At 32.1% G+C, this 72089-nt stretch overlaps 1 protein-coding gene across 1 annotated transcript; it reads left to right on the plus strand.

Moving 5' to 3' along the window:
- Positions 1-33643: 33643 nt before the first annotated feature.
- Positions 33644-36953, plus strand: LOC139861336 (tobamovirus multiplication protein 3-like). The gene is made up of 11 exons (XM_071849707.1): positions 33644-34025; positions 34451-34541; positions 34659-34711; positions 35052-35144; positions 35312-35383; positions 35579-35651; positions 35761-35806; positions 35970-36033; positions 36292-36345; positions 36440-36517; positions 36604-36953. Exons 1-11 carry the CDS (start codon positions 33867-33869, stop codon positions 36694-36696), a joined length of 876 nt encoding a protein of 291 aa, XP_071705808.1. The 5' UTR covers positions 33644-33866; the 3' UTR covers positions 36697-36953.
- The last annotated feature ends 35136 nt before the right edge of the window (positions 36954-72089 follow it).

Here is a 72089-nt window from a genome sequence, read left to right on the forward strand (position 1 = left end):
TCTAAACTTCATTAGTATCTTGACGATTACAATCCACGTTCAAACCTTTCATGATTCTTGCAAACACCTCAATCGAGAGGATGAACCAACCGCACTTCATTTACGGAAGAAAAGATTGATGCATATAGTAATGCACTTGAAAAACTCTCGGAAACTGAGTAAACGTTCAATACATAACTGTGCTAAATTCTTTAGTGTTATTATTACCCAAAATAACTTTGCAGTTCTTCTTCAAAATGGCCAATTTTGTCACAGCTCCAGCAAGACAACTTCAACCTTTCGTACGAAACAACCTTATTATAATGTTGATATATACGCGTGCTCTTTTATTGTTACCAGGGAACCTTTTATATTCCACCATATCACCATCAGCGTTTAATCATCTAAAAACACAATTCTCCTGAAACCGCCTCGGATTAATAACCGATGATCCAGATATCATAGTATTAAATGCAGAAGAAACAGAAAAATGATAGGTGGTCTAAACGGCCAAAAGTTTGATGATAAAGAAAGGAGTGTTAGGAACGCTCGATAGAAAATTGGGTATTGAAAAACAGATTGAGCTAACCATGAAGGAGACCAAGGAAAAATACAAGGACCATACCCTATATTCAAAGAATCCAGGTAATTCTGGATCCGTTGAAATCTTTAGAGAATATCTGCTCTGAAGTCATGTTAAAATCTTGCGGAAAATTTTTCTTCGTCAACCTTCAAACTTAGAAACTCCAAAAATATCATCATCAATATCTTCGATATTTTTGAGGATATTTTCATAAATATTCTCGTTCGAGATTATATACCTCTTCGTACTTCCTGTGTATCATTATATTGGAAACATTCAATAGAAAATTTAGTACCGAAAAGCAGATTATGCGAAACTAAGAAAGAAGCCGTGGACAAATCACAAAGAATAAGTTTGACTTCAAAGAATCTAAATGATTCAATGTCTGCTGAAATCTTTATCGAATATCTTGCTTTTGACTCCAAACTCTTGCGGACAGATTTTCTTCACCATCCTTCGATATTAGAAATTCCAAGATATCATCGTATCTTTCATTATAAATATCCTCCAAAGATATTTTCATAACTATTCTTATCTGAAATCATTAATCTCATCATGAGATCAGTGTTACATCATATAGAAACAGTTAGTTTCTATATTCTGTAAACTTTTGAGCTTAAAATATGAATGTTATTGAAGTAATGTTGGGAACTGATGCATGAGTTAGTATAATATAATGACACTTGATCAACGTGATTATATTATAGTAAGTCATGCTGAGTTTCTAATGAAACGTGATGATGGTTCACAGTAGATCATACCGTCATCATGTGTCATGTTACATAACTCTTTCATTCTACTTAACTTCTGAACATATCAAGAAAAGGTATTCTTGATGGATCTATCTTCCGTGATGTGATAAATTTGAAAATCAGATCGTGTTATCACATTCCTTCCTGCTTAGAACATGATAATCATTCAAAACTCTATATCTACGAATTCTGGACCATTATTCGCTTGATTTAAAGTCAGGAAGAGAAAACAAAAGTACGAATCTCCGAAATAGAAATGGGGGGTATAAATCACAGCAAATATGAGAGAGCATTAACTGTAAATGACAATGATTATTAAAGACAGAAGCAGGGACTTTGAAATTTAAAGGAAAATATAAAGCCCTATAACAATACATAAATTACAAACTGTGTATGTCAATGTTTATCGCAACATAAAGACACGGGAGAATTAAAAACACTATAACCCCAAGGGCGAGGTAGAAGAAAGCAGATTTCTCTTGTGGAAGTTGGGAAAGGGAGAATGATTGTTGCAAAAGTAAAGATAAGGACAAGAATCAAAACTAGATTAAGTATTTTCACAATCTTTTGGATGTATGAACTAAGAAAGAAAGTATAGGAATGGTGAGAAAAATGGAACGAGAGAGTTTAATTTATATTGGAAATAACAGACAGTGTAATCGAAAAAAATCACCGTATTTAATTATAAAGATCTAAATTTCATTATTCGCCGAAGAACCAAATCTTTTAGATCTCGAATATTTTCTTTAAATCCCTTGAATTCTGGAATTCAACCCTCTACGTCAAAAGTTAAGATGCGCTCTATTTACTAAATTCAAACCTGACTGCGTCAAAAGTTAAAACAAATCCTTATTTCTCATTCCATTCTTTTGTGATAACTTCATTCCTACTCTTCGAATAATTGAATTATTTTATTATTATTATTCAATGATAATAAAATTCTAATTATCAACTCATAATCGTCATGAAAACATTTTTATTGTTAGCCATGACCACTTCACTCAAATTTCGGGACGAAATTTCTTTAACGGGTAGGTACTGTGACGACCCGGAAATTTCCGACCAAATTTAAACTTAAACTTTATATGATTTCGACACGATAAGCAAAGTCTGTTAGGTTGAGTCTCAAAAATTTTGAACTGTTTTATATATTCAATTGACCTTCGACCATTTCCGACGATTCACGAACAAGTGTTGTAAATATATATATATGATATAAATCTATATATGAATATATATATGAATTCTATTTATAACTATTATATTGAAAAACATATGAAAAATATAAATGTTGAATATTCAATAAATATTATCATATCATATATAATATAATTATTACATAATTAATAAATAAAATTATAGTTGTTATATTATCAATACTATTAATATCAGTAGTAGTTCTATAAATGATAAAGATTATAATACAAAATTTGATACATCGATTTGTTATAGTATCATTATTATTGATGCTATTGTTGTCATTGTTAACATCATTACTAATATGACTAATAGTGAAATGATAATTTTAGTTATTGTGATTAATATCAGTATTATCAATATAATTGAAAATTATAAACTATTATTATTAGTATTATTATAATTACTAGAAAATAACACAAATTAATTATTATCATTATTAAGAATATTACTAAAATTCATTTTATGATTAGTAATAATATTTTTATTATACTTGTAATACTATTAGTTAAAGTATCAAGAGTATCATTATTATCCTATTTATTAAAAGATTAACAATAATTTATAAATATAAATATATAAACATGAGAGGAATACAAATAAATATATAAATGCAGATATATAAATACTGAAATTTAATCAGTTATTCATATACATATACATATATGAATTTCAGCAAATACAGATAGATGAAGATATAAAATATGGTTCATATAAATATTACGTAAACAGTTTTCAAACATTCTCAATCAATAGGTAAATTTTTGCTTTTTGTCTGAAGTAGTACAAATTGATTCCCAAAATAAACACAAGACTACAAAAGCAGTTAGACTTTGTAATCAATCTTGATGCTCTATTACATTTTATTTATCGTTCGAACAGTTCCTGTCTCCAAGTTGTTAAATGTCGACTTCCAATCACAATACAAATAAATTATGATCAAATTGACTGTATTCAATCATATTACATATACCCAAACTGTAGTTCATAAAGAAATAAAGCCCAAGGAAAACCACTGTAACACCATCATTAAGGATATCAATAAATTCTGTTAATTACTACCGTTATACTGCTATTGCTGTGTTGTTATCGACATCACCACCATCAAGAACCAACGACCACTAAACCTTCAGACCTTGATCATCATCGACCATCATCTGAATCCACCATAAACAGAACACCCCACCTGCTTCTTTTCTGTCTTTCTGTTACGAACCAAACATTCACGAAATTACAGCTGTACGTATTCGTTCTACTAAGTTAAACTCGAGACCAAACAATAACTATTATCTTCAAACCCTCACACTTGCTGCAACTGTGTTCCTGTTTCTTCTTCGCTATTCAAAAGCATTTATTCCTATTTCTACTCGATTCAATTAAAAAGATACAGAGTACATATAAAGAGATGAAGAAATTAAAAGATTAATTAATGAGTCGAATACTTACTTGAATCATTTGATTGATTGATTAAGTGATCGATTAATGAGGGATGATGATACTATGAACCTGATAACGATGAAGAAGAGTGATTGATGCTAATCTGTTTATGATCCGGTTACCCAGCACCATCGAAGGCCTCTGTAAACCTCGATCCACCATCGACAACTTGCTCTTGTTTCTGAATTTTGTTGGAACGAAAGGAATCTGCAGAGGAAACCTAATTCGTGTTATCCTTTAAACCTAATTGAGGATCGGTTATGTTATGGGATTTGAGTACGGGCCGAGAGTTCCTTATTTTGATGATTGGGCCGATTAATTGTAGTTGGGCTGTATAATTTGGGCTTGGTATTGCAAATAGAAATACGAATAAATATAATTGCTATGGGTATTACAACATAAAAATGGGATGGAGCAGAAGGTTAGAGGGTGATGCCGGGTAGCGAAGGGTCGTGGGTTCGAGTCCCGGTTGGAGCATCATTTTAATCTTTTTATTGAAAGGTAAACAAATCTTATTATTATTAGTATGATTGTTATTATTATTATTAATATTTATTTATTAATGTTATTATCACTAATTATAACTTAGTAATATAATTAGTATTATTAATACTATGATTATAAGTAATATAAAAATTATTATAATTATTATCATTATTAATGTACTTATTATAAATTTTGTCATTTATGTATTAGTTAACATTTATTATTATTATTATTATTATTATTATTATTATGATATTAGTTATAACTAATAATATAGTTGTTATTAATATTGATATACTTACTAACAACTAATATATGTATTATCATTATTAATATGTAAACATACATACTATGATTATTATTACTATCATTTTTATTATTAAAAGTATCACTTTTATTATTATCAGGATTATCATAAATTTTATCATAATTAGTATTATTTTTATCATTATTATTATTAGTATTATTAGTATATCAAATAAAGATTTTCTATAAAACAATATATATATATATACATGTATATATATTTATAACATAAAACCTAACCATATTAAATACTTTTGTAATAAATGTTAATTATCTATATAAAAATAAATGTATATCTAATTAAGTTATTAATAAAAACATGATATAAAATAACAATTAAAATCGCTAATAATATATATATATTTGTTCGACTACCATTATATGTGTTAATATACATATAAATTATATAGGTTCGTGAATCCGAGGTCAACCCTACACTTGTTAAATGACGTCATATGTATTTTTTCTACAAAATACAGTAGGTGAGTTTCATTTGCTCCCCTTTTACTCTTTACATTTTTGGGGCTGAGAATACATGCAAATGTTTTATTAACTGTTTTACAATAATTATATGCGTGAGTTTCATTTGCTCCCCTTTTACTCTTTACATTTTTGGGGCTGAGAATACATGCAAATGTTTTATTAACTGTTTTACAATAATTATATGCGTGAGTTTCATTTGCTCCCCTTTTACTCTTTACATTTTTAGGCTGAGAATACATGCAAATGTTTTATTAACTGTTTTACAATAATTATATGCGTGAGTTTCATTTGCTCCCCTTTTACTCTTTACATTTTTGGGGCTGAGAATACATGCAAATGTTTTATTAACTGTTTTACAATAATTATATGCGTGAGTTTCATTTGCTCCCTTTTACTCTTTACATTTTTGGGACTGAGAATACATGCAAATGCTTTATTAACTGTTTTACAATAATTATATGCGTGAGTTTCATTTGCCTTTTTACCCTTTTATATTTTTGGGCTGAGAATACATGCGCAATTTTTATAAATGTTTTACGAAATAGACACAAGTAATCGAAACTACATTATATGGTTGAATGATCGAAATAGAATATGCCCCTTTTTATTAAGTCTGGTAATCTAAGAATTAGGGAACAGACACCCTAATTGACGCGAACTCTAAAGATAGATCTATCGGGCCCAACAAGCCCCATCCAAAGTACCGGATGCTTTAGTACTTCGAAATTTATATCATGTCCGAAGGAGGATCCCGGAATGATGGGGATATTCTTATATGCATCTTGTGAATGTCGGTTACCAGGTGTTCAATCCATATGAATGATATTTTTGTCTCTATGCACGGGACGTATGTTTATGAGAAATGAAAATATGAAATCTTGTGGTCTATTAAAATTATTAAATGATTATTTATGCTAAACTAATGAACTCACCAACCTTTTGGTTGACACTTGAAAGCATGTTTATTCTCAGGTATGAAAGAAATCTTCAGCTGTGCATTTGCTCATTTTAGAAATATTACTTGGAGTCCTTCATGCCATATTTCAAAAGACGTTGCATTCGAGTCGTCGCGTTCATCAAGATTATTATTAAGTCAATTATAGTTAGATATATTATGAAATGGTATGTCTGCCGTCAACTTTTGATGTAATGAAAGTTTATCTTTTCAAAAACGAATGCAATGTTTGTAAAATGTATCATATAGAGGTCAAGTACCTCGCGATGAAATCAACTGTTGTGAAACCTTTATAATCGATATGGACTTCGTCCGGATGGATTAGGACGGGTCCTTTCATGTTAGGCCCAATAGATCTATCTTTAGGATTCGCGTCAATTAGGGTGTCTGTTCCCTAATTCTTAGATTACCAGACTTAATAAAAAGGGGCATATTCGATTTCGATAATTCAACCATAGAATGTAGTTTCACGTACTTGTGTCTATTTTGTAAATCATTTATAAAACCTGCATGTATTCTCATTCCAAAAATATTAGATTATAAAAGTGGGACTATAACTCACTTTCACAGATTTTTACTTCGTCGGGAAGTAAGACTTGGCCACTGGTCGATTCACGAACCTATAACAAATATGTACATATATATCAAAGTATATTCAAAATATATTTACAACACTTTTAATACATTTTGATGTCTTAAGTTTATTAAGTTAGCTGTCCTCGTTAGTAACCTACAACTAGTTGTCTAACGTTAGATGTACAGAAAAAAAATTGATATATATTATCTTGAATCAATCCACGACCCAGTGTATACACGTCTCAGGCTAGATCACAACTCAAAGTATATATATTTTTGGAATCAACCTCAACCCTGTATAGCTAACTCCCACATTACTGCATATAGAGTGTCTATGATTGTTCCAAATAATATATACACATGGGTCGATATGATATGTTAAAATATTTGCATACGTGTCTATGGTATTCCAAGATTACATAATATATTAGAATACATGTATAATACAATATAAGTTAGCTAGGATATGATTAATATAGATTTGTTACCAATTTTCATGTTGCTACAACAAGAAAAATTATCCAATTTTGTTTTACCCATAACTTCTTCATTTTAAATCCGTTTTGAGTGAATCAAATTGCTATGGTTTCATATTGAACTCTATTTTATGAATCTAAAAGAAAACGTATAGGTTTATAGTGGAAAATATAAGTTACAAGTCATTTTTGTAAAGGTAGTCATTTCAGTCGAAAGAACGACGTCTAGATGACCATTTTAGAAAACATACTTCCACTTTGAGTTTAACCATGATTTTTGGATATAGTTTCATGTTCATAAGAAAAATCATTTTCCCAGAAGAACAACTTTTAAATCAAAGTTTATCATAGTTTTTAATTAACTAACCCAAAACAGACCGCGGTGTTACTACGACGGCGTAAATCCGATTTTACGGTGTTTTTCGTGTTTCCAGGTTTTAAATCATTAATTTAGCATATAATATAGATATAGAACATGTGTTTAGTTGATTTTAAAGTCAAATTAGAAGGATTAACTTTTGTTTGCGAACAAGTTTAGAATTAACTAAACTATGTTCTAGTGATTACAAGTTTAAACCTTCGAATAAGATAGCTTTATATATATGAATCGAATGATGTTATGAACATCATTACTACCTAAAGTTTTCTGGATAAAGCTACTAGAAATGAGAAAAATGGATCTAGCTTCAAAGGATCCTTGGATGGCTTGAAAGTTCTTGAAGCAGAATCATGACACGAAAACAGTTCAAGTAAGATTTTCACTCGAAATAAGATTGTTATAGTTATAGAAATTGAATCAAAGTTTGAATATGAGTATTACCTTGTATTAGAAAGATATCTTACTGTAAATAAGAAAGATTTCTTGAGGTTGGATGATCACTCTACAAGATTGGAAGTAAGCTAGCAAACTTGGAAGTATTCTTGATTTTATGAAACTAGAACTTTTGGAATTTATGAAGAACACTTAGAACTTGAAGATAGAACTTGAGAGAGATCAATTATCTGAAGAAAATTGAAGAATGAAAGTGTTTGTAGGTGTTTTTGGTCATTGGTGTATGGATTAGATATAAAGGATATGTAATTTTGTTTTCATGTAAATAAGTCATGAATGATTACTCATATTTTTGTAATTTTATGAGATATTTCATGCTAGTTGCCAAATGATGGTTCCCACATGTGTTAGGTGACTCACATGGGCTTCTAAGAGCTGATCATTGGAGTGTATATACTAATAGTACATACATCTAAAAGCTGTGTATTGTACGAGTATGAATACAGGTGCATACGAGTAGAATTGTTGATGAAACTGAACGAGGATGTAATTGTAAGCATTTTTGTTAAGTAGAAGTATTTTGATAAGTGTCTTGAAGTCTTTCAAAAGTGTATGAATACATATTAAAACACTACATGTATATACATTTTAACTGAGTCGTTAAGTCATCGTTAGTCGTTACATGTAAGTGTTGTTTTGAAACCTTTAGGTTAACGATCTTGTTAAATGTTGTTAACCCAATGTTTATAATATCAAATGAGATTTTAAATTATTATATTATCATGATATTATGATGTACGAATATCTCTTAATATGATATATATATACATTAAATGTCGTTACAACGATAATCATTACATATATGTCTCGTTTCAAAATCATTAAGTTAGTAGTCTTGTTTTTACATATGTAGTTCATTATTAATATACTTAATGATATTTTTACTTATAATAATATCATGTTAACTATATATATAACCATATATATGTCATCATATAGTTTTTACAAGTTTTAACGTTCGTGAATCACCGGTCAACTTGGGTGGTCAATTGTCTATATGAAACCTATTTCAATTAATCAAGTCTTAATAAGTTTGATTGCTTAATATGTTGGAAACACTTAATCATGTAAATAACAATTTCATTTAATATATATATAAACATGGAAAAGTTCGGGTCACTACATTTTCAAGCATAGTAGCAAAGAAAATATATATATATATATATATATATATATATATATATATATATATAGGAGTTTGAATCATGACTATACATGAGTGAGTTCATGTGTTGTGATGGGTTTTTGTTGGTTTCAGTCTTGTGCGGCAATCATGAAAACCCAATATCTGTGTGGCTAAAAGTAACAACAGGTAACTAAATAGCAGTAGGTGGTGGTGCTCATGGTGGAGTGGTGGAGATGGTTCGTACAAGAAACAGTGGTGATGATGGTTAGATGATTAGTGATTGAAGGTGTGTTATGGTTGTAAGGTTTCGAAGGTTTCTTGGTGGTTTGATGGTGATTTGGTAGTGTTCTTGGTTATAACAGAATTCAAGAAGAGAGATTAAAAAGAGAGCGAGATAATTCCTACTTTTCTGGTTCATGTATATGCATATATGTTTTATAGAGTTAGTAAAGAATTAGAAAAAGAGATGTGAAAGATAGAGATAGATTAAGATGGATAATGATGGATTGGGATAGATAACTAATCAATTGAATCAAATACATAGTCCCTTAATGATTTCATGAATTCACGGAGTAATTAATATAATATTAAGTTGAAAATTAGGTTCATGTATCACACATTATTTAGAACGTGTTTACAGGTCACACATAAAGTAAAGAAAAGTAAAAGTAATAAGAGAATATCTAATTGCAATCAGTGAAGCCATCATATATCTTATAAGGATTCTATCCACATATATCTTATGTAGGAATCATTTCGTATAAAATACAAACAAATAATCTGAAAGCTTATATCAATATTCGTTTAAAAGTAAATGATTCACATGTACATTCAATAATCATTTGTTAATCAACGTATGATGACAATGCTTTTTAATGAAAGTTATTAACTTGTGTGTGTTTTAAAATTTTAACAAAATACAATTAATAGTGTATTATAAATTACATATTTAAAATTAAACTTGTAAAGATGTAAACGGAAAAGTTAGGTACAAAGTAATAAAATTTATTAATTAGCTTCTAAATATATTTCTAATAAGTCTAAAATTTATATAACTCATTTTCGGATCACCGTTTATTTTAGAATAATATAAGTTTGAGTTTAAGTCGCTTAAACAGCCATCGAGTGATGAACAAGCGCTACCATCATTTACTAAATGAATTCGAACCCAAATATGTATATTCAATATACTTTATATATATAGATTTATAATAAATTTTATTATTACTTACATACTTTTTCATATTTATTTCTAACAATTAAGTTGTATATTATTTCCAATAATATTTTAAATTAATATATATATATATATATATATATATATATATATATACATACACATTTAAATATATATGTATCTATTTACAAATAGTTGTTCATGGATCATCGGGAATGGTCAAAGGGTAATTGATTACATGAACATAGTTCCAAAATTTTCGAGACTCAATATCATAGACTTTGCTTATCGTGTCGAAATTATATAAAGAGAAAGTTTAAATTTGATCGGAAATTTCTGGTTCGTCACACAAACCAACTTCAATTGTTCATTCGAATAAGCCTTATTATAACGATTACCCCTTCATCATAATTACCAGGGAACCTTTCATATCTCGCCACATTAGCAGTAAACTTATTAACAACTTCATTAATCTTTGACTTTTCGAAAAATCTTTATATTTATCAAAACCCCATTATATACTCATCTGCATCTTGTAACGAGAATTGCCATACGAATCATCGGGAATTAGCAATCAGTATTTTGAAATCTCGCAGCATGTCTACGCCAACAATTTTATGTGTCTATCTTCTGGACTTACATACTTTGAATGTGAAGTTTCTGAAAAATACCCTAAACTGCGAACTAGTTCTTGAAATGCTGATGAAGCAGCAAAAACTATAAACAACCTTAACAGTAAAAAGTTTGATGATAAAGAGTAGTGTGTTGGCAAAGATCAGAAAAAGAGAAGATTTGGTACTGAAAAATACGGATTGAGCAAACCATGAAGGAGGCTGTGGATAAATCATAAGGACGAAATCTACCTTCAAAGAATCCAAATGATTCCGTGTCTGCTGAAGTCATTATCGAATACCTTGCTCCTGACTCTAAACCTCTGATATTAGAAATTCTAAGATATCATCGTATCTTTCATTATAAATATCCTCCATATTTCTGAAGATATTTCCATAATTATTCTTATCTGAAATCATTTACCTCTTCGCGCTGTCTGTATTACATCATAAAAGAAACTATTTTAGTTTCTAAATTCTGAAACTTTCGAATTTAAAATAGAAATATTTTTGAAGTAGTGTTGGGAACTGAAGCATGAATTAGTATAATATAATGACACTTGATCAACGTGATTATATTACAGTAAGTCATGCTGAGTTTCTAAATGGAACGTGATGATTCACAAATCATAACGTCATCATGTGCTATGTTACACGACTCTTGTATTCTCTTTAACCTCTAAAATATTAAGAAAATATTTCTTGATGATTCGGCCTTTTCCGAGGTATTCTAGTAATTTGACAAGTCAAGATCGTGCCATTACGATTTCCTTCTTAGAACATTAACAATGTTCATTCTGAAATTTATATCTGCGAATTCTGGACCATTACAAGCGGTGCTTAATCACAGGAAGAAGAAACGAAAGGACAAAACTTCGAAACAAAAATTGGGGTATAAATCGCAGTAAATAAAAGAGAGCATTAACCGGGGATGACAATGATTATAGAAGACAGAAGCAAGGACTTTGAAATATAAGGGAAGATATAAAACCCAACAACAACCCAGAAATTACAAACCATATATATCAAAGCATATAGTAATATAAAGACACGGGAGAACTAAAAACACTATAAACCCAAGGGTATAGTAAAAGTAAAAAAAAGATTCTTCAGGTGGTAGATGAAAAAGAAGAATGACAGATATGAAGGTTAGGAATATATCAAGAAGTAGAACTGGATGAAGCGTATTGATGAATGCTTTAAAATATGAGTTGAGGGAGAAAGAATAGAATGTGTGAGTTGTAAGGAAACGAAAGAGGTAGATTTATAGTGAAATATCCGACAGAGAAATCGAGACAGATTATTGCATTAAATCGAAGAGGGTCATAATTTCCTTAATCGCCGAAGAATTAAATCTTATATAGATTACAAAGATTTTCTTTAATCCGGAGATCAACCGTGATGACGTCAAAAGATAAGACGAATCCCTATTTTCTCATTTCACTCTTTTACGATAGCTTCACTTATATGTTTCGAGTAATCGAATTATTTTATCCATATTTCTCAATCATGATAAAACCCTATGAATCAACTTATATTCGTCATAATAACATTCTTATTGTTAGCCATGACGATCTCGATCAAAACTGTTGTTGATTTAGCGAGAGCTCTCGAGTTCAAGCCCTGTCGTGGGCATTTCTTTTTAGAAAAGCTCTGAAAAAGGGTATACACTTTTATATTTTCATTATTATTATTATTATTATTATTATTATTATTATTATTATTATTATTATTATTATTATTATTATTATTATTATTATTATTATTATTATCATTAACATTATTATTATCACAAATATTATTATTTTTATTAACATACAATATTTATTTATTTTTATTACTATATTATCATTATTATAATTTTATCATTATTAATATTAGTTTTATCATTAATATTATTATTATTATTATTATCTTTTTTACAAAAGATTACACGTTTTTAATTATTAGTATTAGTATTATTTTACCAAATAACAATTAGTACATAACACTATATTTAATACATATAACATAACAAAATTAATATTTTTATTTATTTTAAATATATAAAATGAATATATGAACCATATAGGTTATTAATATAAAAATGGTATAACTAATAAATTTATATATAAATTTGCTCGATTACAATTATGTGTGTTAATAAATATAAATGATATAGGTTCGTGAAATCGAGGTCAACCCTACACTTGTTAAATGACGTCATATGTATTTTTACTACAAAATACATTATGGTGAGTTTCATTTGCTCCCTTTTTAAATGCTTTTGCAATATATATATTTTTGGGACTGAGAATACATGCGCTGCTTTTATAAATGTTTTATGAAATAGACACAAGTGATCAAAAACTACATTATATGGTTGGATTATTAAACCGAATATCACCCTTCAAGTCTGGTAACCTAAGAATTTAGGGAAATGGCCTCTGATTGACACGAATCCTAAAGATAGATCTATGGACCTTGACAAGTCCCATTCGGGGTACGAATGCTTTAGTACTTCGAGATTATTATACAGACGAGAGGTTCTATTTTGGGGATATTCTATGCATTAAGTTAACGTCGGTTACCAGGTGTTCAATCCATATGAATGATATTTTTGTCTCTATGCATGGGACGTATATTTATAAGAATTGGAAAGGAAATCTTGTGGTCTATTAAAATATTGAAATGATTGTTATGATAATCTAATGAACTCACCAACCTTTTGGTTGACACTTTAAAGCATGTTTATTCTCAGGTATGAAAGAAATCTTCCGCTGTGCATTTGCTCATTATAGAGATATTACTTGGAGTCATTCATGACATATTTCAAAAGACGTTGCATTCGAGTCGTTGCGTTCATCAAGATTATTATTAAGTTAATTATAGTTAGATATATTATGAAATGGTATGCCTGCTGTCAACTTTCGATGTAATGAAAGATTGTCTTTTCAAAAACGAATGCAATGTTTGTAAAATGTATCATATAGAGGTCAAGTACCTCGCGATGTAATCAACTATTGTGAATCGTTAATAATCGATATGGACTTCGTCCGGATGGATTAGGACGGGTTATGAAAGTTGGTATCAAAGCGGTGGTCATAGCAAAAACCAGGTCTGCATTAGTGTGTCTAACTGATAAGTCGTTAGGATTCATTAGTGATTCTGGACTTCGACCGTGTCTGCATGTCAAAAGTTTTGCTTATCATTTCGTGTCGAAAATTACTTGCTTATCATTCTTAGTCTAAGACATGTCTTACTTCCTCTATTGCATAGACAGTGTATAGATAAATTCATATCCTAGCGTATCTGTTATTGTTACCTTTGCTTGACAGATTCCGTAGACTCCTTCGTAACTTATGAGATTTTAGTATTATATATGCATATGTAAATTATGTATTGCAGGGTACTAATCTACATCCTATAATCTATTTTTTATCGAAAATCCTTCATATGATCGTACGAGATGAATCCCTCAACCAGTTCGAGTCCCTCAGATTTCGATAGCTATTCCGATAGTTATTCCTACAGCTATTCCGACATGAACATTCACCTAAGCTTCAGAAGCAACGTCACCAGAATGAATCAGCCATTCCCAATTCATCTGATGGGTTCGTAGTCGATTTAATCAGTGGAGACAAGAAAAAGGTGAGCCTTTCCACCAACCAAATTTACCTCTTGGCAAAGAACCTGAAGCACTTACCGGAGAACCTATCTGAAACACCATTTTCAGCCTCATTTCTAGAGTAGATTGACACGATTATATTATATATAAAATTCTAAACCTTATTCATTCGCTCGTTCCAACCGACAATCACACCAGAATAATAGAAGAAGTCAACAAACTTCACGCTCGAAAAATAAATTTGGAGAATATGGTGCAAAACTTACCAGCTTCAACAACATCACCGGTACCAACAGTACCATCAGCAACAGCACCAGTATCATCAACAATCCATGCCTCAACATCTCATTCTGTACCTCAAGCATAATCATCGTTCTACATGATGTTCTAAATCATTTATCCTCGTTTGACATGAAGATTAAGTAATCTCTAGAGTTTTGGAGATTATCCATTCTAATTCTAACGGTAAATCGAATGAGTTTAATATCATATTAACTCAATTAATCCATGATTACATCTGAAGAAAATATATATGTATATATGTTTTCATAAAAATTGTAATTAAAAATTCTTTCGTACAAAGTGTTAATTGTGAAAATATTTTAACGGGTAGGTAATACCCGAGGAATATTCAGATTTCACATTAATAAGTTACAATGTACATTCTTCGAAGCTGATTCAACAGTCGTTTACTATCCTACTTACATCCACCGATATACAAATCCGTTCACCACAGAATAACCATATTCATCCAATTTCATATTTGGATTTTTATTTATCAGAATCCAACAAGTGGCATAATGAAGAAAACATTTGACAAAATAAAATTTGTTAGAAACAAACAAATTAACTATGAGGAATTTTGTTAAGAATTCACGCTAACAAAATCCTAGCTAACTGTTCCTAGGTAACTGTTAATTTCGTATTACATTTATTTATCGCAATTTATTTATCGCAATTTATTTATCGCAATTTAATTATCGTAATTTTAATTCTCGCAATTTTATTAATCGTCATTTAATTTCTGTTATTTATTTTATGCACTTTAAATATCGGGACACGTATACAAGGTTTTGACATATCATATCGACGCATCTATATATATTATTTGGAATAACCATAGACACTCTATATGCAGTAATGATCGAGTTCTCTATACAGGGTTGAGGTTGATTCTATAATAATATATATAATTTGAGTTGTGATCGAGTCTGAGACATGTACACGGGTCACGATACGTATTAATTAATTCAAATATTATATATTAAACTATATATAAATTATTGGACTGTTAACTGTGGACTATCAACTGAGGACTACCAACATTGGACAATTAAAATGAATTAAAATATTGATGATAACATATGAAACTAAATATTTCTTCAAGTTTGCCACTTGATTTCATCTTAAACCTCATTTGTATCTTGACGATTACAATCTGCGTTCAAACCTTTATTCTTGAAAACACCTCAATCGAGAGGATGAATCAACCGCACTTCATCTACGTAAGAAGAGATTGATGCATATAGTTATAGACTTGAAAACTCTCGAAACCTGAGCAAACGTTTAACACATATCAGTGCTAGCTCCTTTGGCCTTGTTATTACCGAAAATAACATTTCAGTTCTTTTCAAATTAGTCAATTTTGTCACAGCTCCATCAAATCAACTTCGACTTCCATTCGAAGTAGCCTTATTATAACCTCGATATATAAATTTTCCTGTCGTCATCGTTACCGGGGAACCGTTTATATTCCACCACATTAGCAGTAAACTTATCAGCAACTTCAATGAATTTGGATTTTCCGAAAAATCATTATATTCATTGAAACCCCATCGTGTATTCATCTATACCCTGTAACAATAATTGCCAAACCAATTACCGGGAATCAGCAAAATTTGTATAGTGAGTCTCGCAACGTTTCCGCATCAACAGTTATATGTATCCATATAACATTTATCTCTTAGAACTATGATCATCCATTCTGAAATTCTGAAAAAGCACCCAGTCTGCTAATTAATACTCTGAATTTTGAAAAGTTGAATGAAGCAACAAAAACCGTAAATGACCTCAACAGCCAAAAGTTGACGATAAAGAATTGTATGTTGGCAAAGCTCAGAAAAAGTTTGAAACTGAAAAACTGGTTGAGCAAACTACGAAGGAGTCTCTGAACAAATTACAAGGACTAAACTTGTACATTAAGAATTCTGATGATTCTGTTTCTGATGAAATCTTTAGCGAATACCTTGCTTCTGACTCCAAACTCTTACGGACAAATTTTCTTCACCATCCTTCGATATTAGAAATTCCAAGATATCATCGTATCTTTCATTATAAATATCCTCCATATTTCTGAAGATATTTTCATAACTATTCTTATCTGAAATCATTAATCTCTTCGTGATATCAGTGTTACATCATATAGAAACTGTTAGTTTCTATATTCTGTAAACTTTCGAACTTAAAATATGAATGTTATTGAAGTAATGTTGGGAACTGATGCATGAGTTAGTATAATATAATGACACTTGATCAACGTGATTATATTACAGTAAGTCATGCTGAGTTTCTAAATGGAACATGATAATTCACAGATTATAATGTCATCATGTGCCATGTTACACGACTCTTGCATTCTATTTAACCTCTAAAAATATCAAGAAAATATTTTTTTTGATGATTCGGTCTTTTTCGAGGTATTCTGGTAATTTGACAAATCAAATCGTGTGATTACGTTCTCTCTTGTTTAGAATATTAAGTTCATTCGAAGTTCCATACTTACGAATTTTGGACTGTTACTTGCTTTACTAGAGATCGAGAAGATAATAAAAAGGCAAGGAGCTCCAAAATATAAGAAAAAATATAAAGCCCAATAACAACACGGAAGTTACAAACCGTGGTTATACGAATAGCAATATAAAGACACGGTAGAATTAAGAATTGTATCACCCCAAGGTAATAGTAGAAGTAAACAGATTTTTCTGGTGGAAGATTGAAAAGAAGGATAACAGAAATGATAATGAGGAAAATATTAAGGATTAGAACTGGATTAAGTATTTTCACAATCGTTTGGATGTATGAACTAAGAAAGAAAGTAAAGGAATGGTGAAAATAATGGAATGGAAAAAGTTTAATTTATAATGGAAATATCAGACGTAGTAATCAGGACAGATCATCACATTTAATTAAAGAGATCCTAATTTCCTTAAATCTCGAAGAATCAAATCTTATAGATTTTTAAGATTTTCTTTTAAATCCCTTGAATTCTGGAATTCAACCCTGACTAGTCAAAAGTTAAAATCTCTATCTCAATTTTTTTTTGTGATAGCTTCATTGGTACTCTTTGAATAATCGAATTGTTTTATTCATATTACTCAATGGTAATAAAACTCTATTTATCAGCTCATATTCGTCATTAAAACATTTTTATTGTTATCCATGACGACCCCACTCAAATTTCGGGACGAAATTTCTTTAACGGGTAGGTACTGTGACTACCCGGAAATTTTCGACCAAATTTAAACTTGATTTTAATATAATTTCGACACTATAAGCAAAGTTTGTAAAGATGAGTCTCAAGAATTTTTGAACTGTTATCTTGCAATCATTTAATTTCGACTATTCCCGATGATTCAAGAACAACTATTTGTAAATAGATACATATATATGAATATAATTTGAAATATTATATGATTTAGTTATTAGAATTTATTATGTAAAATAAAATAAAATGTGATACTATAATAATTACTATTTAAAATATATCAATATATATTTAGTTGAAGTATATTAAATATATATATGTGATTTCGAATTTATTTAGTAAACGACGGTGACACTCATTTATCATTCGATTGGTATTAAACAAGTTAAAAATGAACTTATGTGATTTTAAAAATAAACGTTCATCCAAAAATAAGTTATAGCTTTGTTAAAAATATATTTAGAATCTATTTGGTAAAATTTAATACTCCATACATATTAAATGGAACAGAAAACAAATAATTAATGAACCACGATATATCACTTCGTGTAAATCAGTTGGTAGAAACAATCCAAAACTTAGGCTGCTGTACTATGATTAAATTGATCTTTCTTCACTAGCACGTTTAATTTAATTAGGATTATTATTTGATATTATGATTTTGATTATATTATTTATATTATTATAACATGTCAATTTGCGACTGCTATACTGTACCTGATTGGAGTTTAATTGAGTTTACCATTTGTTTCTGTTTCCTATCAACTCTTACTTTTGAATTATTATTATTATTATTATTATTATTATTATTATTATTATTATTATTATTATTATTATTATTATTATTATTATTATTATTATTATTATTATTATATATTGTAATTATTATTATATTATTATTAATTTAGGTTGTGTACTGCATTATAAGAGAAATAATGGATCCGTGGGGTTTGTTACATCCGTGACCTTGATGATAACCCACAACTTTTGTCTTTGCATTATATCGATTTCCATATAATATATATCTTTGCACTTACACATATAGATACATGAACCTACAATACTATATTAATCTACCACTTTAATGATTCTTCATCGCCCATCACTTGAGAACCACCGTTGTCCAACATCACAACTTTGGCAACTTAATTAAAAACCCACCAAGATACACCACCGATGACTTTTTATTTTCTGTAAGTTCACGATTAAGTCATCATCAACGACTGTATAGTCACCATCAAATACCTATACATATTATCATGAATTGTTAGTGTTTGAACTGCAACTGCAGCTATTGTTGCTGCAATGCACTACTGTTTTTCCATTCCAATCAAGCAAAACCAAAACCAAAACCCAAGAAAACCCACGATTGTAGCTGTTGCAACTATTACGTCTCACTTTTTATGTTTTTTGGTTGTGATCCAAACACAAACCCTCTTCATTGACCATCTCTATTTCCTTCATCAAGAACACCATCCACTCGTTGGTTGGTTCCTGTGTAATCAACTCAAACCCGTCACCACTCAAATAAAATGTAAACAGCTGCACTTACTCTTCCTATTTCTATAAATCAAACACCACAACGACCACTATCTTTAATCTTCACTAATTGTTTCTGCTTCTTCCTACTCAAACCACTGCTACCGATATATATATATATATATATATATATATATATATATATATATATATATATATATATATATACTTATTTATTTTTGATAGTGCTCCAAATGAACATATATTTAGTATCAATATCCCTCCGATATGTAAAGATTTCAGTTGCAATTGTTCCATTTTCATGTAATATTCATTTATATTAAATAAGTGCGAAGACAAAAGGCGAAAACAACGAATTGAAGACGCAAAGGTCCAAAAAGCTCAAAAGTACAAGATACAATTAAAAATGTTCAATTTATTGATAAGGAACGTCTAAAAATGACAAGAGTACAAGTTACGAAACGCAAAGTACAAAATATCTCAGCGTACGCAAGGACGTTCGAAAATCCGGAACCGGTACATGAACCAACTCTCAACGCTCGACGCAACGGAAAAAAAAATTACGAGTCTACTATGTATATAAATATAATATAATATATAAATAATTATAAAAATTATTTATATATTATATATATTTAAATAAAAACCGTCGGCAGCCTTGGATCTTGAACTTGTGGGCTGGTTTTGGAACCTCCGCGACTTGCGGAGCTGGAAGGCCAAAATGGCCGCGACTCGCGGAGCAGTGAATTTCAGTTCTGGCTATAAAAGCTCTCGAGTTCTGCATGTAAAATAGATAATAAAAATATAATAATAATAATACTCCCTAGTATAATATAAATAAATATATATATATATGTATATATAGTATAGATTAGTGTTATATTAGATTAGTTTGGGTTATGTAAAAGTTATTTTTACGGGTTTTTAAAGTCGGAGCTCTGTCCGTGTAACACTACGCGATAAATAATCAATGTAAGCTATGTTCTCCTTTTTAAATTAATGTCTCGTACTTAAGTTATTATTATGCTTATTTAAAACGAAGTAATCATGATGTTGGGCTAATTACTAAAATTGGGTAATTGGGTTTTGTACCATAATTGGGGTTTGGACAAAAGAACGACACTTGTGGAAATTAGACTATGGGCTATTAATGGGCTTTATATTTGTTTAACTAAATGATAGTTTGTTAATTTTAATATAAAGATTTACAATTGGACGTACCCATAAATAACCATATACACTCGATCGGACACGATGGGCGGGATATTTATATGTACGAATAATCGTTCATTTAACCGGACACGGGAATGGATTAATAGTCTATGGAATTATTAAAACAGGGGTGAAATTATGTACAAGGACACTTGGCGTAATTGTTAACAAAGTATTAAACCTTGGATTACACGCAGTCGATAACCTGGTGTAATTATTAAACAAAGTATTAAAACCTTGTTACAGTTTAAGTCCCCAATTAGTTGGAATATTTGACTTCGGACATAAGGATAATTTGACGAGGACACTCGCACTTTATATTTATGACTGATGGACCGTTATGGACAAAAACCAGATGGACTTATCAAATAATCCAGGACAAAGGACAATTAACCCATGGGAATAAACTAAAAATCAACACGTCAAACATCATGATTACGGAAGTTTAAATAAGCATAATATATTTTATTTCATATTTCCTCGTACTTTTATTTATTTTCATTTTAATTATTGTTATTTATTTTATTGTTATTTAAATATCATCATTTACTATACGCTTCGCTTAAAATATAAATCGACAAACCGGTCATTAAACGGTAAACCCCCTTTTATATATTATTATATATAATTATATATATTTTGTACAAATATAGTTGTTTAAAAATATAGTGTGCAATAAGCCCGCTCCCTGTGGAACGAACCGGACTTACTAAAAACTATACTACTCTACGATTAGGTACACTGCCTATAGTGTTGTAGCAAGGTTTAGGTATATCCATTTTGTAAATAAATAATTAAAACTTGTGTAATTTGTAACGTATTTCGTAGTAAAATATAGTACTATCACGTACTCCTCCGCTACCACATCAAGTTTTTGGCGCCGCTGCCGGGGAGTCGGCGAAACTTTATATTTTTAATTTATTTTTGTATATTTATATTTTATTTTTAGAAAAACAATATAAAATCTAAAAAAAAAAATTAAACACCGAAAAAAATATATATATATATATATATAAATCTGTTTTTATAAAATATTTTCATTTCTATTTTGGTTTTTTTTAAATATAAGTGTTTATTTACTATATAAAAATATTTTGTAAAAATACAAAACAGAAAAATAAATAAAATAAATACGTTGAACCTGTAAAACTGACCTGTCACGTTTGAATTTTGAACCCCCGCGACTCGCGGAGGTTTTGAACTGGGAACCTCGCAACTCGCGGAGCCCCTTAGACACGTCTGGTAACCTCTGTCGACACATTAATTACAGTGTAATAATTATTATTATTTTTATTTAAACCCTAATTAGGTTATCTTAATTAATTATTTAGTTTAGTTTATTTATTTACTTTGTTATTTTTAAATTTTAATCTAGTTTTTATAAATATATAATTTAATAGTTTTATAAAATAAATAATATAAAAAAAATAATAATAATATTTTTATAACAATAAGTAATTTTATCACTTTTTATATCTTTTTATATTGTCGTATTTTTTTTTATTTGTTTTAGCGTAATTTGTATATTTTTCGCTCGTAATTAGTTTTAAGTTTAGTATTTGCCGTAGTTTATTTTTAATTCTAGATTTTTAGGTCTTGCCGTAAAATCCCTTAAGTGCTTATTCCTTAGACTAAGATTTAGGTGCTTTAGAATTTTGCGACGCCATTTTTCGCTTTAGTTTTAAATAGATTTTAGTGCCTTTAAGTAATTGCCGTTTTCTGAATAAAATTGCATTTACCTTTAGACCTTTAGGCGCAACTTTTTAGATATAATTTTTAGACTTTTAAGTTACGATGCGCTATTTTCTTATTTTTATTTTTCGACGTTTTTCGACGCGCATTCTTTTTCTTTATTATTTCTCGACGCTTTAGTTTTTAGGACTTAGAAATTTTCTCTATTTCTTATCTAATATCTCAAACGGAAAGAAAAATTATTTAAGCGGTTAAACTAATGGACGTTGACATTTTTCTGCTTCGTAGTAATAGTTGGATTTGTTAGTGGCTGAGTTGTGGCTTTTCCGATTTAAAGGTGCCTGGCTCCCTGCTACATCTTTTGGCTATTCGAAACGTGGGCAAAAGCAGAAAAGTCTATTAATTGGACAACTTATATAAGTTTTTCTATTTTTATAACTAATAGGATAATTAGTGAACGCACCACATTGTAGCTAAAAATTTGTCCATCGCAATAAAATGGAAAATTTTGAAAACAGGGCCTTGGAAACTCTTTTTGAACTCCAAAATCAATTAAATCAATACCCTCAAACGAGTGTTGATAACAATTCATTCGGTCAATCTTGGATCGCGAACGACGAAACAATAACTGGTTGTGAAATCTGTGGAGATTATCACTCAACATGGGAATGTTACTATTACGTTCCTATGGAAAATTACGCACCCACGGAACCTGAATGGAACGATTACGAAGAACACAATTCAAATTGGGATTATTCCCAAGAATATATCCAAAGTCAACAACCAGAAGACGAGGAAAATTACGTGTCCGAAAATTCTTTAAACATTATAAAAATCAAACTCGAAGAACTCGATGCTCAAAATGAACAAATGAGAGAGTTTGTAAACCGGCAAGCTGAAACTCTATCAAATTACACACCTGTTGATCTGAGGAGACATGTTCAAAAAAATCCCATATCATCGAATTTTGATGAATTCGAGAGCTCCGAAATCACCAACTACCCCGATGATACTTTTTATTCAGTCTTACCAAATTCACAACATATCGACACATTAGCCTCTACAGACAAAATCATCAATCCATCAATGAATGATGAAGAAGAAATAAGGGTGACAAATTGGTACTCTTGGGAAAACGATAACGTTGAAAATTTTAACCCCGAGACCAAACCGAACTTCACCATTCCACAACCTTCCAACCCAATATTCTCTATAGAAGAGTCATCTACCGAAGATGAACTACGAGCTATAATAGATAATGACACCTCGGATTTCACCCAATTGGGTAATAGAGGTGAAAACTTTGATCCCGAGAATAAACGGAAGGAAATATTAGGAATTGTCCACCCTATAGAAATATGTATGTCGGTATATATCGATCCATTTGACCAAGAACCAGAAAAGAGACATATCCATTTACTAAAAGCTACACTTAAAAAAGAATTAAGTAGTGACGATCGGGTGAGTCTAAACTCTAAACCTATTGATATAATATATACCACCCGAGATGCAAATAACTGGCTCACTATTTTAATTCGTGGAACTTATTCCACCGACTTCACATGTCATCAGCTAAGTGTGGGGAAGTCTAACCCCACTTAATGTTAAATTCGGGGTTCGGGTTAATATATAACTCGTTAATAAAAATACACGATGAGTTAGGGTAAAAGACGCTTTTCCAAATATTAGTAAACAGTTCAGAAAACCAACCGTTTTTGAAAAAAAACATGTGTGATAAAACAACAAAAGGAATGAACGATGAGGCGCGCCATCCATCATTCGACGAGCTTTGTAAGTACAAACTGGGAATTTTTAATCACTTTTCTACACTAATCACCCTCATGAATTTATAATTAGAGTCTGATTTCATGCAAATGAGGGCATTGCATGATCTTAAGTGTGGGGAAGGGTTATAAATTCTCTCGGGTTTATTACTTGGTTTATTTGCCAAATTTTGTGAAAATTTGAAAAATTTTCAACTAAATGAAGTCAAAATCATGTTTATACATATTTATGAACAGTGAAAACTAGGTGTTAATACCGAAATTATCGTTACCTCGAAAAGGACATAAATTGAGAAACAACTTAAAACGCTTGAATTCATTTAAAATGGAATAGAAGAGAATAAAAAGGCAAAGAAAGAAACTAAGTGTGGGGAGAATATACCAAGTTATTCAATTAAAAACTGTCTATCACATGTTTCTGTAAAGTTATTGCAGGTGCTTTTGTTTTGGACTAAATTAACTATTTTACCCGGTAAATTGTAATAAAGATGAAAGAAAGATGGATCTACACGATGAATCAATTCCATCATTAAAAGGAAGTAAAGTCTTCCGAAAAAGACACGCGCTTCTTGATTTAGGTCAGGAAGTTGTCGTCCAGACCAGCTGTAGGTTGACGAAAAATCTAGAAAAGTCATCTCTAAAATCAGCAGGAAATCCACGAACCTCAGCATCAAACAGGGTCGCCAAGTGGTCGGACTTATCCTAACCATGAGAGGATATGTCTCGTAAAATGGGGAGGGCGCCGTGCAAATTAGCTTGATAAGACTAATGAATCAGACCCCCAGAAAGGATAATCTCCTCAAAGATTAAAAATCAGCTTTTAAGCCTGATATTACTCAATCCTTGAGATTGACTTTAAAGATTGAGAATTACAACTCATGGAATTCGATGATATCTAAACTCGAGCTTGAACGAGAAAATATTTTGATCAAAAATAAAACCGATTTGTTTTCTGAAAACCCATTTTCAATGCGTTCATTGAACGTAAAATCCTAGGAATTCACCTGGAATTCATTAGGTCACCTGAACCAAATCGGGTGTCAACCGTAAGAACGGTGGTTGCATATTGGTCGAAGACAGGACCTTTTGCCAAGACCGAAAAACTATAGGGTGATCTTTACTATTGCTCCTACAAAGGATAGTATTGCATCCGACACGTTAAAGACCATAATCAAAAGCATGTCACGGGACATTGCCTTAACAGTTGCTTGTTCATCGCTTTCCTTTACAACCGGACGGTAGTTTACCGAAAGGTAATATACGGGACAAGTAAACTGGACGTGTTGCTTTCCTAATACAAGGTTAGCAAGTGGGTGACACAAAACCATAAGTTTTGAGCTAAAATTTTCAAATCTGAAACCCACCAACCCACAAAAATATTTTGCAAACACCGGTGAAGGGTTATTCCGGAAAACCTGTCTAGGGTAAAATCTAGCATGAATTTTCAAAAGATCAAATGTTTTTATAAAGATCCAATTTCCTAACGGATCTAAATTTTCATAGTCATGTGGGACTGTAAACCACAAATGCTACTATCATTGTTTATACCGCCGTATCAAAATCACTGATGTACAAAGTGTGAAGAATAAAGAAGTGATTCTAGTGTGTTTTATTTCAAGACTGTATTGCTTGAGGACAAGCAACGTTCAAGTGTGGGGATATTTGATAGTGCTCCAAATGAACATATATTTAGTATCAATATCCCTCCGATATGTAAAGATTTCAGTTGCAATTGTTCCATTTTCATGTAATATTCATTTATATTAAATAAGTGCGAAGACAAAAGGCGAAAACAACGAATTGAAGACGCAAAGGTCCAAAAAGCTCAAAAGTACAAGATACAATTAAAAAGGTTCAATTTATTGATAAGGAACGTCTAAAAATGACAAGAGTACAAGTTACGAAACGCAAAGTACAAAATATCTCAGCGTACGCAAGGACGTTCGAAAATCCGGAACCGGTACATGAACCAACTCTCAACGCTCGACGCAACGGAAAAAAAAAATTACGATTCTACTATGTATATAAATATAATATAATATATAAATAATTATAAAAATTATTTATATATTATATATATTTAAATAAAAACCGTCGGCAGCCTTGGATCTTGAACTTGTGGGCTGGTTTTGGAACCTCCGCGACTTGCAGAGCTGGAAGGCCAAAATGGCCGCGACTCGCGGAGCAGTGAATTTCAGTTCTGGCTATAAAAGCTCTCGAGTTCTGCATGTAAAATAGATAATAAAAATATAATAATAATAATACTCCCTAGTATAATATAAATAAATATATATATGTATATATAGTATAGATTAGTGTTATATTAGATTAGTTTGGGTTATGTAAAAGTTATTTTTACGGGTTTTTAAAGTCGGAGCTCTGTCCGTGTAACACTACGCGATAAATAATCAATGTAAGCTATGTTCTCCTTTTTAAATTAATGTCTCGTACTTAAGTTATTATTATGCTTATTTAAAACGAAGTAATCATGATGTTGGGCTAATTACTAAAATTGGGTAATTGGGTTTTGTACCATAATTGGGGTTTGGACAAAAGAACGACACTTGTGGAAATTAGACTATGGGCTATTAATGGGCTTTATATTTGTTTAACTAAATGATAGTTTGTTAATTTTAATATAAAGATTTACAATTGGACGTACCCATAAATAACCATATACACTCGATCGGACACGATGGGCGGGATATTTATATGTACGAATAATCGTTCATTTAACCGGACACGGGAATGGATTAATAGTCTATGGAATTATTAAAACAGGGGTGAAATTATGTACAAGGACACTTGGCGTAATTGTTAACAAAGTATTAAACCTTGGATTACACGCAGTCGATAACCTGGTGTAATTATTAAACAAAGTATTAAAACCTTGTTACAGTTTAAGTCCCCAATTAGTTGGAATATTTGACTTCGGACATAAGGATAATTTGACGAGGACACTCGCACTTTATATTTATGACTGATGGACCGTTATGGACAAAAACCAGATGGACTTATCAAATAATCCAGGACAAAGGACAATTAATCCATGGGAATAAACTAAAAATCAACACGTCAAACATCATGATTACGGAAGTTTAAATAAGCATAATATATTTTATTTCATATTTCCTCGTACTTTTATTTATTTTCATTTTAATTATTGTTATTTATTTTATTGTTATTTAAATATCATCATTTACTATACGCTTCGCTTAAAATATAAATCGACAAACCGGTCATTAAACGGTAAACCCCCCTTTATATATTATTATATATTATTATATATATTTTGTACAAATATAGTTGTTTAAAAATATAGTGTGCAATAAGCCCGCTCCCTGTGGAACGAACCGGACTTACTAAAAACTATACTACTCTACGATTAGGTACACTGCCTATAGTGTTGTAGCAAGGTTTAGGTATATCCATTTTGTAAATAAATAATTAAAACTTGTGTAATTTGTAACGTATTTCGTAGTAAAATATAGTACTATCACGTACCCCTCCGCTACCACATCAATTTTCTATCTTCTTTTCTGCTGTGAGAGTGCTACAGCTGCAGCCGCTGACCCACTTCACTTTGTTACAACATTGATGATGAAGACGTTGTAATCGTGATATTGAAGATGATAGATTGAACTTTTATAGCGTGTTTTATTTTTTCTTTCTTTCTTTTTGGACCGACAGCTTGCTGCTCTAATACTTTTCTTTTAGTGACCCACATATACAAAGTTATAACCTCACTTCACCACATGATTTTTAGTCAAATAAATACATTGTTATATATCCTTTTAATGGCCGACATTTTTGTTGGGCAGTTGGGATTATAAAATACAAAAGGGAATGAGGAGAGTGGTATACAACTTGCCTTTGTTTCCTGTTTTTTTTTTTTTTTTTTTTTTTTATAAACCGAATCTTAAATTGCTGCTATGATCAAGTCGTGACCCAGCCTCCTTGCTTTTCGGTTAGACTAAAACATGAATGATTAGGATAATCATATTGATGTTATAGATGATGATGATTATGTAACATAGGAGATGATGGTATAATATATGATGATGATGAACGAAAAGTATGAAAAATGATAACAAGATGAAGTGATGGAACAAATTAATATTTTATCTCTGTATCGGTTGACTAAATCCAATCATCACCATCGCATATATTTTACTTTATGTATCCACTTGCCGATTAAAGAATTTGTGGACCAAGGGATTGCCCCTTCTAGTTCACGAGCCAAATTAAGAAGATAGAATCCGATATTTTTTTTGATCAAAATCGTCCAACACTTAGAGTGTAGCCAAAAGGAAGGGACCTTCTATTGTTTAATCAATTTGGGCCGTGGAGAATTAATTGATATTCTGTTGGGGCCTTGGTGTCAATTTCTTTTTGGCCGATGAAGTTGGAATTCACTTGTTACCAACTGTTCTACAGCAACACTTATATTTTTTTTAACAAGATACATAGAAGGAAGGGTGATGATATGATACTATGATGATGATAGATAATGATAGTGATAATGACGAAATTAGGATCACAATTATGATGGTGATGCCATGTGTATTCGATGGTGATTAGACATGAAGATGATGAGAAGGAAATACGATTTGGATGATGAGAATTAAGATGAATAGATTAATTTGGTGAAGAAGATACATGAAAAAGAATAACGAGTTATATATTTTGGGGTGGTAATGATTTCAAAAATACACGAGCAGAGGGATGGTTAAAACTGTTGTTGAGTTAGCGAGAGCTCTCGAGTTCAAGCCCTGTCGTGGGCATTTCTTTTTAGAAAAGCTCTGAAAAAGGGTATACACTTTTATATTTTCATTTTTATTATTATTATTATTATTATTATTATTATTATTATTATTATTATTATTATTATTATTATTATTATTATTATTATCATTAACATTATTATTATTATCACAAATATTATTATTTTTATTAACATACAATATTTATTTATTTTTATTACTAATATTATCATTATTATAATTTTATCATTATTAATATTAGTTTTATCATTAATATTATTATTATTATTATCTTTTTTACAAAAGATTACACGTTTTTAATTATTAGTATTAGTATTATTTTACCAAATAACAATTAGTACATAACACTATATTTAATACATATAACATAACAAAATTAATATTTTTATTTATTTTAAATATATAAAATGAATATATGAACCTTATAGGTTATTAATATAAAAATGGTATAACTAATAAATTTATATATAAATTTGCTCGATTACAATTATGTGTGTTAATATATATAAATGATATAGGTTCGTGAAATCGAGGTCAACCCTACACTTGTTAAATGACGTCATATGTATTTTTACTACAAAATACATTATGGTGAGTTTCATTTGCTCCCTTTTTAAATGCTTTTGCAATATATATATTTTTGGGACTGAGAATACATGCGCTGCTTTTATAAATGTTTTACGAAATAGACACAAGTGATCAAAAACTACATTATATGGTTGGATTATTAAACAGAATATCGCCCTTCAAGTCTGGTAACCTAAGAATTTAGGAAAATGGCCCCTGATTGACGCGAATCCTAAAGATAGATCTATGGACCTTGACAAGTCCCATTCGGGGTACGAATGCTTTAGTACTTCGAGATTATTATACAGACGAGAGGTTCTATTTTGGGGATATTCTATGCATTAAGTTAACGTCGGTTACCAGGTGTTCAATCCATATGAATGATATTTTTGTCTCTATGCATGGGACGTATATTTATAAGAATTGGAAAGGAAATCTTGTGGTCTATTAAAAGATTGAAATGATTGTTATGATAATCTAATGAACTCACCAACCTTTTGGTTGACACTTTAAAGCATGTTTATTCTCAGGTATGAAAGAAATCTTTCGCTGTGCATTTGCTCATTATAGATATATTACTTGGAGTCATTCATGACATATTTCAAAAGACGTTGCATTCGAGTCGTTGCGTTCATAAAGATTATTATTAAGTTAATTATAGTTAGATATATTATGAAATGGTATGCCTGCCGTCAACTTTCGATGTAATGAAAGATTGTCTTTTCAAAAACGAATGCAATGTTTGTAAAATGTATCATATAGAGGTCAAGTACCTCGCGATGTAATCAACTGTTGTGAATCGTTTATAATTGATATGGACTTCTTCCGGATGGATTAGGACGGGTTGTGAAAGTACATATGAAGAACACCTTGAAACTTAACATATATCCTTTAATCTCCATTCAGTAAGAAGCGGGCTATTTTGGGTTGGGAATTAAAAACCTATCTTAGACATTGAGTTCGAGGCTAAGACTTTGGAAATATGTTAATATATGTAAATAAGACTTCCGGTATTTTTTTCATGATTTTAGACAAAGTGGAAGTATTTTATCAAAAATCATATATTGGGTGGATGCCGGGATTTTTTCAAATCTGTCCACCGACACAAAAAGAGGGTAAAGCTCTAAAAATTACTACTTGGGATGAACTTTTCGAATTGGTTTTGTAAAATTGACTTCTTAAGGAATCCATAGAAATTTGATTCACTTTAAACGGAGTTGTAATGAATATTTGGCGAGCAAAACAAAACCTGCTAAAATTAACGTTGTATGGACGAAATTTATATTATAAAAACTATATTAACCATATCCTTGTTAACTTTTCCTATATCCTATATATATTTGGACATGTTATTATTAGTATAACAAAATATTACAATCTTGATTAATTTCGAGATTGTATATATATAATAATCTTGGTATGTTCCATGACAATACGTGCACAATACGTTTTGATAAATCTTAAGACAATACGTACACAATACGTACACAATACGCCTTAGTTAATTCTAAGACAATACATATACAATACGTCTCTGTACTGATGCAAGACAATACGTACACAATACGCCGTGGGGTAATTCTAAGATTATATATATATATACCGATTATTGGACTGTTGGACTGTTGGAATTTTCGGACTACTAAACTTGACAACTTAAATAATCACATGTGATTGAAAATATAAACTTAAACAATCACATGTGATTGAATATATGATATGAACTTGCTATATTAATTTTGTTCACATGTATTATTATCTGAATCGTTATTATTATTATAGGTTCGTGAATCCAAGGACGACGGCTATATTTTTAATAAGTTAAAAACTTATTATTAATATACTTTTACTACCGTGAGTATATAGTCCCATTTTTAAACTCTAAAATACGTTGGGATGAGAATACATGCATTTTATGTTTTACGCCATGGACACAAGTACTTAAAATATATTCTACGTTGAGTTGTACCACATTGCATATCTTCCCTAATAGCTTGGTAACTAATATTTACATGTTGTGAGAACATGTAAGCGCGAATCCTATTGATAGATCTATCGGGTTTGACAACTCCAACCGGGCTAGTCGCTCTAGTATCGTAAACGGTTGCATAGTACTTCGTTTTTACTACACTCGGTACAGTGTAGGGAGATTTCATAATAAAGGGAATATGCCACATTAATGGTTAAGTATGGTTACCGAAGCGCTCAACAACTTATAGAATACTTTTATACACTTGCGAGTGTACATATAATTATAACTATGAAATCTTGTGATCTATATTTATATCAATGCTAAACCTATATATCTCACCAACCTTTGTGTTGACTGTTTACGCATGTTTATTCTCAGGTCCTTAAGAAAGTCTTCCGCTGTTGCATTATTTGAGCAAGTTGTGCATGGAGTCTCATACTTTTATTTAAATAAAGTGTTGCATTCAATAAAACCTTTGTCATGTATTATATTCGACTGTAACGTCACGTGTGTAGTATTTGGAAACAGATGTATTTTGGGGATTATTTCTTAAATAATCGCCCACTTGTTTAAAACATGCATTATGTATAATAATGGTGTGCTTTTTATGAAACGAATGCAATATTTTCTAAAACGTATCATATAGAGGTCAAATACCTCGCTATGGGACCAATGGGTAATGTACTACGTTTATAGTAATATGGACGGCTTGTTAAAGAATTGGATCAAGGATCGAGTGCAATGAGGAGGATTGGGGTGTTGTTGTTTGTTTTGGGCCCTGATGATCGTTTTTCACTTTTCAATCAAGTGATCAACCACCCCGACCCGGTCTTGATTGTTAATTAGCATGATTCATCTTAACTCAATGTAAATGTTCCTTGGGCAAAGTCACAAGTGAAAATTACAAAGGTCTTGGCAAATGACAGAGAATCAACAACCTATAAATGAGAGGCCAAGCTCCGTATTTATAGTATTCAGATATTCGCGGATTCTTGCACTCCTGTGCGGATTCTTGCACTCTTGTGCGGATTCTTGCACTCTTGTGCGGATTCTTGCACACTTGTGCATTGCGGATTTCAGCACACTTGTGCATTGCGGATTTCAGCACAAGGTGCTAAAACTTAGTGCAATCCTTTTGCAATGCGCAAGGTAGTGTTATGCGCACTATCAACCTACGATTGGAAATTGAATCATCATAAAGCACTCATTCACGGTATCATTTAGAGTATTAGATGAGTTTTTTTTTTTTTTTCAACTTAGAATAATGCATTATAGATTAATATTTTCATAATTTACATTTAAATTTAAATTATTTAATTAAGAAATCTATAGTTTCTATTATATTGCTAAAATGATGATGTCATAATTAGGCTAATTCATTTGTTAAGAAAAAATCAAAAAGAAAAAGAAAAAAATCTAAGCATAATGGGTGATGTCATTAATCTAAATAATTTTGAATTAAATTAAATCTTATTAATTAATTATTATTATTAAATCTTATTAATAATTATTTTAATTATTAAAATTAATAATTTTAAATTATTGTATTTAATTATTTTGAATTGAGTACGAGAAGGTATAAAAGTTAGGCATAAGGAAATCAATTTTATATTTATATTTTTAATTTATATTTTTAAAATAAAATGACAACCAATATTATCTCTTATGATTGAATGATGATTGTTTAATATGCATTTTAGTGTTTGATGAAATGTTCAGCTGACGAGTTTCTTGGTCGGACTATGAGGTTCCACGGGTCATTAAACTAAATAACTTTAACATTTAAATTCAGTTAATACCTAAAACATATCATTAAACTGTTTCGTTTAAATAAACCCGTGATTCCACGGGTCATTTCACTAGTATAAAATATTAAATTCAAATTGCTTTATTGAACTTCAATTTTAAATCTAAAAGAATTCTACTACTCCGTATATGATATTTTCATAATTATTTTTATCAACTCCTTTATTAATTTATTTATTTATTATTTATTTACTTATCCGATTATAATAAAATAAATTTATATTATATCGTTGTATATCACATGAGCTTCTGTAGAAAACTAGAAAACCCATAATTTCATGTCACGTTCCGGCCGTTTTTTAACTTCCAATACACCGATCTCATTCATTCTCCCCAAGCTTCTTCCACTACGCACAAATTTCCAATTTTAACTTTCAACTGAACAAAAAACCCCAATTAATTTAGTCCAATTTAACACCTTTTATTCTTTTCTCCGACAAGATCTCGCCTGCCGGCCGGCACAGGCAACCGGAATTCTGGTAATGAGTAATTGGGCCCTGACTGAAGCTTATGTAACGCCGATATATACACTAAAAGATGCGAACAATATATGGGATGTATTAAACGATTCTCCTGTTTGGCAAGATCGAATTTTTCATATTCTTGCTGCTCTATACGGCATCGTTTCACTTGCGGCACTTGTGAGTTTATTTAATTATGCATAATTTATTAATATTCGTTAATATGATTGTATATGTGTAGTATGTAATTGATTCCAATTGCCCAATTTCTTTTTCTAGGGTTCACACTGATGAAAAACTGATCAAGGGTAATTTAGTCATTTGGGTTTCATTAAAGGGATGCTTTACTGTTTATATTGAATATTTTTAGTTTGAACTGGAAAGTTATTAGTGGGATTATTGTCAAATTAAGTTTAATTTTGTTATAGGTTTAAAAGGAGCTAATAACAAGTAATCATATTGATGATGAGTTTTATAACACAAATCGAAGCGCTTTTCGATCGTCGTGTTCTACTTATAATTATTATCTGCAATAATCAACTTGAAAAGTGCTTATCCAAACATCTTTTGAAGTAAACGATTATCGTATTTATCGATTTTTACAGGTACAATTGATTAGGATACAATGTAGAGTGCCGGAGTATGGTTGGACAACTCAGAAGGTCTTTCATTTCCTCAATTTCTTGGTTAATGGGGGTCTGTATATTTCATTTATTATTAATCATAAATAATAATAATTATTATTAAATTTCAAACTGCAACGAGGAACCGTTTGATTCATTTGTACTGATTTAAAACTTGTTACTGATGCAGCCAGATGTCTGATATTTATCTTTCGACGTGATATCCAACAATTGACACCTGAGGTTAGGAATACTTTTATGTTTCTTATGTATGGGTGGTAATTTTGACCCATCTACTTATGACCATATGGGCCAACTGAAATATATGGTTAGGAACGAAGCATAATCAAATGGGCCATGCTGGTTGAAAGTTTTCCAGCATGGTAGTTATGTGTACTCTTCGTTATGTGGGATACATTAGAATATTATTGTACTCAGTAATCTGTAATAATTTATTTTTTGTCACATTACCCAACTTGTTAGACCTGCCTATTTTGCGACATAAATACACATAGACTTATGTATAGATAATAATCATGTCGTTTATGTTGATCTTTTTGCTCGGATACGTTTCTTTTGTCAGATTGCTCAACATATGTTGCTTGATTTGCCAAGTCTTGCATTCTTCACTACCTACGCGCTCTTAGTTTTGTTTTGGGCAGAAATCTACTACCAGGTTTTATTAGAAATATTCTTTTTTATCTATTTATTTAATTTTTTGTTGGAATTAATCGGTCAGAGTGTGTTTGTTTATCTATCTATATCTATATATATATATATATATATATATATATATATATATATATATATATATATATATATATATATATATAATAATGATAGGCAAGGAATGTCTCAACTGATTTTCTCCGACCAGCTTTCATGGTAATCAATGGAATTGTTTATGCAGTTCAGGTAAACATACTAAAGTTAGAAGCTTTAATATAATACTATTATTTTGTTGCTTTTTTATATATATATTTTTTGGACTTTGGAATATATTAGTAGCTATATTCAATATCCTGCAAGGATAGGTAGTTAATAATGTTATTAACATATTTAATGACATTTGGAGTAAGCGGTTAACCAATTTTATTATATTTGTAACAGATTGCTCTATGGTTAATAATTTGGTTAAAGCCTGTCCATATCCTGGTGATCCTATCCAAGGTTTTCTTTGCAGGTCTAATAGCCTTTAAATTTCGGTTGAGTTTTGATTTTTACGTTTCCCTCCTTCGGAAATATATCTCTCTTAAAAGTTGTCTTTCTTCTCACACATATTATTTATTCAGGAGTCAGTTTAGTTGCAGTCCTGGGATTTCTTCTTTATGGAGGAAGGTACTTTTATTACTCTGATAATTTTCCCCCATCCTGTATGAATTTTAATGTTTGACTTTTCTTGACCTTTGGTTTAGGAACTTGATTGTTTTTTTCTTTTTTTATAATAAAGAATCATTGGACACTTCTCATTAACCGCCTTTTACTTTTAATAATTTTCCAGGCTATTTTTAATGCTGCAACGGTTTCCTCTAGAATCCAAAGGTCGCGGAAAGAAGTTACAGGAGGTATGCTAGTTGTGCTTTCTATTGCAATTTGTCATGTTCATTCTGATCCCTCTATGTATACCCTCACGTGAGTCGCACATGGGGTCACTTAACGGAATCATGGCATCTGACTAACGGTCGTCAACGTTGGGGACCGACCACGCAACATGTGCAAACGTCCGGGCCTTCCACGTGTAAAATTTTAGAATAGTCCCATACTTTAAATTTTGGACATAGTTTAGGGACCAACTGTGTAATTTTGTCTTTTTTTTATTGTAGGTTGGCTATGTGACAGCAATCTGCTGTGCATGTTTCCTTGTGAGATGTATCATGGTGAGGCCTTATCGTTGTTACATTCACAAAATAAGTTAATGATCAAACGCCTTATCCTAATGTTTTTAATTCTATTTCTGGTGATGATTTTTAGATGTGCTTTAATGCATTCAACAAATCCGCTAACCTAGATGTATTGGAACATCCTGTTCTAAACTTCATATACTACCTTGTAAGTTTCATTCTATCCTTGTAATGTCTATATCTTTTTATATGTTTACCTTTTTGTTTTGTAATGCTTTTGCTTTGTTTTAACAGTTGGTGGAGATATTACCATCGTCTCTAGTTCTTTTTATTTTGCGGAAGTTGCCACCAAAACGGGGGATCATACAATATCACCCTATTCGTTGATTGGATTACCTTAACACGTTACTTCGCTCCGACAGTTTTTTACAGATTTTGAAAGCCTTCTCAACAAGGTGTGGGTTCTCTCTGCGGAATATGTTAATTTTATTGATTTGTATTTGTTAAATATGTGTGTTATTTAGTTAAATTCTGTTATAGAAGGAAGCTGAACCTTGTTCTGCTTCTGATGGATCATTGTCAATGTTATTTATTAGTATGTTTATTTATATATTTTCTGTCCATAACAAATTTTCCCAATTTGGTTCTGTTTGTGCTTAATTTGCATGTTGTATTGATAATTGAACTGCCAAATATGGTTCTTGTGCCCAGATGCAAATATAGATTAGCAAATGGGAAATTAATCGATGTGCACTTTTTTTCCATATCGTTTTAACGTTATGCCTTTAAAATCACGAATTGCAACAATGTCACATGACCAAGCACGGTGCTTGGTGCTCGGTGTTTCATGTTTGGTGCATATTCCTTGGTCGATTCATTTGAACGGCATTGTCCAAGGTTACATTCAACTCGCACCAAACACGAGCAACACGCACCGTGCGAGTTGCACCTTGTTTTGCTTGGTGCGAGTTGCACCCTTTAAAAAACTCCAACATGAAGCATATACATTTGCACCAAGCAACTCGCATGGTTCGTGTTGCGCATATGAATCAACGATCAAAGAACACGCACCGAGCACCAAGTACCCTGTTTAGTGCGTCTAGTGCGTGGTCAGGAGACATTTTTGTAATTTTGTGAATTTACGGGCATATCATTAACACGTTTAGGGAAAAAAAAATCGGTTTAGTTCTCTTAGCAAATAAAGGGAAATGTTCAATGAAAAAAGTGGATAATTGATATGGACTAATGGACATATGGTTTAGGCTTAGATTAGTTAAGTGGCCTTGTTGGGCTTTACCTTGGCCATTTTAAAAATTATCACAAGGTTTATTTATAAAGGTAAAACTTGCATCTTGAAATCTTGACAACTATAATAAGAAAATGAATTATAATTATGAACTACTAGTTAAGAAGTAAAGAAGGCAACTTGTTAACAAAGAAAGCTTGCAAAGAACAATAATTTAAAATCGCCTAGGTTGAAAAAACTCTTTCTTTAATTCCTGACTAATAATTGAATAATTTAAAGATCTATAAGGGTATATCAAGATTGATCAAGTCTAATCGGTAACATTAGGGTCACATTTCAGGTCTAAAAGTTAGGCTTTGATTGTAACATGACATAACAAGTGCTTGACCTAGCCGAATACGTACTACGACTTGCTTTGTAGGAAGAAAAAAAAAACTAAGTCTTTTGCTTCTCGAATTGCATTCCTGCGAACGTTGCAAGTGCAATCAACACATACTGAACAAAACATATAGCGTTTTGTTTTGATAGTATGATCTGATCCATTCAACAAGAATAAAGGTACCATAGTGATTGTAAAATGCATTCAAGTTGTACCATCTTTATCTATCCTACTCGTCCCAAAGATGGTAATTTCAAACTCTATAGGCTACCGACGAGTATGAGCAAACATAGGTCTAGCCCGTCTAGGATGGGCTACAAACCCGAAGGGATTTAAGCTTAGCAAAGAATTCGAATATTGTTTGTTTGAGCAAACATATATGGAGGTGATGCTGGTGATCTGTACACCACATCCTTTTGTCCAAGGACAGATATTGAGGTGTGCAAGGCGTGCGACCGCACATGGGTCCAATACCTATAAGGACCCAAAATTTATATATTAATATTACATACTCGGGCCTATTTTACATACATAGGTCCATTTGTTAATTAATAATTTAAAAAATTTAAATAGAAAATACATAATCAATGTCGAATATTCAGCCCCAATGCTCCTAGTTTGGCTCCAATACTTCGACATCGATTCCATCAATTTATAGGTAATAATTTAAAAATTACAATTAGATGTATATAAAAAAACGTCCACTTTTAGTTTTCGAACATGGCCCATACAATTGATAGGGTGCTTTTGTCATACATTTTTTTTTTTGACAGTTTTTCTCTTTTCTTTTAATTGTCCTACCACCTCCTTCCTTTTTCAACCTAAGGATTAATAATGTCCAAAAATTTTATTTGATGGTGTATGACAAAAGGGAGTTGGGGGTACAGATCTACTCCCATTTATGTATATTGGTATTCAAATAGAACAGTTTCCTACCAAGCACAAGTTATGTCTTCAAGGCTTATTGCCCTGGCCAAAAATTCGGACTTAAATGGCAATCTTTTTTGGACATTATGTCACCAAAGATATTTTATGCTTACCCTTTTAAGTCACCATTCGAGTAAGACCTTTATCTAACACACCAAAAACAGATCGCCATTATCACATTGAAGACGTACATGTCCTTCAGAAAGGTTGTCCATATTCAGGGTCCATTTATAGTCGACACTAAATCGCAAGCATTCGACAATATGATGTATCGAGGAAAGGTTCAATGGATATCCGTACGTTGGTAAGGCATACATGAATGCAACTAATTCCCATATCATGTGATCACTAAATGAAAATGATCTTTCTCAAACACATGAATTAAGTACATCGAATGTTATGATGTTACAATTATCCTACTTAACAACTACGAGTATGTATGTATGTATGAAGTGCTTCTTTTACTCAACGTCTACATATAATTTGCAATCACAAGGATAACTTTTAAGGAATTGATATTTTCACCACCATTTTTGCTAAATCCACCTAAATATTCTAAAATACTCTAAAATGATGGGTTACGCACATTTTTTTAAGAATTTATTTAGGAATATATTTTTTTTAGGAAAAGCATCAAATAATGGTGGAAGTATACATTTAATGCTTAAAGTTGTAGTATAAACATGTTACTAGATTCGATAATGATCTTCATATCTTAAACCAAACCGATTTTAACCAACTTGTACATACTATATCATAACTATATCTATAAAGCGTAAACAGGTAGATGAAAAATGTTTTTTTTGTTCGGGTTATCCAGAGAGCATGTACTTTTACTTAAATGTATGCAGTTTAACCGAGTTATCACATACCGTTTTCAAACCTTTTTATGGACCACCTAAATATTTGTTACTGATAATATATAAACCCGAAATCACTTGTGACAATATGAAGACGTCGCTAATAGTTAATTTTTTCGCACGGGAAATTTATTTGGCGACAATTACATTGGGTCTTCAATACCGAGTAAACCCCGTGGGTGAAAAAGAAAAAAAAACATGGGTAAATTAAAGCACATTCGACATTATTGACTAGAAAGCAACAATATAACACCAAATTTATTGTATTTCCCAAATTCTTGGCAGCCTTGTAACCGAAAGTCAGCCGCCTTTAGATATAGGCATATAAGTTTCTTTGGTGCATCTGATACCAGTTTGTAGGATCCTTTTTTCTAGCCCAATTAATCACCAAGTATCACAATCATATAAGCTAATGAAGTTCCACTCTAAAATCAATTGGTGATAGAGGGAGTAGCCCACTAACTTATATATTGCCCTTGGAATTTATTGTTGGAAGCTTCGACGAGCCCAACACACCCACTATAGAGGACCTAAGTTATACTCACTCACTAGACCAATACTTTGACGTTGGTTAGCCTTTAATTTTACGAATCCTTAGTGCACAATAGTATTTAGGCGACAGTGTCGACCATATATCATTCAGGCGGTATAACCGACCATGTATCACTTAGGCGGCAGAGCCGACCATATAATAAAAATAACACAAGTGCACTAAGAACTCAAACACGAATTAAGGCTTAACCGGGAAACTTAACAAAGAACACTTTTATTAATACAAAGAAACAATTACAATATTATGGACTCAACTCACACTCTTACTTCTTCACAACTTCTACTTCTAACTCTTCTTCACTTCTTACTTCTTCTCTACTTCACACTTCACTTACTCACACCTTACACAACTTACTCACAAATGAAATCACCACCCATATTTATACTACTTCATGGAAACTTCTACACACTAGATTTTTCCATGGATAAATATCTAGATATCTTTACCACATAAAAATATCTAGATTTTTACATTTTAACATCTAGATTTTTCTTCATTAATATCTAGATATTTCTTTTACATTTTAATCCCATATTATCTAAATTTGCATTGCATTTTAACACTCCCCCTCAATGCAAATTTTCTTCCATTGGTGACTTGCAGACCATTCCAAGTGCTTCTCTGAATTCTATAAACTTTGATTTACTTAGGCTCTTGGTGAATATATCTGCAACTTGTTCATCTGTCTTTGTTGGCACCATATTGATCTCCCCTTCAAGAACCTTTTCGCGAACATAGTGATAGTGCACTTCTATATATTTTGTTCTCGCATGAAAGACTGGATTTTCTGCTAGACGTATAGCTGATAGGTTATCGCAGAAAAGCTTTACTTGATAATCTGCTGATTGATGTAGATCTTCCATTAGTTGCTTCAACCACATAATTTCTTGTGTTGCTGATGCCGCCGATCGATATTCTGCTTCAGTGCTTGATAAGGATACTGTTGGTTGTCTCTTGCTGTACCATGATATTACTCCCGATCCAAGACTAAACATGTATCCAGTTGTTGACCGTCGTGTATCATAGTCTCCAGCATAATCGGCATCACAATATCCAGTCACGTGACATTCTTTTGTTTTCTTGTACAAAATGCCAAAGCTAATAGTGCCTTTAACATAACTTAAGATGCGTCATACAACATCAAGGTGAGGCTTCTTCGGATTGCTCATGTATCGACTAACCACTCCAACTGCATAAGATATGTCTGGCCGGCTTAGTGTGAGATAAATAAGACTTCCAACCATCTTTCGATACATGGTAACATCTTGAAGACTTTTTCCTTCATCTGCTCGTAGTTTTGTATTCGGATCCATCGGAGTTGAGATAGGTTTACAATTAAGCATTCTGTACTTTTGTAAAAGATCTCGCGCATATTTCTGTTGTCCCAGAAATAATCCTTCTCTTTTATGCTCTATTTCGAGTCCAAGAAAATGTTTGAGTTCTCCAAGCTCCTTCATATGAAATCTGATAGACAGATTCTCTCTTGTTCTTTGGATCTCCTCATAGTGATCTCCCGTGATGATTAAGTTATCCACATATACTAGCACTATGGCTAGTTTTCCTTGATCTTGTTTCACAAATAAACTAGAATCTGAAGGAGCAACTGTGAAACCACTTTGTACTAAGAACTCGCCAATCTTCCCGTACCAAGCTCTTGGAGCCTGCTTCAAGCCGTATAGTGCTTTCTTTAATTTGCAGACATGATCAGGATGGAACTTGTTCTCAAAGCCTCTTGGTTGATCCAAATAAATGTCTTTGTCAAGTTCTCCATGTAAGAAAGCGTTCTTGACATCCATCTGCCACAGCTTCCAAGATTTGCTAGCGGCTAAAGCTAGTAGAGCTCGAATTGTTGTGATCTTCGCCACTGGACTAAACGTTTCTTCATAATCCAGCCCATATTGTTGAGAAAAACCTCTAGCAATAAGTCGAGCTTTATACCTTTCAACGGAGCCATCTGATCGAGTCTTCACCTTGTAAACCCATTTACAAGATATTGGTTTTACATCTTTTGGCTTTGGAACTAAACTCCATGTCTGGTTTTCTTTTAGTGCATTAATTTCTTCTTCCATCGCTTTCTGCCATTCTCGACTTTGTGCTGCTTCTTCATAAGTAGAAGGCTCAATAGGTATTGATTCATCCACATGAGCAGCATTGGCATACCTCGGATTAGGTTGCCTCGGTCTTGTTGATCTCTGTAATTCTTGTACATGCTCCTCGACATCCATTTGGCTTGGACGAACCTCCTTGAATACAGATTGATGTACACCAGTTTTCCATGGACTCTTTTCCTTAGAGTACGACCCTTCTCCTTCTTTTATTGGATCCAATATCTGCTCTTTAGGTTCTTCTTTTTCTTCTGGACCTTCTTCTAATCCATGAGATTCTGGAAGCTCTATCTTTTGAGGTGACCACCATGAAGAAGCTTCATCAAATACCACATTTCTTGAAGTATGACACTTTCCAGTATTTGGATCACAACATCTCCATCCTTTTCTTGATTCATCATAACCGACAAAAATGCATCGAATTGCCTTCTTATCAAATTTACTTCGGAGATGATCTGGCACGAAGACGTAGCATACACATCCAAAAACCTTGAGATGGTTGACGGTTGGCTTGATCTTCCATAATCTTTCATACGGTGAAATATACTCCAACTTTGTTTGTAGAAGCCTATTTATCACGTATGATGCCGTTTTCATACATTCAGCCCAAAATCTTCCTGGCACATTCTTACCATGAAGCATACTTCTACAAGTTTCGGCAAGGTGACTATTCTTGCGTTCTGCGACTCCATTCTGTTGTGGAGTATTGGGACAAGTTAATTGTCTCCTAATCTTGTGCTTCTCAAGATAGATATTGAACTCAGTCGATAAATATTCTCCTCCATTATCTGTACGTAAGCACCTAATCTTATTATTGAGCTCACTTTCTACCTTATTCTTGAACTCTTTAAACTTCAGAAAAGTCTCCGATTTCTCCTTCATGAAGTAAACCCACACATACTTCATACCTCCAAGTGATGTTTGTTTCACTGGGCCAAAGACATCTGAGTGTATGAGCTCTAGTGGTGTCTTGGATTGATGTTGTGACTCCTTGAATGGCAATTATTGAGCTTTTCCAAATTGACATCCAGCACATATTGTATCTGTTCGAATATCAATTTGAGGAAGCCCATTTACTATGTGTTTTACCATCATCTCCTTTAACTTATTGTAGCCCACATGCCCAAGACGTTCATGCCACAGATCAGCCGTCTCATTCTTTCGAGTCTTATCCACATAAGCTGTTTCAGCAGATAATACATAGATCGATTCTATTCTTCTTCCATGCATAACTGAATTGCCAACCACCTTTACTCTCTTGAATACGGACACATCTTCTAGTCCAAAGAGCACATAGTTCCCTTCTGCTGTCAATTGTGGTACTGACAGTAAATTCTTCTTTAGGCCAGGGACAAGATACACCTTCTCGAGTTGGAGCTTTTGAGAGTCACCTTCATTTGGAATTATTGTCTTTCCAATGTGAGAAATAGACAACCTTGAATTGTTGGCTGTCAACACGACTCTCTTTCCTTTGTAATCATCTATTTCTTGCAGCTTCGTCTCATCATTGGTCATATGATTTGAGCACCCAAAATCAATGATCCAATCACCTTTGTAGTTTATTTTTGACTTTAAGGTTGCTGCAAGAGCTTGATCATCCAAGTCAGCTTCAACGGAGAGTCCTGCTTCTGCATCCCAAGTTTCCTCATTAATGGATGCTTCGAATGTGACCTCTTTCTTCTCATCTCTTGCGGCGGCCACATTTCCTTCGAAAGTTCGCCTTCTGGGGAATCTACATTCTCGAGCAAAATGACCATTCTTGCCACAATTGAAGCATTCACCATTATTTCTCTTATCATTTTCCCCGTATTGTTGGCGATGATCTCTTCTTCCTTGCTGAGCTCCCCCTGAAGCATTGCCTTTTGATTTTGGGTGACCCTTCCACCCATATGTCTTACTTTCTTTCATCGCCTCTTGTCTTCGAGATGTTGCTTTCTTCTTATTGGTGAAGAGTTCCTCTTCTTCGCCTTTTATGCTTACTTCACTCATCTGCTTGGCTAATGCTTCTTGGTTAGCCAATAAATTCTCCAACTCTATTAATGATGGTTGAGTAGGCCATCCTCTCACAGTGGCTATAAATCCATTATACTCGGACCTTAAGCCATGGATGACAATTCTCTTCATCCTTGCATCACTCACTCTCTCTTCAGGAGCAAGTTGAGATATCTCACGGCAAATAGATTTCACCTTGGTGAAATACTGAGAAATAGATAGACTTCCTTGTGAGATACCCGCGAGCTCATTTTCCAAGAGCTGGAGGCGTGCTTCATTCTTCTTTGAAAATATTTTTTCAAAAGTTTCCCAAGCTGCCTTTGGTGTTTTTGTCAAACCCCGTCCAAGACCCCCTGGATGAAATCATCAATATCTGGTTCCATTGCAATGATCGACTCCAAGTAACGTCCTTAATATGAGCAAATGCACAGCGGAAGACTTAATTCGTACCTGAGAATAACATGCTTTAAAATGTCAACATAAAGTTGGTGAGATATAGGTTTGATGCTAGCAGCGTTATAACTATGGACCACAAGATTTCATATACATACATAATACACTCGCAAGTGTATGGAAAAGTCGTTGAGCACTTGGTAACCATACTTAACATTTAAATCACAGCAGCATATTCTTAAATAAACCCTACACCGTACCAAGTGTAGTAATGAAACGAAGTACTGTGCAACCGTTTAAAACTGGTCGTCCAGCCCGGTTGGGGTTGTCAGGCCCGATAGATCTATCAACAGGATTCGCGTTTACGCTCCTCACGTAAATATTAGCTACCAAGTATAAAGAAATATGCCATGGTACAACTCAACGTAGAATTTATTTTTGATTACTTGTGTCCATAACGTAAATCATTTATAAAAACAGCGCATGTATTCTCAGCCCAAAAATATTTAGAGTTTAAAAGGGACTATATACTAACCATACTGTATTTTATAGTAAAAATACATATAACATCATTGAACAAGTGTAAGGTTGGCCTTGGATTCACGAACCTATATCATTTATATGTATATTAACACATATAGTAGTAATCGAACAAATTTAGATATTATTATTAATTGTTATTTTATTAACTTGTATGTTTTATTAATAACTAAATAAACTATATTTATTTTTATATATATTAAATAGATAATTATTATAATATAGTTTTATTAAGTATATTTTTAACTAACTTTTATTCTAATAATAATATTACTAGTGGTAAAAATGATATTAATAATTTTAAATAAAAAATGATATCTTTAATGATAAGGATAAAATGATAATTTTAATAAATAAATAAAATGATACTTTTTTAAAAAAAATAATAAACTTTTTAATAATGATAATGAAAATAATAATTTCAATAATAATACTTAATAATAATAATAATAGTAATAATAATAATAACAACAACAATAATAATTATAATAATAATAATAATAATAATAATAATAATAATAATAATAATAATAATAATAATAATAATAATAATAATAATAATAATTAAAAATACCTTAAAAGGATAAGTTTCCAAAAAAAATGTTCTTGTTAGGGTTCGAACCCACGGCCATACGTTCCACAACAACACTTTAACCATTCTTCCATTTCATTTTATCTAATTTAGATCCTAAACTAAGTCCATATGATCCGTTCCTTCTGTGATCTAATTCCCTTATCTTTGACCAACATTATCCATAATTAACATTATCCATCATTTTCATCAGACCCTCATTAACATCGTCTCTTCTCCTCATCTTAATCATCTCATCACTAATATCATTATTATTTGCTTATCATCGTATATCCTCTTCATCCAATCGTTTTTTTCATGAATTTATTGAGTTCTTAAAAAAAATACATATGTATTTGTAAATGTGCAGCAACCCGTGTTTGCAGGTTTGCCGATTGGCCAAAACACCAATACACAAACTGAGATTCAGCCCAACCGAATCCCTAGAAGGCTCCCAGCCCATCAGAAAGTTTAAACAGGCCATGGCCCAAGTTCATCCAAAGCTAAATTGTTAATTTAATTAAACCCAACAGGATTATATTAAATGGTCCGTAAATTTTGGAAGTAGTTGGGGTTTGATTCGGTTTATTCGAACGGCAACATCATTAGGAACAAATAAAGAATATGCAGCCAACCTTGTCTCTATCACAGATAATAAATATCTTCCTTTTCTTTGACATCATTCCTCACGTCATATCCCATAATCGTTATTATAGTAAATAGGTCACCCTCTAATAATTGACAATGGTTTGTATAATTAAATATCTTATGTCTCTCATATACTTTACAGCAAATCATCACTTTCTTTGTCATCCTCATAAAACTATCGATATCCTTATCTTTAATTTGTTTATAGTAGTAATAGAAACGGAAATATGTTGTAGAGAGGGAGAGAGAAGGTTGACAAAAGATGGTGATGGGTGGCGATTGGGTTGGTTGTTCATGATAGAACCAGAAACGATAGCAGCGAAAATTGGGTTGAAGGTTCAGGGGTGGTGAGATGGGTGATTGTATGGTGGTATTAAGAGGTGTTTTAAGTTAAGGTGACGGTTTAAATGGGTTGTAAATCATACGAAAACATGAGATGTAATAGCGTAACTCAATGATGGAAGAAACTGTTTATTGTTGGTGGGTTCTTGTGATTATCGTGAGAAGGAAGAAAAGAAAAGAAAAAAAAATCATGCGAAGGTGGTTTAGAGGGGAGGTGGTAGATGATGGATTCGTTGGTGATGAAGGTTTTTAAGAAGGATAAACAGAAACAATAGACTGTAGCAGCGGTAGCTTATAGTTGAAAAAGAACAACGGTTGTTTGTTGTAACTTACGGTGGTAGTGATTGAAGATGGTCTCACGGTGGTGTGGATATCAACATGGTGAGAGTGGAGGTTGAGGAGGGTTCCAAGTGGTGGTTTTAACGTGGTTGAGAAAGGTAGCTTGAAGATGATGATGGGTCGATGAATTTGAGTTGTGGTGGTCCGATGATTGTAGAAAGAACATCAAGGTGGTTTTGGGTGTTATGGTGGTGATTTTTCGAATGGTTCATTATATAACACATGTATGTATATATATTCTCTATATGTTTAAAGATATATAGAGGGAATGGAGATAATGAAGAAAGAAGACAGTGCACTTATAAATATTAAACCAATTAAGCACAGTAATCCTCAATCATCCACAGTGATCTAATCTTTTCAATCATACTGATTACTAAATTTACGGATAAGTTCCCTTAATGTATGCAATCATATTATATGTCGAAACAAAACACTATTATAATTAATTGATATAATACTAATAATTTATATTCTCGGAATTAAAACGTGCAAAAGAATCAGTAATATTCGTCAATTATATATATAGTATTACTTGTGTAAAGAGTTAATATATATATACATATATTTTCACTTTCAATAATAGCTTAATTATTTTGTATATTACCTTATATTTTCATTTCAACTCATTTAGATTGTATTATATTAATACGAATTAATATATACACTTATATCTATATTTACATATATACATTTATTTACTTTTTAGTTACACACAATTGTTCGTGAATCGTTGGACATGGTCGAAGGGTAATTGATTATCTGAATATAGATTTCAAACTTTCTAGACTCAACATTACAGATTTTGTTTATCGTGTCGGAAACATATAAAGATTATTGTTTAAATTTGGTCGGAAATTTCCGGGTCGTTACAGTACCCACCCGTTAAAGAAATTTCGTCCCCGAAATTTGATAGAGGTCGTCATAGATAACAATAGGAATGTTTTCATGATGAACATGAGGTAATAATGGAGTTTTATCAGTATTGAGAGATATAGATAAAACGATTCGATCATGTGAAGCGTACAAGTGAAGTTATCACAAAAGAGTGAAATGAGTAAATAAATATATTCGTTTCAACCGATGACGTAATTACTATTGATTTCCGGAATTTAAGGGATTTAAAGAAAATCTTACGTAATAAGATTTGGATTCTTCGGCGATCAGGATCTTCTTTGATTTAATATGGCAATCTGTTTCGATTTCTCTGTCGGATATTTCACTATAAATCTACCCCTTCGTTTCCTTATTTTCCACAACTCACATCTTCTACTCTTTCTCCCTCTACTCATTCCTTAATATGCTCCATCCGATCCTGATTCTTGATATACTCTTAATCTTCACATCTGTCATCCTTCTCTTTCATCTACCACCAGAAGAATCTATTTACTTCTACTATACTCTTGGGTTAATTGTGTTTCTAATTTTCCCGTGTCTTTATATTGCTATATGCATTAATATACACGATTTGTAATTTCTGAGTGGTTGTTGGGTTTTATATCTTCCCTTATACTTCGATGTTCCTGCTTCGGTCTTCTATAATCATTGTCATCCACAGTTAATGCTCTTCCCTATTTGCTGCGATTTTTACTACAATTTTTATTTCAGAGCTTCATTCTTTTTCTTTTCCTCCTTTTTAACTAAGCATCTCTTGTAATGGTCCGGAATTCACGCCTATGCATTTTGGAATGAACATTGTTAATGCTCTAAGATAGAAATGGTAATGGAACAAATTTTGATTTGTCAAATTACCAGAATATCCTGGAAAAGACCGAATCATTAAGAAATATTTTCTTGATATCTTTAGAAATTGAATAGAATGTAAGAGTCGTGTAACATGATACATGATGATGGTACTGTGAATCATCACATTTCATTAGAAATTCAACATGACTTACTGTAATATAATGACGTTGACAAAGTGTCATTATATTATACTAATTCATGTATCAGTTCCCAACACTACTTCAAAACATTCGTATTTTAAACTCGGAGGTTTCAGATTTTAGAAACTAACACAGTTTCTTTTATATTGTAATGCAGATATTACGGAGAGATAAATGATCTCAGATAAGAATAGTTGTGAAAATATCTCCAGAAATATGGAGAATATGTTTAACGGAAGATATGAAGATATCTTATAATATCTAAGATAAGATGATGATGAAGAATATCATCTGGAAAGGTTTAGAATAAGGAGTAGAGTTCTTACTAACGGTTTCAGCAGGCACTGAATCATTTGGATTATTTGAAGGCAGATTCAGTCCTTATGATTTATCCACAGCCTCTTTCATACTTTGCTCAATCCGTTTTCCAGTTCCAAACCTTCTCTTTTTCTAAGCTTTACCAACACACCGTACTTTATTATCAAACTTTTGACTGCTAAAGTCGTTTATAGTTTTTGCTGCTTCATCAGCATTTCAAGAACTAATCCGTAATTCGGGGTGTTTTTCAGAAACTTCACATTCGGAGTATGAAATTCTTTAGGGATAGACGTCATAGGTATAACTGGAGAAGTTCTGCGAGATTTTCAAAATACTAATTGCGGGTTACGCCAAAGAGACAACGGGCTGCTGGTACATCTGTTGATGATGTCGTGGAATATAAAAGGTTCTCCGGGAATGATGGTGAAAAGACAATGTATATATATCGAGGTTTTAATAAGACTAGTCTTACTGAGGAGTCGAAGTTAACTTGCTGGAGCTGTGATAAAATTGGCTACTTTGAAAAGGGAATTGTAGGGTTGTTTTTGCTAATAAATGGTAAAGGATTCAACACAGGTACGTGTTAAGCTACGACTTTGGGTTCAAGAGTTTTTCAAGTGCATAAATATACGCATAAATCCTTCCTTCCGTAGATGAAGTGTGGTTGGTTTAACCTCTCGATTGAGGTATTTCCAAGAATCATGAAAGGTTTAAACGCGGATTGTAATTGTCGAGGTACAAATGAGGTTTAGGATGAAATCAAGTGGCAAACTTGAAGAATTGTTTAGTTTCATATGTTATAATCAATATTTTAATTCATTTTAATTGTCCAAAGTTAGCAGTCCAATCGTCCAATAGTCCAATGTATTAATATATAATTTAATATATAATATTCGAATTAATTAATACGTATCGTGACCCGTGTACCGGTCTCAGTGTCGATCACAACTCAAACCATATATATATATATTTTGGAATCAACTCCAACCCTGTATAGCCAACTCCCACATTCACATATAGAGTGTCTACGGTTGTTCCGAAATATATATATAGATGGGTCGATATGATAAGTCAAAACCTTGCATACTTGTCCCGTTATTTATAGTACGTAAAGTAAATAAATATATATCATGACCCATTATACAACGTGTTGTCTCAGAATTAATCCGACGTATTGTTGTACATGTGTCCCGACGGTATGTAAAGTGCAGAAATTAAATAACAATAAATAAAATTGCGAGAATGTAAATTGCGATAAATTAAATGTTAGCCAGGAACAGTTAGCTAGGAACAGTTAGCGTGGATTCCTAACAGAATTTCTCATAATTAATTTGTTTGTTTCTAACACTTTTTATTTTGTCCAATGTTTTCTTCATTATGCCACTTGTTGGATTCTGATAGATAAAAATCCAAATATGAAATTTGAATGAAAATGGTTATTCGGTGGTGAACAGATACGAATATCGGTGGTTGTAAGTAGAATAGCAAATGACCGTTGGATCAAATTTGAAGAATGTACAGTGTAACTTATTAATGCGAAATCTAAATATTCCTCGGGTGCTACCTACTCGTTAAAATATTTTCATCATTAATAGTTTGTACTAAAGGATTTTTAATTACAATCTTTATGAAAATATACTTGCATATATATTTTCTTCGGATGCAATTATGAATTTAATGAGTCAATGGGATATTAAACTCATTTGATTTATCGTTGTTGCTAGATTTCATGATCTCATTTACATAATCGTCATTCCGAACAAGATAAATGAGGTAGAATGATACGTATAGCGATGATAATCGATGTAGAACGATACGTAGAGCGAATATTACACTCGAAGTACAGATGGTGATATTGAGGTTTACGACGCGGTTGTGGTTGGGGTGATAAGGGTACTGTTGGCATTGATAATGGTGGTATGGATTATGCTGCTGGTGCTGCTGGTGCTGCTGCTGGTGTTTGTAACCTTCGCACCATATTCTCTAAAGCCACTACCCGAGCACGGAGTTCGTTGACTTCTTATATTATACCGGGATGATTGGCGGTTGGAGCGAGCGAATGAACAGGATCCGAAATAAGGGATATTATGTAATCGTGACGAGATACTCTAGAAATGAGAGAGAAAATGGTTTCTCGAACAGATTCGCCAGTAAGTGCTTCAGGTTCATCGCCAAACGAGCAATTTGGTGGATAGAAGGGATCGTCGATGTGAAATGAGTTTCAGATATCGGATGATTTTCTAACTATATTAAATATCTATATATAATACTAAAGATTCCGTAGACTACAGAGGAACCTACGGCATATGCCAGGCAAGTCTACAGATGTGCTAAGATATGAATTATTAGATACGCTAAGATATGAATTTTGTCTATACACTATCGATGCACTAAATGCAGTAAGACGTGTCTAGACTTAAGAATGATAAGCAGGTAATTCCCTAAGGATGATAAGTAGATGATTTCCGACTAGATATGATAAGCAAAACTTTTGACATGTAGACACGGTCAAAGTCCAGACTCATTAATGTATCCTAACAACTACTAGTTAGACACACTAATGAAAGACCTGGTTCACTAAGACCACCGCTCTGATACCATTCTGTCAAACCCCGTCCAAGACCCCCTGGACGAAATCATCAATATCTGGTTCCATTGCAATGATCGACTCCAAGTAACGTCCTTAATATGAGCAAATGCACAGCGGAAGACTTAATTCGTACCTGAGAATAACATGCTTTAAAATGTCAACATAAAGTTGGTGAGATATAGGTTTGATGCTAGCAGCGTTATAACTATGGACCACAAGATTTCATATACATACATAATACACTCGCAAGTGTATGGAAAAGTCGTTGAGCACTTGGTAACCGTACTTAAAATTTAAATCACAGCAGCATATTCTTAAATAAATCCTACACCGTACCAAGTGTAGTAACGAAACGAAGTACTGTGCAACCGTTTAAAACTGGTCGTCCAGCCCGGTTGGGGTTGTCAGGCCCGATAGATCTATCAACAGGATTCGCGTTTACGCTCCTCACGTAAATATTAGCTACCAAGTATAAAGAAATATGCCATGGTACAACTCAACATAGAATTTATTTTTGATCACTTGTGTCCATAACGTAAATCATTTATAAAAACAGCGCATGTATTCTCAGCCCAAAAATATTTAGAGTTTAAAAGGGACTATATACTCACCATACTGTATTTTGTAGTAAAAATACATATAACATCATTGAACAAGTGTAAGGTTGGCCTTGAATTCACGAACCTATATCATTTATATGTATATTAACACATATAGTAGTAATCGAACAAATTTAGATATTATTATTAATTGTTATTTTATTAACTTGTATGTTTTATTAATAACTAAATAAAATATATTTATTTTTATATATATTAAATAGATAATTATTATAATATAGTTTTATTAAGTATATTTTTAACTAACTTTTATTCTAATAATAATATTACTAGTGGTAAAAATGATATTAATAATTTTAAATAAAAAATGATATCTTTAATGATAAGGATAAAATGATAATTTTAATAAATAAATAAAATGATACTTTTTTAAAAAAAATAATAAACTTTTTAATAATGATAATGAAAATAATAATTTCAATAATAATACTTAATAATAATAATAATAGTAATAATAATAATAACAACAATAATAATAATTATAATAATAATAATAATAATAATAATAATAATAATAATAATAATAATAATAATATTAATAATAATAATAATAATAATAATAATAATAATAATAATAATAATAATAATAATAATAATAATAATAATAATAATTAAAAATACCTTAAAAGGATAAGTTTCCAAAAAAAATGTTCTTGTTAGGGTTCGAACCCACGACCATACGTTCCACAACAACACTTTAACCATTCTTCCATTTCATTTTATCTAATTTAGATCCTAAACTAAGTCCATATGATCCGTTCCTTCTGTGATCTAATTCCCTTATCTTTGACCAACATTATCCATAATTAACATTATCCATCATTTTCATCAGACCCTCATTAACATCGTCTCTTCTCCTCATCTTAATCATCTCATCACTAATATCATTATTATTCGCTTATCATCGTATATCCTCTTCATCCAATCATTTTTTTTTCATGAATTTATTGAGTTCTTAAAAAAAATACATATGTATATGTAAATGTGCAGCAACCCGTGTTTGCAGGTTTGCCGATTGGCCAAAACACCAATACACAAACTGAGATTCAGCCCAACTGAATCCCTAGTAGGCTCCCAGCCCATCAGAAAGTTTAAAGAGGCCATGGCCCAAGTTCATCCAAAGCTAAATTGGCAATTTAATTAAACCCAACAGGATTATATTAAATGGTCCGTAAATTTTGGAAGTAGTTGGGGTTTAATTCTGTTTATTCGAACGGCAACATCATCAGGAACAAATAAAGAATATGCAGCCAACCTTGTCTCTATCACAGATAATCGATATCTTCCTTTTCTTTGACATCATTCCTCACGTCATATCCCATAATCGTTATTATAATAAATAGGTCACCCTCTAATAATTGACAATGGTTTGTATAATTAAATATCTTATGTCTCTCATATACTTTACAGAAAATCATCACTTTCTTTGTCATCCTCATAAAACTATCGATATCCTTATCTTTAATTTGTTTATAGTAGTAATAGAAACGGAAATATGTTGTAGAGAGGGAGAGAGAAGGTTGACAAAAGATGGTGATGGGTGGCGATTGGGTTGGTTGTTCATGATAGAACCAGAAACGATAGCAGCGAAAATTGGGTTGAAGGTTCAGGGGTGGTGAGATGGGTGATTTTATGGTGGTATTAAGAGGTGTTTTAAGTTAAGGTGACGGTTTAAATGGGTTGTAAATCATACGAAAACATGAGATGTAATAGCATAACTCAATGATGGAAGAAACTGTTTATTGTTGGTGGGTTCTTATGATTATCGTGAGAAGGAAGAAAAGAAAAGAAAAAAAAATCATGCGAAGGTGGTTTAGAGGGGAGGTGGTAGATGATGGATTCGTTGGTGATGAAGGTTTTTAAGAATGATAAACAGAAACAATAGACTGTAGCAGCGGTAGCTTATAGTTGAAAAAGAACAACGGTTGTTTGTTGTAACTTACGGTGGTAGTGATTGAAGATGGTCTCTGAAATGTCCCGTTCTTATTGATTAAAAACGTTCCATATTAATTGATTTCGTTGCGAGGTTTTGACCTCTACATGAGACGTTTTTCAAAGACTGCATTCATTTTTAAAACAAACCATAACCTTTATTTCATAAATAAAGGTTTAAAAAGCTTTACGTAGATTATCAAATAATGATAATCTAAAATATCCTGTTTACACACGACCATTACATAATGGTTTACAATACAAATATGTTACATCGAAATCAGTTTCTTGAATGCAGTTTTTACACAATATCATACAAACATGGACTCCAAATCTTGTCCTTATTTTAGTATGCAACAGCGGAAGCTCTTAGTATTCACCTGAGAATAAACATACTTTAAACGTCAACAAAAATGTTGGTGAGTTATAGGTTTAAACTATATATATCAAATCGTAACAATATACCACAAGATTTCATATTTCAATACACATCCCATACATAGAGATAAAAATCATTCATATGGTGAACACCTGGTAACCGACATTAACAAGATGCATATATAAGAATATCCCCATCATTCCGAGACACCCTTCGGATATGATATAAATTTCGAAGTACTAAAGTATCCGGTACTTTGGATGGGGCTTGTTGGGCCCGATAGATCTATCTTTAGGATTCGCGTCAATTAGGGTGTCTGTTCCCTAATTCTTAGATTACCAGACTTAATAAAAAGGGGCATATTCGGCTTCGATCATTCACCCATATAATGTAGTTTCATTTACTTGTGTCTATTTCGTAAAATATTTATAAAACCTGTATGTATTCTCATCCCAAAAATATTAGATTTTAAAAGTGGGACTATAACTCACTTTCACAGATTTTTACTTCGTCGGGAAGTAAGACTTGGCCACTGGTTGATTCACGAACCTATAACAATATATACATATATATCAAAGTATGTTTAAAATATATTTACAACACTTTTAATATATTTTGATGTTTTAAGTTTATTAAGTCAGCTGTCCTCGTTAGTAACCTACAACTAGTTGTCCACAGTTAGATGTACAGAAATAAATCGATAAATATTATCTTGAATCAATACATGACCCAGTGTATACGTATCTCAGTATTGATCACAACTCAAACTATATATATTTTGGAATCAACCTCAACCCTGTATAGCTAACTCCAACATTCACATATAGAGTGTCTATGGTTGTTCCGAAATATATATAGATGTGTCGACATGATAGGTCGAAACGTTGTATACGTGTCTATGGTATCTCAAGATTACATAATATACAATACAAGTTGATTAAGTTATGGTTAGAATAGATTTGTTACCACTTTTCACGTAGCTAAAATGAGAAAAATTATCCAATCTTGTTTTAACCATAACTTCTTCATTTTAAATCCGTTTTGAGTGAATCAAATTGCTATGGTTTCATATTGAACTCTATTTTATGAATATAAACAGAAAAGTATAGGTTTATAGTCATAAAAATAACTTACAAGTCGTTTTTGTAAAGGTAGTCATTTCAGTCGAAAGAACGACGTCTAGATGACCATTTTAGAAAACATACTTCCACTTTGAGTTTAACCATAATTTTTGGATATAGTTTCATGTTTATAATAAAAATAATTTTCTCAGAATAACAACTTTTAAATCAAAGTTTATCATAGTTTTTAATTAACTAACCCAAAACAGCCCGCGGTGTTACTACGACGGCGTAAATCCGGTTTTACGGTGTTTTTCGTGTTTCCAGGTTTTAAATCATTAAGTTAGCATATCATATAGATATAGAACATGTGTTTAGTTAATTTTAAAAGTCAAGTTAGAAGGATTAACTTTTGTTTGCGAATAAGTTTAGAATTAACTAAACTATGTTCTAGTGATTACGAGTTTAAACCTTCGAATAAGATAGTTTTATATATATGAATCGAATGATGTTATGAACATCATTAGTACCTCAAGTTTAGTAGTTAAACCTACTGGAAGTGACAAGAAATGATCTAGCTTCAAAGGATCTTGGATGGCTTGAAAGTTCTTGAAGTAGGATCATGCCACAAAAACAAGTTCAAGTAAGATTTTTACTCGAATTAAGATAGTTTATAGTTATAGAAATTGAATCAAAGTTTGAATATGAATATTACCTTGAATAAGAAAGATAACCTACTATATATAACAAAGGTTTCTTGATCTTAGATGATTACTTGGAATGGATTAGAAAGCTTGGAAGTAAATTAGTAAACTTGAAGGGATTTTTGAAGTGTTCTTGAAGTGTTCTTCCTATGATGATTATAGCTTGATTCTTGAAGTGATTTTTGATGAAGATGATGATTAACTACTGGAAAAATACGTTCATAATAGTGTGTGTGTGTTGAGAGAGAATTAGAAAGAGAATTGGAAGTGAAATGGAGTGAATGATGAGTGGTAATTGGTGAGTGGTGAGTGGGGTTAAAAGGAGTTCTAGTTAGTTGACTAGCTCATGGTAGAAGTTAAAATTGATTAGTCATACATGACATAATCAAGAGTGGAATCCCATGCTAGTTCCTATTGGTATATACTCATAGTAAGTACGTTTTGAAGCTGTGTATAATACGGGTAAGAATACGACTAGAATTCTTGATGAAAGAAAAGAATGGAAAAGTAACTGTAACCATTTTCGTTAAGTATGAGTGTTTTGATATATGTCTTGAAGTCTTCCAAAAGTATTTTAATACATCTAAATACACTACATGTATATACATTTTAACTGAGTCGTTAAGTCATCGTTAGTCGTTACATGTAAGTGTTGTTTTGAAACCTTTAAGTTAACGATCTCAATTAATGTTGTTAACCCATTGTTTATTATATCTAATGAGATGTTAAATTATTATATTATCATGATATTATGATATATTAATATATCTTAATATGATATAGATACATTTAAATGTCGTTACAACGATAATCGTTACATATATGTCTCGTTTTGAAATCCTTAAGTTAGTAGTCTTGTTTATATGTATATAACTCATTGTTAATATACTTATGGAGATACTTACTTATCATAATCTCATGTTAACCATATGTATATCCATATATATATCGTCATGTCGTTTTTACAAGTTTTAACGTTCGTGAAGCCGGTCAACTTGGGTGGTCAATTGTCTATATGAAACATATTTCAATTAATCAAGTCTTAACAAGTTTGATTGCTTAACATGTTGGAAACATTTAATCATGTAAATATCAATCTCAATTAATATATATAAACATGGAAAAGTTCGGGTCACTACAGTACCTACCCGTTAAATAAATTTCGTCCCGAAATTTTAAGCTGTTGAAGGTGTTGACGAATCTTCTGGAAATAGATGCGGGTATTTCTTCTTCATCTGATCTTCACCCTCCCAGGTGAACTCGGGTCCTCTACGAGCATTCCATCGAACCTTAACAATTGGTATCTTGTTTTGCTTAAGTCTTTTAACCTCACGATCCATTATTTCGACGGGTTCTTCGATGAATTGGAGTTTTTCGTTGATTTGGATTTCATCTAACGGAATAGTGAGATCTTCTTTAGCAAAACATTTCTTCAAATTCGAGACGTGGAAAGTGTTATGTACAGCCGCGAGTTGTTGAGGTAACTCAAGTCGGTAAGCTACTGGTCCGACACGATCAATAATCTTGAATGGTCCAATATACCTTGGATTTAATTTCCCTCGTTTACCAAATCGAACAACGCCTTTCCAAGGTGCAACTTTAAGCATGACCATCTCTCCAATTTCAAATTCTATATCTTTTCTTTTAATGTCAGCGTAGCTCTTTTGTCGACTTTGGGCGGTTTTCAACCGTTGTTGAATTTGGATGATCTTCTAGGTAGTTTCTTGTATAATCTCCGGACCCGTAATTTGTCTATCCCCCACTTCACTCCAACAAATCGGAGACCTGCACTTTCTACCATAAAGTGCTTCAAACGGCGCCATCTCAATGCTTGAATGGTAGCTGTTGTTGTAGGAAAATTCTGCTAATGGTAGATGTCGATCCCAACTGTTTCCGAAATCAATAACACATGCTCGTAGCATGTCTTCAAGCGTTTGTATCGTCCTTTCGCTCTGTCCATCAGTTTGTGGATGATAGGCAGTACTCATGTCTAGACGAGTTCCTAATGCTTGCTGTAATGTCTGCCAGAATCTTGAAATAAATCTGCCATCCCTATCAGAGATAATAGAGATTGGTATTCCATGTCTGGAGACGACTTCCTTCAAATACAGTCGTGCTAACTTCTCTATCTTGTCATCTTCTCTTATTGGCAGGAAATGTGCTGATTTGGTGAGACGATCAACTATTACCCAAATAGTATCAAAACCACTTGCAGTCCTTGGCAATTTAGTGATGAAATCCATGGTAATGTTTTCCCATTTCCATTCTGGGATTTCGGGTTGTTGAAGTAGACCTGATGGTTTCTGATGCTCAGCTTTGACCTTAGAACACGTCAAACATTCTCCTACGTATTTAACAACATCGGCTTTCATACCCGGCCACCAAAAATATTTCCTGAGATCCTTGTACATCTTCCCCGTTCCAGGATGTATTGAGTATCTGGTTTTATGAGCTTCTCTAAGTACCATTTCTCTCATATCTCCAAATTTTGGTACCCAAATCCTTTCAGCCCTATACCGGGTTCCGTCTTCCTGAATATTAAGATGTTTCTCCGATCCTTTGGGTATTTTATCCTTTAAATTTCCCTCTTTTAAAACTCCTTGTTGCGCCTCCTTTATTTGAGTAGTAAGGTTATTATGAATCATTATATTAATAGATTTTACTCGAATGGGTTCTCTGTCCTTCCTGCTCAAGGCATCGGCTACCACATTTGCCTTCCCCGGGTGGTAACGAATCTCAAAGTCGTAATCATTCAATAATTCAATCCACCTACGCTGCCTCATATTCAGTTGTTTCTGATTAAATATGTGTTGAAGACTTTTGTGGTCGGTATATATAATACTTTTGACCCCATATAAGTAGTGCCTCCAAGTCTTTAATGCAAAAACAACCGCGCCTAATTCCAAATCATGCGTCGTATAATTTTGTTCGTAAATCTTCAATTGTCTAGACGCATAAGCAATCACCTTCGTTCATTGCATTAATACACAACCGAGACCTTGCTTTGATGCGTCACAATAAATCACAAAATCATCATTCCCTTCAGGCAATGACAATATAGGTGCCGTAGTTAGCTTTTTCTTCAATAACTGAAACGCTTTCTCTTGTTCATCATTCCATTCAAATTTCTTCCCTTTATGCGTTAATGCAGTCAAGGGTTTTGCTATTCTGGAAAAGTCTTGGATGAACCTTCTGTAGTAACCAGCTAGTCCTAAAAACTGGCGTATGTGTTTCGGAGTTTTCGGGGTTTCCCACTTTTTAACAGTTTCTATCTTTGCCGGATCCACCTTAATACCTTCTTTGTTCACTATGTGACCGAGGAATTGAACTTCTTCCAACCAAAATGCACACTTTGAAAACTTAGCGTACAATTCTTCCTTCCTCAATACTTCTAACACCTTTCTCAAATGTTCACCGTGTTCTTGGTCATTCTTTGAGTAAATAAGTATGTCATCAATGAAAACAATGACAAACTTGTCAAGGTATGGTCCACACACTCGGTTCATAAGGTCCATAAACACAGCTGGTGCATTAGTTAAACCAAACGGCATGACCATAAACTCGTAATGACCGTAACGTGTTCTGAAAGCAGTCTTTGGAATATCATCTTCTTTCACCCGCATTTGATGATACCCGGAACGTAAGTCAATCTTTGAATAAATAGACGAGCCTTGTAGTTGATCAAATAAGTCATCGATTCTCAGTAGTGGGTAGCGGTTCTTGATGGTAAGTTTGTTCAACTCTCGGTAGTCGATACACAACCTGAATGTACCATCTTTCTTCTTGACAAACAAAACAGGAGCTCCCCACGGTGATGTGCTTGGTCGAATGAAACCACGCTCTAAAAGTTCTTGTAATTGGCTTTGCAGTTCTTTCATCTCGCTGGGTGCGAGTCTGTAAGGAGCACGAGCTATTGGTGCAGCTCCTGGTACAAGATCTATTTGAAATTCAACGGATCGCTGTGGGGGTAATCCCGGTAATTCTTTCGGAAATACATCGGGAAATTCTTTTGCAATGGGAACATAATTGATGCTCTTTTCTTCAGTTTGTACTTTCTCGACGTGTGCTAGAACAGCATAGCAACATTTTCTTATTAGTTTTTGTGCCTTCAAATTACTAATAATATGTAGCTTCGTGTTGCCCTTTTCTCCGTACACCATTAAGGGTTTTCCTTTTTCTTGTATAATGCGAATTGCATTTTTGTAACAAACGATCTCTGCTTTCACTTCTTTCAACCAGTCCATACCGATTATCACATCAAAACTCCCTAACTCTACTGGTATCAAATCAATCTTAAATGTTTCGCTAACCAGTTTAATTTCTCGATTCCGACATATATTATCTGCTGAAATTAATTTACCATTTGGTAATTCGAGTAAAAATTTACTATCCAAAGGCGTCAATGGACAACTTAATTTAGCACAAAAATCTCTACTCATATAGCTTCTATCCGCACCCGAATCAAATAAAACGTAAGCAGATTTATTGTCAATAAGAAACGTACCCGTAACAAGCTCTGGGTCTTCCTGTGCCTCTGCCGCATTAATATTGAAAACTCTTCCGCGGCCTTGTCCATTCGTGTTCTCCTGGTTCGGGAAATTTCTAATAATGTGGCCCGGTTTTCCACATTTATAACAAACTACATTGGCATAACTTGCTCCGACACTACTTGCTCCGCCATTACTCGTTCCGACACCATTTGTTCCTTTCGTTCTATTAACCCCTGGTCCGTAGACCTCACACTTCGCCGCGCTATGACCATTTCTTTTACACTTGTTGCAAAATTTGGTGCAGAACCCCGAGTGATACTTTTCACACCTTTGGCATAGCTGCTTCTGATTGTTGTTGTTGTTGTTACGGTTATTATTATTGTTGGGATGATTGTTGTAGTTGTTGTTGTTGTTGTTGTTGTTGTTGTTGTTGTTGGGCCGTTTGTTGTAGTTGCGATTGATGTTGCGATTGTTGGGATAATTGTTGCGATTATTGTTGTAATTGCTGTTGTTGTTGTATTGGTGATTCTTATCACCGTTTTCCTCCCACTTTCTTTTGACTTGCTTCACATTGGCCTCTTCAGCAGTCTGTTCTTTAATTCTTTCTTCAATCTGGTTCACTAGTTTGTGAGCCATTCTACATGCCTGTTGTATGGAGGCGGGCTCGTGTGAACTTATATCTTCTTGGATTCTTTCCGGTAATCCTTTCACAAACGCGTCAATCTTCTATTCCTCATCTTCGAATGCTCCCGGACACAATAGGCACAATTCTGTGAATCATCTTTCGTACGTGGTAATATCAAATCCTTGGGTTCGTAACCCTCTAAGTTCTGTCTTGAGCTTATTGACCTCGGTTCTGGGACGGTACTTCTCGTTCATCAAGTGCTTGAATGCTGACCACGGTAGTGCGTACGCATCATCTTGTCCCACTTGCTCTAGATAGGTATTCCACCATGTTAACGCAGAACCTGTGAAGGTATGCGTAGCGTACTTCACTTTGTCCTCTTCAGTACACTTACTTATGGCAAACACCGATTCGACCTTCTCGGTCCACCGTTTCAATCCGATCGGTCCTTTGGTTCCATCAAATTCCAAAGGTTTGCAGGCAGTGAATTCTTTGTAGGTGCATCCTACACGATTTCCTGTACTGCCAGATCCAAGGTTATTGTTGGTATGTAGCGCAGCCTGTACTGCGGCTATGTTTGAAGCTAGAAAAGTACTGAATTCCTCTTCATTCATATTCACGGTGTGTCGAGTAGTCGGTGCCATTTCCTTCAAAATAGTCAAATGGAACAAGTTAATCATACAGAATATTAAGAGTAGTTAATAGTATTTCGTAGCATAATATGAACTCATTTATAAAAGCTTTTTCTTCATATTAGCGTTTTATAAGTTTAAATTCGGGTAGTACCTACCCGTTAAGTTCATACTTAGTAGCTAATATACAATTCAACTACTACAATTCTATATGAAAAACTGATTGTAATAATATTTCGCGTTCAAACTTTTATACAATATTGTACAAACTTACAATACCGCTTATTTTACATAAAGCATGAAATATAGCACACAATAACTTTGATACAAGATAGTTGTGAAGATAATTCTAGCTAGTACACAAGTCGTTCAGCAAAGGCAATAAAGACACGTAATTCATACGTCCAGAAACAAGTCATGCATTCTGGTTTTACTAGGATTACTTTCCATCCTTGGTCTTGTGGAACATAACCGTTATGGCCGTTGATAAGACAGCGTGTTGTAACGTCGTCAAAGGGACGAGGGTTACGTAATGACCAACAGTCTCGTAATAACCTAAAAACCTCATTTCTTACCCCAATTACCGACTCCGTCACTTGTGGGAACGTTTTGTTTAATAGTTGTAGCCCGATGTTCTTGTTCTCACTTTGGTGAGAAGCGAACATTACTAACCCGTAAGCATAACATGCTTCTTTATTTTGCATGTTAGCTGCTTTTTCTAAATCACGAAGTCCTATATTCGGATATACTGAGTCAAAATAATTTCTTAACCCGTTGCGTAAAATAGCATTTGGGTTCCCCGCAATATATGCGTCAAAGTAAACACATCGTAACTTATGGATTTCCCAATGTGATATCCCCCATCTTTCGAACGAAAGCCTTTTATAAACCAAGGCATTCTTGGAACGTTCTTCGAATGTCTTACAAACTGATCTCGCCTTAAATAGTTGTGCCGAGGAATTCTGACCGACTCTAGACAAGATTTCATCAATCATGTCTCCGGGTAGGTCTCTTAAAATATTGGGTTGTCTATCCATTTTGTGTTTTTATACTGTAAAATAGACAAGAGTTAGATTCATAAAAAAATACTTATTAATACAAGCAATTTTTACATATATCATAAAGCATAAGCACACTATATTACATATATTACACCACACAAATACAACTATCTTATTCCGACTCGCTCGTTTTTTCTTGTTCGGTTTTGGTTCATTTTGCCAAGTTTCTAGGGATATATGATGTTCCCCTAATACGAGCCGTCGTTGTCCACATTGGTTTAGAAAAACCTGGTGGTTTAGAGGTTCCCGGGTCATTGTTACAACTTAAGGACTTCGGGGGTTGACGATACATATAAAGTTCATCGGGGTTGGAATTAGATTTCTCTATTTTTATGCCCTTTCCCTTATTATTTTATTTTGCCTTTTTAATTTCAGTTGGGGTAATTTCTATAACATCATCGGAATTCTCGTCGGAATCCGATTCAACGGAGAATTGGTAATCCTCCCAATATTTTGCTTCCTTGGCGGAAACACCATTGACCATAATTAACCTTGGTCGGTTGGTTGAGGATTCTCTTTTACTTAACCGTTTTATTATTTCCCCCACCGGTTCTATTTCTTCTTCCGGTTCCGATTCTTCTTCCGGTTCCGATTCATCTTCCGGTTCCGACTCTTCTTCCGGTTCCTCTTCGGGAACTTGTGAATCAGTCCACGAATCATTCCAATTTACATTTGACTCTTCATTATTATTAGGTGAGTCAATGGGACTTGTTCTAGAGGTAGACATCTATCACATAATATCAAACACGTTAAGAGATTAATATATCACATAATATTTATATGTTAAAAATATATAGTTTCCAACAAAAATGTTAAGCAATCATTTTTAAAGAAAACACGGTCGAAGTCCAGACTCACTAATGCATCCTAACAAACTCGATAAGACACACTAATGCAAATTTTCTGGTTCTCTAAGACCAACGCTCGGATACCAACTGAAATGTCCCGTTCTTATTGATTAAAAACGTTCCATATTAATTGATTTCGTTGCGAGGTTTTGACCTCTACATGAGACGTTTTTCAAAGACTGCATTCATTTTTAAAACAAACCATAACCTTTATTTCATAAATAAAGGTTTAAAAAGCTTTACATAGATTATCAAATAATGATAATCTAAAATATCCTGTTTACACACGACCATTACATAATGGTTTACAATACAAATATGTTACATCGAAATCAGTTTCTTGAATGCAGTTTTTACACAATATCATACAAACATAGACTCCAAATCTTGTCCTTATTTTAGTATGCAACAGCGGAAGCTCTTAGTATTCACCTGAGAATAAACATGCTTTAAACGTCAACAAAAATGTTGGTGAGTTATAGGTTTAACCTATATATATCAAATCGTAACAATAGACCACAAGATTTCATATTTCAATACACATCCCATACATAGAGATAAAAATCATTCATATGGTGAACACCTGGTAACCGACATTAACAAGATGCATATATAAGAATATCACCATCATTCCGGGACACCCTTCGGATATGATATAAATTTCGAAGTACTAAAGCATCCGGTACTTTGGATGAGGCTTGTTGGGCCCGATAGATCTATCTTTAGGATTCGCGTCAATTAGGGTGTCTGTTCCCTAATTCTTAGATTACCAGACTTAATAAAAAGGGGCATATTCGGCTTCGATCATTCACCCATATAATGTAGTTTCATTTACTTGTGTCTATTTCGTAAAACATTTATAAAACCTGCATGTATTCTCATCCCAAAAATATTAGATTTTAAAAGTGGGACTATAACTCACTTTCACAGATTTTTACTTCGTCGGGAAGTAAGACTTGGCCACTGGTTGATTCATGAACCTATAACAATATATACATATATATCAAAGTATGTTTAAAATATATTTACAACACTTTTAATATATTTTGATGTTTTAAGTTTATTAAGTCAGCTGTCCTCGTTAGTAACCTACAACTAGTTGTCCACAGTTAGATGTACAGAAATAAATCGATAAATATTATCTTGAATCAATTCACGACCAAGTGTATACGTATCTCAGTATTGATCACAACTCAAACTATATATATTTTGGAATCAACCTCAACCCTGTATAGCTAACTCCAACATTCACATATAGAGTGTCTATGGTTATTCCGAAATATATATAGATGTGTCGACATGATAGGTCGAAACATTGTATACGTGTCTATGGTATCTCAAGATTACATAATATACAATACAAGTTGATTAAGTTATGGTTGGAATAGATTTGTTACCACTTTTCACGTAGCTAAAATGAGAAAAATTATCCAATCTTGTTTTACCCATAACTTCTTCATTTTAAATCCGTTTTGAGTGAATCAAATTGCTATGGTTTCATATTGAACTCTATTTTATGAATATAAACAGAAAAGTATAGGTTTATAGTCGGAAAAATAAGTTACAAGTCGTTTTTGTAAAGGTAGTCATTTCAGTCGAAAGAACGACGTCTAGATGACCATTTTAGAAAACATACTTCCACTTTGAGTTTAACCATAATTTTTGGATATAGTTTCATGTTCATAATAAAAATCATTTTCTCAGAATAACAACTTTTAAATCAAAGTTTATCATAGTTTTTAATTAACTAACCCAAAACAGCCCGCGGTGTTACTACGACGGCGTAAATCTGGTTTTACGGTGTTTTTCGTATTTCCAGGTTTTAAATCATTAAGTTAGCATATCATATAGATAGAGAACATGTGTTTAGTTAATTTTAAAAGTCAAGTTAGAAGGATTAACTTTTGTTTGCGAACAAGTTTAGATTTAACTAAACTATGTTCTAGTGATTACGAGTTTAAACCTTCGAATAAGATAGTTTTATATATATGAATCGAATGATGTTATGAACATCATTACTACCTCAAGTTTAGTAGGTAAACCTACTGGAAGTGACAAGAAATGATCTAGCTTCAAAGGATCTTGGATGGCTTGAAAGTTCTTGAAGTAGGATCATGACACAAAAACAAGTTCAAGTAAGATTTTTACTCGAATTAAGATAGTTTATAGTTATAGAAATTGAATCAAAGTTTGAATATGAATATTACCTTGAATAAGAAAGATAACCTACTGTATATAACAAAGGTTTCTTGATCTTAGATGATTACTTGGAATGGATTAGAAAGCTTGGAAGTAAATTAGTAAACTTGAAGAGATTTTTGAAGTGTTCTTGAAGTGTTCTTCCTATGATGATTATAGCTTGATTCTTGAAGTGATTTTTGATGAAGATGATGATTAACTACTGTAAAAATACGTTCATAATAGTGTGTGTGTGTTGAGAGAGAATTAGAAAGAGAATTGGAAGTGAAATGGAGTGAATGATGAGTGGTAATTGGTGAGTGGTGAGTGGGGTTAAAAGGAGTTCTAGTTAGTTGACTAGCTCATGGTAGAAGTTAAAATTGATTAGTCATACATGACATAATCAAGAGTGGAATCCCATACTAGTTCCTATTGGTATATACTCATAGTAAGTACGTTTTGAAGCTGTGTATAATACGGGTAAGAATACGACTAGAATTCTTGATGAAAGAAAAGAATGGAAAAGTAACTGTAACCATTTTCGTTAAGTATGAGTGTTTTGATATATGTCTTGAAGTCTTCCAAAAGTATTTTAATACATCTAAATACACTACATGTATATACATTTTAACTGAGTCGTTAAGTCATCGTTAGTCGTTACATGTAAGTGTTGTTTTGAAACCTTTAAGTTAACGATCTCAATTAATGTTGTTAACCCATTGTTTATTATATCTAATGAGATGTTAAATTATTGTATTATCATGATATTATGATATATTAATATATCTTAATATGATATAGATACATTTAAATGTCGTTACAACGATAATCGTTACATATATGTCTCGTTTCGAAATCCTTAAGTTAGTAGTCTTGTTTATATGTATATAACTCATTGTTAATATACTTATGGAGATACTTACTTATCATAATCTCATGTTAACTATATGTATATCCATATATATATCATCATGTCGTTTTTACAAGTTTTAACGTTCGTGAATCGCCGGTCAACTTGGGTGGTCAATTGTCTATATGAAACATATTTCAATTAATCAAGTCTTAACAAGTTTGATTGCTTAACATGTTGGAAACATTTAATCATGTAAATATCAATCTCAATTAATATATATAAACATGGAAAAGTTCGGGTCACTACAGTCTCACGGTGGTGTGGATATCAACATGGTGAGAGTGGAGGTTGAGGAGGGTTCCAAGTGGTGGTTCGGACGTGGTTGAGAAAGGTAGCTTGAAGATAATGATGGGTCGATGAATTTGAGTTCTGGTGGTCCGATGATTGTAGAAAGAACATCAAGGTGGTTTTGGGTGTTATGGTGGTGATTTTTCGAATGGTTCATTATATAACACATGTATGTATATATATTCTCTATATGTTTAAAGATATATAGAGGGAATGGAGATAATGAAGAAAGAAGACAGTGCACTTATAAATATTAAACCAATTAAGCACAGTAATCCTCAATCATCCACAGTGATCTAATCTTTTCAATCATACTGATTACTAAATTTACGGATAAGTTCCCTTAATGTATGCAATCATATTATATGTCGAAACAAAACACTATTATAATTAATTGATATAATACTAATAATTTATATTCTCGGAATTAAAACGTGCAAAAGAATCAGTAATATTCGTCAATTATATATATAGTATTACTTGTGTAAAGAGTTAATATATATATACATATATTTTCACTTTCAATAATAGCTTAATTATTTTGTATATTACCTTATATTTTCATTTCAACTCATTTAGATTGTATTATATTAATACGAATTAATATATACACTTATATCTATATTTACATATATACATTTATTTACTTTTTAGTTACACACAATTGTTCGTGAATCGTTGGACATGGTCGAAGGGTAATTGATTATCCAAATATAGATTTCAAACTTTCTAGACTCAACATTACAGATTTTGCTTATCGTGTCGGAAACATATAAAGATTAGGGTTTAAATTTGGTCAGAAATTTCCGGGTCGTTACAGTTTTCTCGTCACGGATGTGCACCAATAGATCCTCCTCGATTGTAGTCTTCAGTATAAATAAAGCCTTCCCAGCCTTGATGTTCCATTTTCTCAAGGCTTCGGCATTTTCTTTTGGTGGAGGCGTTGTGTAGAGACCCGTCCTAATCCATCTGGACGAAGTCCATATCGATTACAACGATTCACAAATAGTTGATTACATCGCGAGGTACTTGACCTCTGTATGATACATTTTACAAACATTGCATTCGTTTTTAAAAGACAAACTTTCATTACATCGAATGTTGACAGGCATACATACCATTTCATAATATATCTAGCTATAATTGACTTAGTAATAATCTCGATGAACTCGACGACTCGAATGCAACGTCTTTTGAAATATGTCATGAATGACTACAAGTAATATCCCTAAAATGAGCAAATGCACAGCGAAAGATTTCTTTCATACCTGAGAATAAACATGCTTTCAAGTGTCAACCAAAAGGTTGGTGAGTTCATTAGTTTAACATAAATAAACATTTCTATCATTTTAATAGACCACAAGATTTTCATTTCTCATAAATATACGTCCCATGCATAGAGACAAAATTAATCATTCATATGGATTGAACACCTGGTAACCGACATTCACAACATGCATATAAGAACATCCCCATCATTCCGGGATCCTCCTTCGGACATGATATAAATTTCGAAGTACTAAAGCATCCGGTACTTTGGATGGGGCTTGTTGGGCCCGATAGATCTATCTTTAGGATTCGCGTCAATTAGGGTGTATGTTCCCTAATTCTTAGATTACCAGACTTAATAAAAAGGGGCATATTCGATTTCGATAATTCAACCATATAATGTAGTTTCAATTACTTGTGTCTATTTCGTAAAACAGTTATAAAAATAGCGCATGTATTCTCAGTTCCCCAAAAAAAATATATTGCAAAAGCATTTAAAAAAAGGAGCAAATGAAACTCACGCATATAAATATTGCAAATGAAACTCACCATACTGTATGTTGTAGTAAAATACATATAACGTCATTGAACAAGTGAAAGGTTGGCCTCGGATTCACGAACCTATATTATTTGTATATATTTATTTGTTGGTCAATATTTGTTCTAACAATTTAGGTTAGGTCATAGTGTACCACAATCCTAATGCTCGAGACTATATGCAAAAGTCAAAAAAGTCAATTTGACTCAAAATGTTTTCTAAAATTTATACATGATTATTATATTTTAAATATCGTCGTTTTATATTTTTACATATTTTTAAAAGATTTTACTAAAGTAAATAATACAATTCATTTATTAATAATTAAAATATAATTTTATATATCTTAAGTAATAAAATTTATAAGGTTCATTTAATATCATAAAATATTATAATAAGTTTTATTAAAGTAATTATATTATATGCGTTACATATTTATTTGATATAATAACATTGATAAATAAAATTTATATTATTTTGTAATAATAATTATTATTATCTTATTAATAAAAATATTAATTTTTATATTTACTAAAAATGATATTATGAAAAATGATAATTTCTAATTCATGATATTAGTGAAATTTATATTAACAATGATATTCCTATTAAAAATAATAACTTTTGTAAAAATAATATTTTTTAATATTAATAATACCTTTAATAATAATAGTGATAAAAATAATAAAAAAATGATAATTTTATCTAAATCAGTTTCTTACAATATTTTAAATTTCATCATGATACTCATACTCATTATTTCCTAATTGATTTGTTAGTAGCTTTTAAGTCATCTTTTATATCGTATTCCTTTTAATGATAGTAATAGTAATTATAATAATTAAGTGTTACTTAATATTATACACTAATAATAATAAATATTATGATAATGATATTACTAATAACTATTTTAATGGTGATAATAATAATAATACTAATTATACTTTTAATGATATTAATAATAATAAAAATAACAATTTTTAATGATAATACTTTTTATTGATAATAATAATAATAATAATAATAATAATAATAATAATAATAATAATAATAATAATAATTTGATAAAAACTAGAATGACGATAACAACGACGATAATAATAATCATTTTTAATAATAATATTAAAAATTCAATTGACTATAACTTCTAATCCGTTCATCGAAACCATTCGACATCTAAAGGAAAAGTTCTTAATTTTTCGCTAGATTTCCAAAGACATGCATATCTTATACCTTATCTCAACCACAGGTGTAACTAATTTAAGATTCAACATAACCTATCTAAGGGCACTATAAAAAGTTCAAGCATACATAATCCTATTTTCTCGAGCACTAGTCAGGGATACACTATTAGTATGTAAAAATTAAATTATGAGTACTCACGTATCAATATTGAGATTCAATATTGCAGGAAAGGTACGTAGACGCAACGGGGATGAAAGTTACTAGATTGACCTCACGAGTATACCCATGGACATTACCCATCACCTCTATAGTTATAACCCATAATTTCCTTAACTCTGTCCCGCTCATAAAACTTGTCTTGAAATAATTCGTTCATGACCTCGTCGTAGTATTTTATGTATAATACTAATATTATTCCTTCTAATAATACTAATATTAATAATATTATTTAATATTAATATTAATAAAAATAAATTAAATAAATAATACGGAGCAAAAGAATATCAGAAGAAGTAAAAGAGTGCACACTGAACCGAAATCGTTTGAGCTTTAAAGACTTTTGGCCACTAACCCTACCATGCGATTGCATGGAGTTTGAGGGTACTAACCATGCAATCGCATGGCTCTTAATGACAGCACATGATCAACCAAACTTGGCTGCCGACATCTCTTTTCTTTACACATAATACATAATACGTTTATTTATATTAATTAATATATAATATATTTAATCTTTAGAATTAATTAAATATTATATTATATTTATGCTCATGGTAAAAATATAATTTTTACAAAAATGACACGGTCGTGGTCTCACGACTCATGTACCACTTTCGGTTTTTCGAGCGCACTCTCGTTCATTTAGAAAACTAGCCTTTTTCGTTATGCGACGTGTACTTTTAATAATAATTTGACTTTTTTTAATCAAAAATTTACTTTGTGAAAATGTATCTTATAAAATTTGAGTGTTGTGGTCATTTGCTTCTATAAATCAGTGACTCATTGTTTACCAAAATATATTATTTTAAATTAGGACGTTTTATGACTAAGTAAAAATATATAGTTACATATTTAGAAATATAAGTTTGTATCCAAAATCATTTATTTAATAGTATAACATTTAGTTTTTCAAAACTATTTATTTTTATTTTGCTTAGAAAGATAGTTTAACGCCTAACGTTTTCAAGTTAATATATTTATACATAAACATATCTAATCATATACGTTCATTTAGTGGTTCGTGAATCATTGAAATTTAGTCTAGGTTAAATGCATATATGAATATAGTTTCAAATCCTTGAGACTTAACATAACAAACTTTGCTTATCGTGTCGGATTAATATAAAGATAAAGTTTAAATTTGGTCGG

Source organism: Rutidosis leptorrhynchoides, chromosome 8 (genome assembly GCF_046630445.1).
Source record: "Rutidosis leptorrhynchoides isolate AG116_Rl617_1_P2 chromosome 8, CSIRO_AGI_Rlap_v1, whole genome shotgun sequence".
NCBI lineage: Eukaryota > Viridiplantae > Streptophyta > Magnoliopsida > Asterales > Asteraceae > Rutidosis > Rutidosis leptorrhynchoides.

Bases quoted from the DNA above. Each gene is read 5' to 3' on its own strand.
- LOC139861336 (XM_071849707.1), top strand. From the start codon at position 33,867: ATGAGTAATTGGGCCCTGACTGAAGCTTATGTAACGCCGATATATACA. The intron at 34,026-34,450 runs GTGAGTTTATTT...CGATTTTTACAG, and splicing joins TCGTTTCACTTGCGGCACTT to GTACAATTGATTAGGATACA. The intron at 34,712-35,051 runs GTTAGGAATACT...TTCTTTTGTCAG, and splicing joins TCCAACAATTGACACCTGAG to ATTGCTCAACATATGTTGCT.